We start from the raw sequence: 72,089 nt of genomic DNA on the forward strand, positions 1-72,089 counted from the left end.
TGGTGTATGTGTAGAAAGAAAATTAAAAGTTCATAATAGTTTGAATTCCACAAAAATAGAAATTAGAAAATTGTTTTAATATTTTTATTTTTGTTTGATTTGCTTTCTTCTTTCTTTTTGTGATTTGTTGCTTATGATTCTAATGTGTAAAATTTGTTATGGCTAGAACAACAACAATGAAGAGGAGATGACTGGAGACGAAGAACAAAAATGAACACGAAAAATAAAGATGAACATTTGGGGGTTAGGATTTTAAAAGTGAAAATTGGATCAATTTGGACATTTTAATCAAATTTAAAACACCAATTTGAGTTAAATTCATTGTCTGTTCACATTAGCGTGCCTTGGCACTTAACTGTACATTTCAGCGCTGTTAAAACGTTTAGTAACTTTTGGACTAACGGAGATTTACGATTCTAAGAACGAGGGACTTATTTAGTTATTTTAAAAAGTGTGGAACTAATTTAAAGCGAGTTGAGAATTTCAGAGACAATTTTGGACATTACTTCATTAAAAATTAGTTTCTTATGCTTATTCCAACTATTATTAGTGTTCTATTGATATATAAGTCATGGACATGGTTGCATTTTTCATGCAATCTAATTTAGCCGGTGATAATATTATTGCAAGGGAGGCAGGGACCAGATAAGGTTTGCAAGATAGTGAGATACATGTACTTCTTTTTTTTTTGTCAAGTAAACTGGACAGTCTCCAACTTTAGGTATTACACTCATGTTTTACACACACATTACCATGGATATATGGGTATCATAGGTTCTTAAATCAACAATCAGCCACAGTTGGGATTAGAACCCAAATACAACGTTGTATGAAGTAAAAAGATAAATCATCTATACTGAACCTCTGCTGCAGATACATGTACTTGAATAGTGGATATGGATCTTAACTATATTGGACCTTCCATCTTTTTTTCTGAGTTGTAAGCTTCTGTTTTCCTCTTTTAGGGGCATTAGAGCAACTTCAACGGTTCGAAAATTTTAAACCTCATTTACTGTGTGTCAGTAAAAAGGGAGGATCTACTGTTGGAGCAAATAAATAATGAGTTCCTTCACAAACTTCGGAGCAAGAGAAGCCCTACTCAGAGAAATTCTGTCTCTCTAAAAAAAAAATATTTTATTAATAAAATTAATACTTTATATATATATATATATATATATATATATATATATATATATATATGTATGTATGTATTGAACCGTTACATATAGTATATTTCATATACATCATACATATTAACGTTATATGTATGATGTATATAATTTCAAATAAAATTATATATATATATATATATATATATATAGTATACTTTATATAATTAATTAATTATTATAATTATTAATAAATTAAATATGATTTAATTATTTAATATAATTATAATGAGAGCTTGTATTATATTGCATAATATGATTATTGACGATGAAAGAGACACTTATGCAGGAAATTTTGCTCAAGACTTAGAGTATAATGATATCGAAAATGGCTTATTACTACCTCAGCTAGGAGAAGAAGATTTCGCACCATACCATCAATTTCTCCAAAGAAATGCCCAACTTCGAAATAGGCAGCAGCATAGACAATTGAAAGAGGACTTGATTGAACACATATGGCAATTTCACAATACTTGTCGTCAACTATAAAGCTTAATTATGTTTTTTTTTGTATTAAGTAATTTTACAAATTAGTGTAACCCCGAATTATATATTGTGTATTATTATTATATATGAATTTATTTAATATTGATATCTTTTAATAGTGAATTATTTTTAAATTTAATAAATTTAAATTATATTATTGAAAAAATTAATTACATTAATTTCAATTATTTTAATTAATTAATTAATTAAGTGGGACCACCACAAGGACTAAAGTTAGTTCCTCCTAATGAAAAAGATAGAGATGTTTTGAGTTCTTATTTACTGTTTATGACGCAAATGCTGATGTGGAGTTACTTTTTATGACAAGTGGGCCATAAACAGGAACTGGGATGAATTTTCTGCTGAAGATGGTCTTACCCTCCTTTTTTTTACCCAAAAAAAAAGTAATTAACTTACTAATTTAAGTGTTGAAAATTTAAATTTTATTTTATGTATATAATAATTCATTAATCAATAATAAATTTTTAAATATAACTTTGATCTACTATAGATTAATTATTGACCTATCACTTTTTGTAGCCTGTGAGATACTACGGCCAACCAGAAAAAATTGATGTGATCCAATAAATAAGGGATTTGGAATTCAAATTTCATTGGCAAATCATTACTTTTACTTCTTTAGCTAATTCTCTCTTTACATTTTTCTGGAATTTAAATTTTTTTTAATTAAGTTTTATACTTTTTTTAATTGGATTCTTACACCATATCAAATTTTGTAGTTAAGTCTTTATTATGACAAAAACGTTGAAATTAACGGATTATTCTGTTAAATTATATAGATTATTCAGTCAAATACTCAAATATTAGGTATATTTATTTTGTTTAGTAAACTATTCTGTTAATTCTAATATTTTTGTCATAACAAAAATTTAATTACAAATTTAATATGGTATAGAGACTCAATTGAAAAAAATATAAAAACCTAATTAAAAATTTAATAAAATTATAGAGATTAACAGAATAATTAAATCTTTCTCTAATTTGTCAGAAACAATGAATCTCGACAACTCTCTCAAATTTACAATAAGATTTAATTTTATATGAACCTTTTAAAAAAAATGTATTCTAAATCAATGCTTCTGAGTTCAAAATGAATCTAGAGTTCAAAATGAATCTAGATATAGACACATACATATATATAGTATTGATTAATAACTAACAAATAATTTACTTTCTAGAGTTTTATTGATTAGTATATTGATTATGAACTAATATAATTTTTCTATATCCTTTTTTCTCTGACTATATATATATATATATATATATATATATATATATATATATATATATATATCTTCGATTCTGGTTTGATGAAAACAAATTTAGAGAGATTAAATTATTTTGTCCAAATTATGTATATGTGAGAAATGAAAGTTACATTTGATTTGTCAAAAAGGAGTTAAGCCCCACTTTGGTCCCTGAGATTGACGAGTTGCACTGATTTAGTCCTCGAGATCCCAATTGCACTAAATTAGTCCCCCAGATTCGAAAAAGTGCACCACGTTAGTCCTTCTCCCAATTTCCGTCACCGGAGCACTAACGGCGTCAGTGACGTGGCCATTTCTTGCCACGCTGGACCTAATGAAACGACGTCGTTTCTAATTTGGCGCTAATCATCCATTTGAACGATGTCGTTTATATGTAAAGGGAAATAAAACGTTAGGCACTCCTTTTTGTTTCTACTCTTCGTCTTCTGCTTCTCCATGAGTGACGCAGAGAAAAAAAAAAGCTTCTCTTCCATGAGTGACCCAAAATAGCAACTGATGGCTGCAAAAGGATTTGTCGAGAACATTGGAACACGGCGTTCGCTGTGCAACTATCGGAAGAGTTCGTTTGCCACTACAGAGTTCTTCTGTGTCGTCACTGAGGTTAGTGAGGATAAGATTTTTTTTTTCAAATTTAATGGAATGCTGTGATGGTTGTTGATCATGATTAAGTGTTTTGTATATTGTCGGTTCACAAGTTTTAAAGCTAATTTTGTGTTAGGGTTTTGTTTTGATGTTTTGTGAAACTGTGTTTGGGGGTTTCTTTTTATGCTCTGTTTCAATGGTGGAAGCATCAGCACCTTCGCATGAGTGATCATGTTTTTTATGATATTTTCTATGGCTTTTATGACTGTTATTGATGAAAAGTGTCTAAAAGTTATCAGTGTGTGTTACTGTTGATTAAAATAAATTCTTTTGAACCATGCAGATGGATGATGTGTTAGATATTATGTTCCACCATGGGGGAAAGTTTCAAAAAGATGAGAATGGGATAACAATTTATTCCCGTGATAAGAAGGCTTGTGTTGGTGACATTGATCAAGATACTTTGGATGTATTCTGGGTGAGGAATTATTATAAAGGACTAGGATATGATAAGATAGAAGAATGTTGGTGGCATGTGCCTAAGAGGAGTCTAGACAGTGGTTTAAGAGCTCTGAATTCTGATGATGAATTAAGAGAGATGTGTTTCATGGCTCAAGAAAATGATGGACTGATTGATATTTACTTTGAGCATGCAGTGTCATCACCAGAATTAATAGAGGGGAAGGAGATTGTTCTGTATGTTGAAGATGAGCATGATGAACCCAAAAAAGATAGCCCTGCCAAGCCTAATGAGAAAGATGTAACAATGCCTGGCAATGAACCCCTAGCAAGCAAGATCCATGAAGAAGCTACTTGCCCTCTGTCTGACAACAATGAACCCAGAACCACATCCAATTCTAATCCCAACAAAGGCAATAAGCCAATTGCCTTGGCTGATAACACTTCACCACCCAACAACACAGAACCAACAACTCATGGTGCTAATAACCCAACATCCCACATCAAGGAATCCAGAACCAACAATAATGCTAACCAAACTGCTACTGCAAAGCCTAACATGAAGACTCCTCCAACTTGCCCAAAGACTAAGTCCAAGGAAAAGACAATCTCAAAGCCAAAATCCAGCAGTATATCTTCTTCGAAGCCTAAGTCCGGGTCCAAAAGTATGTCCAAGCCCAAGAGAAGCTCAAAGCCCAGTCACAAAACCAAAGCCTATTGCACAAGATCTGCTTCAGGGGTGAGGCAAGTCCATCAAGGTCCCAAGAAAAAACAAGTTGTAATGTTGTCTTCTTCTGAAGATGAACACACCACAGAGGATAGTCCATATGAACCTGGAGGAGATGATAGCTCAAGTGGTGATGACACAGATGGAAAAATTGACAAAGGCAAGGCAAGAAACTTTAAGTTGAGCCATGCACGTGCAGAGGATTTTGCAAAGTCTAAAAGGAAGTTAATTAATGATGAAGATGCATTGGTGGTGGATGATGAGGAGTGCGAGGTGGACCTAAATTTCTTACAAGTTCCTGTCACAAGAGATGAGGAGCTTGACAACGCTTTGGACCCAGGTGCAGAGTCTGATGGAGCCAACTCCTGGCACTCTGAGAAGCTGAAGACTCCTCCCCCTTCAGAGGAAGAATTATCAGAAGAAGAGGCTGATGATGTTTTTCCAGTATTTAGAGATGGTATTCGGTTTGGTGATTTGAAACTTGAAGTAGGAATGAAGTTTAATACAAAGTATGAATTCAGAGAGGCAGTGAGGGAGTTTACAATTCAAGAAGGCAGACGAATTCAGTTTATTAAGAATGATGCTATCAGATGTAGGGCTGTGTGCAAGGTTGAGGAATGCAAATGGGTAGTTTATGCCTCAAGGGACCATGAGGAAACATGCTGGCAGATTAAAACATTCAACGACGATCACACATGTCCTAGAGAAGCCACTAACAGAGCTGCAAATAGGAATTGGTTGAGTAACAAGTTGGTGAAAAAAGTTAGGAAGTATCCAAACTTTAGACAATGTGAGGCAGCTGTGTATTTCAAGTCTAAGTGTGACCTGGTGTTGAATAGAAATTCAATTTCTAGAGCATTGGCAGATGCTAGAGCTATTGTGTACGGAGATGAGAAGACCCAATATGCAATGGTGAGGGACTATGGTGAAACACTTCTAAAGTGTAATCCGGGATCAACAATAAGAATTGGCACCATTCCACAACCAGATGGTACAGTGGTATTTCAGAAGATGTATGTTTGTCTTAGTGGGTGCAAGAATGGATTTAAGGCGGGTTGTAGGCGACTGATTGGATTAGACGGGGCATTTCTCAAAACACAGATTGGTGGACAAATTTTATCCGCAGTGGGTCAGGACGCAAATCATCACATATATGTTATAGCCTGGGCAATTGTAGATGTCGAGAATACGGAGAATTGGAAATGGTTTCTGGAGCAACTCCACGAGGACCTCGGAGACTATAAAGAAAACAAATGGTGCTTTATGAGTGACATGCAAAAGGTAATAATCTTTATTTCCTTCCATGTTAAGTAGTGTACATGAACTTGTCATTTTCTCTTGTATGATTTTCTATTGGTAATAATCTGAATGGATTTTGGATTATAAATAGTGTACATGAACTTGTCATTTTCTTGTATGATTACTTGTTGGTAATAATCTGAATGGATTATGGATGATGCAATAGTGTCTATGAACTTGTTGATTTCTTATATGATTACTTGTTGGTAATAATCTGAATGGATTTTGGATTATAAATAGTGTTCATGAACTTGTTGAATTCTGGATTATAAATAGTATACATGAACTTGTCTGAGAAGGTGTTAGTAATAATCTCAATAGATTCTGGATTGAGAATACTGTAAATTGATTTGTTGATTTTTTGTTGATTTGTTGTTTGCAAATAATCTAAATGGATTCTGAATGGTAACAAGTTAATGAAATTGTTGATCGGTGTGAATAGGAATTGCCTTCTGCTAAGAAATTCTGGTATGGGATTGTCAGTATTAGGTGTGAGTAGTGTAATATAGGGACCAAAACAGGGCACGACGCAAATGTGGGGGACTATTATGTATTCATTAAAGAATTCTTAGGGACTATTATGGGTTCATTAAATGAATTTGAGGGACTATTATGTATCACGATAAAAGTGAAATAAGGTGTTGTCTTTGCATGCAGGGCCTTATCAATGCTGTCCAAGAGGTCATGCCACATGTCCATCATAGATTCTGCGTGTGGCACCTATGGAGAAACTTTAACAAGCAGTGGAAAGATCTAGAGTTAAGAGGCTTACTCTGGGAATGCGCAAAATCAACCACATATCAAGACTTCTCAGATAACATGAAGAAGATTAAGAAAATTAATGAAGATGCATGGAATTACCTGAACAAGTGGCCTAGGGAGTCATGGACGAAGTCAGCATTCAGTCATAGCCCAAAGCTTGATAACATATGCAATAATGCATGCGAGGTCTTCAATGCAAGAATTAAAGAAGCAAGGGCCAAGCCAATAATCACTCTACTTGAGGAGGTCAGGATGTTCGTGATGAGAACGATAGCTAAAAACAAGGTTAAACTGGCCAATCATGTAGGGAAACTTCCACCAGTGGTTCAAAGTAGACTGGACAAGATTAGAAAAGAATCTAAAAATTGGTTGCCAATCTGGACTGGAGATGATGAGTACGAGAAGTTTGAAGTGCATGGGTATCCAACAAACATGGTGGTGGACTTGGGCAAGCGGCTATGCACATGTCAGTTCTGGATGTTAACAGGTAATTAGCTTTGGATTCACATCTGTTTTCTTCAAAATATTTGAATACTATAATGATATCTTTGTTTGTTGTTTTCCTCAGGAATGCCTTGTGTGCATGCTTGTGCGGCTCTTGCAAGGGTGAATAGGAAACCTGAAGATTTCTGTCATAAATGGCTCACCATGGACGCCTACAGAGACACGTATGCCCATTACATAAATCCCTTACCTGGACAACATCTTTGGGAGAAATCTGAGTCCAACAGACCACAAGCACCAAAGGCCAAGAAAAAGACTGGACCACTCACAAAGAAGAGAAGAAAGGATGCAGACGAGGGCAGTGGTGGAAGCAAAAAAACGAAGTCTACTGGAGTCTTAAAGAGACAACTGAAGCCCTTTACTTGTAGATATTGCCTACAGAAGGGGCACACAAAAAGGGGTTGCCCAAAGAAGAGAGCAGCTGATGTTGCTGCTGCAGCTGCAGCTGCTGCTGCTGTTGCTAAGGCTAAATCCAATCCCCAAGAAAATGCAGCATCAGGATCAACTGTTGATCTAAATACTGTCACACTGCCAAGTCAACCTCCTCCAGATTCTGCACCCCAGTCCGTTGATGTGCAAGAAGTTGAGATCGACATTTCTCAACCCAACTTCTCAGATGCACAAGAGTCTCAAGAGGTAAATCATTTACTCTATCAGACTACATTTCAAATTATTGTGTACAATCAGCCTCATGTTGGATGTTATTCTATTGGAATAGGCACCACCTCAAAGGCCATCCAAGTTGCAGACCAGGAGGAAGTCCTCACCACCATCAGGACTGGTCACCATGGATCTGCAAGGAACAAGCTCAGCCACATCTTCCAGACTGGCCAACTTCTTGAAGTTTGTCCCAACACCCAGCTTCAAGCCCCCAAGAAAGATGAAATGAAGATGTAGTTGAATTAGGAAACTTTTTGTGAATCATACTCTTGTTTTTTGACTTCAGTATATGACAGTAGACCAATTGTTATATTTGAAAACATTGTAAGGTTGATGATACTATTTGTCTTTGTTATTGGTGTATTTTGGATCAAGAACTAGCTTTTAATTAGGTTGGGGATGTGTCACTGATATGGCAGCTATTTTGCTTGTTAATACTCATGTTGGAAACTCATTGTTATGTTAGCATCTTATTATTATAATGACAAATTGTTCTACCTTTAATTATGCTACTAACAGGTTCTTCTTTACAATATTTTTTCCATCATTTTGTTGGATGACAAAAACAGAGTTCTTGGTTTATATTTATAGCAAGACTACCAACTTCAAACAATTCACAGTGACAATTTTTCTTTTGTCTACTTTATAATAACCCTAATCACATTAAAACATAATCATCCTCAAACCTTAAATACCAACATGAAAACAACAACAAACATTGTAAACAGAGCCAACAATAACATGTACAACTTATGGGTCCTAACTTCAGCTTCTAACTTTCCAATTCTCCAAGCCAAATTCACCCTCAGTTCATCAACATTCTTGGTAGCAGTCACCCTTCCACCGATGTCTTCTTCTCCAATGTCAGCCCAGACAAACAAACCACACCACATTTTTCCACTGACATTATAATTAGGACACCCAAAGAATGGCTTGTTAGGGTTAGCCTCTGTTGTGGACCACCGGAGAACAGGACGGCATCCACACCCACACCACTCTGGAACACTCGATGCTCTATTGATTCCTCTGGAGATCCTTCTGTTTGACCGTATGGAAGTGTGGCTCCCACTTGCACTCATGATCTTAAACCCAGAAAGCTGCACAGCGAGGAAGAAGACGAAGAACTAGGAAAAGTGGGTAGAAGAAGAAGAGGAAGAAGTTAGGGCAGAAACTTGGTTATAAAAGGGGACAAGGACTACATTAGAGCTAATCAAATTTGAGTGCCATGTCATCTAACCGTTGCTGAGTCCAGCGTGGCAAGAAATGGCCACGTTACTGACGCCGTTAGTGCTCCGGTGACGGAAATTGGGAGAAGGACTAACGTGGTGTACTTTTTCGAATCTGGGGGATTAATTTAGTGCAATTGGGACCTCGAAGACTAAATCAGTGCAACTCATCAATCTCAGGGACCAAAGTGGGGCTTAACTCGTCAAAAAGTGTGATTTTATATGATTACAAAAAGTATAAATCAAACTTTCCGATATATTAAATGCTACTGATAGTAATAGCCGCTTGAAATTAAATTAAAAGACAAAAAAAAAAGGTCCTATTACTAGTTTGCATGCTAAATACGACATTATCATTTTCCTTAATTATGATGTCAATTCCAATTTCCTGTGAATGGAGAAATGAAGACAGCTGTTCATAACGTCACTTAGCTTGATTGAATTTTCTTTAATTTATATGATTTAATTAAAAATCAAGAGCACTTTAATTATGAAATTTTTATATGACTTCATCCTTGATTAATTAGTTCGCCGTCACTTTTCTTTTATATATGATTCCCTTTTCTCGTTGAGAGTTCCACGCATCTCCAAACAAATTTAAGGAAAAGATGAAGAACGCTTGCACACTATTTTCGTATAGAAGAAATATAGGTAGACAATGATTTTTGTGACGAATGTAAATAATTGATTTAATAAAATAAAAATATATTATACTTTTAAATTATTCACTTAAATCTTAATATTAGGATAATTATTTGTACACCTAATAAATTAAATATTTATTATTTATATTATTTAAAAAAATTATTGATTATCTAACATTCTCTTTTTGTATATTGTTGTTATGTATGTAGGTGACTTCTGTGGTGGCTATGTTTTGTGGTGGCTAAGTGTGACTATAGCTGACTGACTAATAAAATTAGGACACATATAAAAAACAATAACTAATGTATCACTTCAAAGTAAACACAGTAATCCAAGAAACATCACTACAATGGTAGAATAGTAATTACAAATTACAGGTCTTAGAATTATTTTTTTAATGGATTGGGCCTTGAGTGAAATGAACAATAAAAAGAAATGGAACTAGAGTGAAATATTCTAAAAATGTGGTCAAAATAAAAGAAAAAAGTAATTGGACATTCAGTAAATTAAATGGTTAGAATGTGGTTTAAAAAAAAAAAGAGTTGATACAAAATAAAGTAATAAGCATTGTATCATATTATACAGCCCAAAAATAACAGTAAACATTGTAATACCTAATGCTCAAAGGTTCCATTGTAAATAACAATAAAGTAGTAAAAATTATTAATTAAAATAAAAAAAACCGCTACTAGTAATATTATACTTATACAATTGCGAATCTTTAACATTTTTTTAATAAAGTAAAATGCATAAATAACATTAGCATGTTAAATTTGGAATTATTTAAGTTAAGAAGCTATGTATTTACGATTAATGGTATCAGAAGTAATATTCATGGTGTAGCCAAAATAATTTAGATCAAAAGGTTTGAGTATTCAGAGATTAGGAATTATAATAAATTAAATTTAAAAGTTGTTAAGTTGAGAATTTAAGATTTAAGATTTAAAAAGTATATATATGATTCACGTTTTCATATCTAAATTATTTAATTTATTAGTAATAAAATTAATGTACATTTTTTATTGTTATCAATAACAATCTTTTTTCTATTTTTAATTGTTCTCATAGCATATTTAAAATATAAGTAATATATTGTAGATAAAAAAAAGGAATCATCTATGTGGTTAGCGTTTACGATAATTAGCATAATTATACAAATTTTAGGGTTTATATTTAATTATAAAGATTAAAATTTATTTTGGACAAACAAGAAAAATAGTTGCAAATATAGAGGATATGTAGTTCTTCTATTTATTAATTAAGTAATTTATAATTAATTAAGTATCATTTGTAATAATATTAGTTTATGGTTTTCAATTTCTCTCACATAAAATTTAATTTCGTTACTTTTTTAGTGTTTAGTATAAAATTCTTTGCGTACAAGTTACAATAATAATTTTCTTACGCTTTTCATGGTTTTTAAAATATCTATAAAATATAAATAATAATGTATCATAGATTGAAAAATAACGGGATCATTTTATAGTTAGTGTTTATGATAATTAACTTAATCATTAGATTTTAAAATTTACCAACTGAGAGAGAATTTACTTTTTTTTTAAATGTTAAAAACTTACAATTATATAAACATAGTATAGATTTTCACACTTCACTATTTAAGATTTTGTTTTACAAATGTTAACAATGGTAGCGACTTTCTTCATTTTAATTAATATTTTTACTTTAATATTATTACAAATAATAACAATTATTTATAATAGATTCTTGAGCATTAGACATTACAATGTTTATTATTTTTATTTTCGTACTGGATACAATATTTACTACTTTATTTTGCATCATCTCTTTTTTTTTAACCAGTTCTAGGTATTCAATTACTATATATTTCGTCTTACTTTGACACACATTTTTTGAAATATACTATTATAATTTTATTTTTTTTGTTTGTTGTCCATTTCACTCAAAGCCCAATTCATAAAAAAATGGTTTTAGGACATGTGATTACCACTCTGTCATTGTGATCATATTTGGATTCTTGAAATTAGTTATATCCTAACTAACTTTTTTATATATATGTCTTAATCTTATTGGCTAATCAACTATAGGTAACCTTAGCCACCACAAAACATAGTCACCAGAGAACTCACCATGTATATATATCTGGGAAATAACAATTCAATATACGTGACAAAATTATACTGACAATAATGTTATCGGTTTTGTCACTTTTTTTTAATAAATAAAAAATGTATATTTATCATTTACACTAAAATACAAATATTTACTATTTTACATAATATTTTTTAATTTTATAAGCATTCAATTTCGAAGTGAATGTTGTAAAATAGAGAACTTAAATTTTTTTTCTTATTTTGCAGATATTAATTGCAAAATTGTTTGTCTGTAAAATTGTAAAATACTACACAAAATGATAAATATTTGTATTTTAATATAAAATGATAAATATATTTTTTTTAATTTATTAAAAAGAAGCCCGTTTTACTAAAACATTAAAGATCAGAGATGAACTTAAAAATAAAAAGCATATAACCTTTAAACATTGAGAATAAACATTTAATCAATTATTAAAAAAATATTGGAAACAAAGGAATCACTACAACAAAATACTGATTCTTAATATTTTTGTGAATTCAAATTGTCTCCATTCTTTTTTTATTGTAAAAAATATCCAAAATGTTATAATTTTGATGATAAGAACAGTACTTATTATCCATTTATAAAAAGGGGCATCCAGTGTACATATGCACTTGTAAAGACTTTTGTCTTTTATGGTTTTGAAAGCGTGTCACTAAAAGTGTTACTTAAAGAGAAAGTGTTACCCTTAATCGTTAACTTGGCTCTGATACCAATTTTTTAATATCTTTTTCAGAATTTCCATTAACTTTTCATATGAGTTTATAATTTGTATAGATTTGGTTGGTGATACTTTATAGTTTATAATTTTATAATCAAAAGTATTAACCATTTTTACTACTTCTGATTTCATTTTTATAGTTTTTCAATCTTGTTTTAGTTTATAATATTCTTTTTTGCATGGATCATTGTAAATAAAATCTTTTATCTGTTTGTCTTTTTCTTTAATATAATTTTTTAAATCCTCAAAAACTTCTTTTATTTCTACATTTTCTGTTGTTTCTAAATATCTTTTTAATTTTTTAACTTCATTCTCCATTTTTTCTTTTAACAACTTTAATTCTTTTAAGTCATAATATGGTTTTTCAGGCATTTATAAATTTTTTAAGTTTAGCTCCAACTTGTTTATATTTGTTCTTATTTCTATCCTTTTTATTATAAGGTCATTAATTTCGAACTGAAGATTATTTAATTCCCTCTTATACTCCTTTATTTTACTTTTTAATTTTTTCGCCCTTTTTCTTTTTATTTTGTTTTCTGGTCTTTCAATCTTTGTATACTTCATTATTTATCTTAGTATTTCTGCAAATTCTATCATCGATTCATCACTATTTTCTAGAGATTCTATTAATTTTTCTAACTCTTCAACTTCTCTTTTCAATTTGTCATAGATTATTTTTAGAGCTTTAAATGCTCCTTGATTTATTTCAGAAAACTGTAAATAATTCAACCGATTTTCTCTTTCGAAGAGCTCTTGTTTCTTGTCTTGATAGGTTACATATATTTTTTCTTTATTTATTGTCATAACTTAGTGTTTAGGGTTTCATTTAATTTTTCGACCTTTTTTGTTAATTCTTTTATTTCAGAATTTTCTTCTTTAGACTTTAACTTAGATAAACTTAAAGGGCTATTAATTTTGGATTCTCTTATTTGAAAATTCGATGAAACTAATTTTCCTGATGGTTCTTTTAGTAAAAGAATTGGGTTTTCAATAGCTTTATATTTTGGTATTTCTGTCTTTACAATTTTCTGAAATAATTCATCAACATAAATTCTTTCTCTGTTTTTAAATATTATACTATGATGTCTATTTGTTAAAGCATAATTTATTGCATATGTAATTGAAAATGGTTCATCATCTTGTTCCATTAGGTTCTTTCTGTGAAATTTATAAGCCAAACTTATAGATCTTCCAAGATTTTCAGTTGACAAAGGTATAGCATATCCAAGATGGGCATTGAATTTAACATTTACGTTTGCCAAGTTTCCATGAACAATTCCAATTATTTGATCTATTGGGTCATCAGTAATTCTTTTGTCACAGATTGCTAAGCTTATTGGTGAATTAATTCCTTTCATATATGTAGATTTGATTAAGACTTGTATAGTACTAATATGAATCCATCCAATTTTAGATTTTTTTTGCTGATCCTTAATTTTCTCAATCTGTTTACTCAATTCTTCATCATTTATCAAGGCTATTTCAAGTTCTCCATTGGCAGATTTTATCTTTATAGGGGCTTCAAGTTGAATTTTTCCATAGTATATTATATTTTTCTATTAAAAACTTCTTTTAAAAGATTTTGTTTATTAAAATTTTCATTTGATTTGAGATTTAATTCTGTTTTTAGAACAGCCTGTTTTTCATTATCTAATAATGCAGATAATCTATAATAGTCAGATTCTTCCGTTAATTCTAAATTTTCTAAATAATTCATAACTAAGAGATTAGGATGAAGGCGTACCTTTCTGGAGAAAAACTTCTTTTATTTAGAATATTTTACATAAGATGTTTTTTATCTCCAGAGGGGAGATTGTAGATACTAACTCCAGAAGGGAGTTTAGAATTGGTTTTTCCTAAGGGAATTCTTCTTCAAACTATAGAATCGCCTCGGCAGCTTCCTCCTTGCTCTCCTAGCATATGAGTACTCTTAGCCTCCTGCTTTCTATGGTTTGATGCCTTTTACAATTGCCTAAGCAACCTATTTATAATGGTTGGGTCTGATGGACAATTCCCATCCTTACCCTTCTTATGACGTCATTGCTTACGTCATTGTTTATTATCTTGCACCAGCTACATTGTTGGTGCTCTATGACCTAAGCGCTTACGTCACTATGCAATAATGTTGAGAGATGCTTCAGATGTGCTGTCCTCCTCTTTCATCATGTGACCTTCAGATGTATTGTCTTCTTCCTTTATCATGTGGGTTGATTCCGTTTTATTATTGCTTTCTTCAGATAACTCTGAAACACATAGCTGCCACTTGTGGTCTTCTCTGTCTTTTATCAGATAGCAGAGATTTCTCTTTATCCCTTCGGGGAGCTTTTCTAAGAGTCCAGATAAGTTGTAGAATGCTGATTTAAATTCCACTAAGAGTCTCATCTCTCTTTCTTCAATTTCATTCCTTTTACTGGACACAAGCAAAGTATTTCTGCTTTTATAATTGATTCTTGTGTGAGATTCCCTTGTTATCTTTTGAGTTCTTTCGAAGACCCTTGCTAGTGTGCTGGCTAGTCTTCCTTCATGACTGTAGATTGTTAAATCTTGAACTTGATCAATTGGTTGAAAATTTCCTAGGAAGACGGACATGAAGATTACTTGATGTGCTGGAACCAAGCATTCTTCTTCTTCATTAAAAATAGGTTGACTATTCGTAAATTTTAGGGATATATCCCTTGGATTTACATTGTCAATCATATTTTTAAATCTCTTTACTGCATCAATGAATCCTGCAGGAAACTCACTAATAATTTTCAGATCATTAAAAATTAAAATTGTATCAATTAATCCATACTGAAAAAACTGATAGGTGTCAGATGGGGAAGCATCTGGAAATATAACCAGCTTTGTTAGCTGTTCTTTGGCAATAGGATAATATCCCAAGATTGCCCTTTTTTCTTCAGTCCAATTTAGGACTATGTTAAGGGTTTCTCTGAGATTTGATCTACAGACCCTTTTCTTTTCCTTGATTTCAGCCCTTGTAGGAATGTTTCTTATTATTCCTGTTCTCTGGGTTTGAATTGGAGTTTTATCTGCTCTTTTTAGGGTTTGCTCTGGATGAAGAGCTTCATATTCCCTGAAAGATTCCTTTGCTTCTTCCAGTGTTAAAAACCCTCCTTTATGAATTATCCTTGATTGATGTGTAAATGGTGCTGCTTTTTCCCAGGCATCATATACTCCTTTCATGGGGCCATTATAAATTACATAATATTTTTATCTTGGGTGAATTTTTTGATAATTTCAGCAATTGTTTTGTTTTCTGGAATTTTTTCTTCACCTGATTTGTCCACCACGCTTAGCTGGCTGAATTCTGATGGTTTTGGTTGTTGTGTTGATTTCATTGCTTCGATGGCCTTCTTGAGGGATTGGATCTGTATCCTTATTTGCTGACAATGCTTGCATTTTTCGAGTTCTTGTTCGTATTTTTGAATTTCTTGATCTAATGCGTTGTAGACGAACTCCATTCTCTTGTTAATGTATCTGCAATAACATTTTTGTCACCCTTAATATATTCAATTTTTATTGGATATTGTAACAAAAATAATTGCCATCTTACCAATCATCCATGATTATAATCAACTTTTAAATTATATCGTATAAAACCTGTTAGGTAACTTGAATCTGTCCTTAATGTAAATTCTTTGGGTAGTAAATCGATTTTCCATTTCTTAAGAGATTTAATTGCTGCCAGAGTTTCCTTTTCATGAGTGGTATATCTCTGTTCTGTTGGAGTAAAAGTTCCTGAAATATACCTGCAAAGTAATTCCTTTGGGGGATATTTAGAATCTAGTGATTCTTTTTCTTGTTCTAAGCTTTTTATAGCTTTCTTAGCTTTTAGACATCCTGACCAGGTTATGTCTGAGGCATCTGTTTCTACTATTAAGTAGTCATTTTCTTCTGGAATATAAAGTTCTGAAAGTTTTTCACATAATTCTTTAATTCTTTGAATTTGCATACTATCTTTTTCATCCCATTTCCATTCTTTTTTAGTACTTATTTTTGGAAATAAGCTTTTAGTGTATTCTGTTATATTCTTTAAAAATCCTTGATCAGAAATATAATTTATACACCCTAAAAATCTTTGTAATTATTTTCTATCTTCTATTTTATTAGGAAATAAATTTACTTTTTCTAGAACATTTGGTTGTAGTTTTAGCTTTCCTTCAGTGGATAGAATTAATCCAAGAAACTCTATTTCTTGTTTTGCTATTCTTGCTTTCTTTTTGCTAAGAACTAATCATTTTTCTTTACATCTTTCTAAAACTATTAATAATTTTTGAAGATGATCTTCTTTATCCTGTTTTGTAAAAATTAGTATATCATCAATGTATACTAAAACAAATTCATTTAACTCCTTTAGATTTTCTTCCATAAATCTTTGATAAATACCTGGGGCTTGTTTTAATCCGAATGGTAATACATTCCATTCATAGAGCAACACACTTGTTGATTCTTTTGTTGGGCAAGTAAAAGCAGTTAATTTCTTTGCTTCTTCATCTAAACGAAGTTGCCAATATCCTGATTTTGCATCAAGAGATGAAAACCAAGTTGCTCCTTTGATTTTTTCTAAAATAGAATCTTTTCTTGGAAGTTTATGAGCATCACCAATAGTTGCTTCATTCATTTTCTTATAGTTTATTACCATTCTTCGTTTTTCCCTTTTAATTTCATTATTGTTTTCAACGTAAAAAGCTGGAGCCGCATGAGGACTTTTACTTAATCTTATAATTCCTTTTTCCAAAAGATCTTTACATTCTAGTGAGAACTCTTCTCTATCTCTTGCGGAATAAGGAATTTTATTTGGAACATTTATCTCTTTTGTGGGATCTTTTAATTTAATGCTTACTAATTCGTTATTTGTATTTTTAATATCTAAAGGATTTTCAGCACAAATTTCATTCAAAAGTTCTTCTATCTTTATTTCAAGATTATTTTTTGGAATATTTATCTGAAAGTATAGATTTAAATAACATGTTTCTAATATAGAAAATATTTTAAATTTTAAGATCTTATCTATAGTAGTAGTTGGTATTTTTATACGTTTTGATTTTTGATTTATTGAAGAATCGTGTGGAGCTTTTAAAACTATATATGTTAATTCTTGAATGAATGGATGATATAGCTTTAAAAAGTTATTTTCTATGATAAAATCCATTCCAGAATCTAACATATATATAGATGGAACAATGAATCTATAATTTTGAATAAAAATTTCAACCATCTCTGCTTTTTAGTCAATTTTATGTATTGATTTGTCAGCTATTCTAACTCTTAATGGTTTCTTTAATTTTTTCCAATCAAGTTTTATATTTGAACTAGCAAAGCATTGTGTTGCTCCAGAGTCTATGAAAGCATTTATAAATTTTTCTGTTATTTTTATAGTAATAAATGTAGCATTATTACTCAGTCTCTGAGTCTGTTTCTGAGACATATTCAAAAATATAGTCTAAGTTATCATCAGATTCTTCTAGTGGTTCCATGAGACAAGATTTAGCAATTTCTATTTGTTTAGTAAGATCCTTTTTATCCTTCTTTTTTGGGCATTCATTTGCGTAGTGTCCTTCTTCTTGGTAATACCAACATTTACAATTTTCTTTTTTATTCGGACAATAGTTATTTCTTTGTCTTTTATTTTTATTGTTATTTTCTTTCCTAAAATATCTCTTTTTTCTCCAGTTTGGATAGTATTTTCTTCTTTTAAATTGATATTTTCTTTTTCTTTGAAAATTTTTATTAAGACCATATTTTTGAGGTATCTCTTCATTATCCTGACAGCAAATTCTAATTATATTTGCAAATCTTTTTTGAGTTGCTTCTTGCATACAACGTTCTTTTATTTCCTCTCTTATTGCAGAGGTTGCTCCACCAAAATTATTTTTAATTGTTCCTCTATTTATTTCTCTTATAAATCTTCCCATTATAAATTCATTAGCAGGATATGGAAGTTTTGTTATATACATACTGAGATAATGATTTTTATCTTCTTCTTTTAATCTGTAATAATGTATTCTATATTCATATATATAAGACTCCACATTACATAAATCATATATCTGAATATTAGCTAAATGGTTTTTTGCTTCTTGATATTCTTTATTATAGACTTCTTGTCTATGATCTATAATATTTTTTCCAAAAAATTCTTTATATAGAATCATCATTATATATAATATCTTATCATAAGCTGTTGTTTTTGTTTCTAATTCTTCTATTATTTGGTTTTCTATTGATGTCATATAATCTCTTATAGTTCCTTTAGTATGAAATCCTATGTAATTCCAAATGTCTCTTCCAGACAATTCACTAAGTTTTGGATTAGTAAAGGCTTCTAATAAGAAGGAATTCAACCAATTTTCGAAAATTTCTTTTTCGTTCTTTTTGCAGTCTAAATCGAGCATTCTTTCTCCTTCCATTTCCTGGATTTTAGGAACGTATTTTGATGGTATTTTTGTATATTTTGAATCTTTATTTATAAATCCTTTTTTAAAAGCATAATTATCAAAACCTGTTTCCCATTTAAATTGAGATTGATTATCCTTAGATGTTCCAGCTTCATTTTTTACTTGTATTGGAATTGCTGGTTCTTCGTCACTTGAATAGTCTAGAATGTGTTCTTCATTTTCTATATTTTCATCATTTACTAATTCTTCTTCTATTTGAAAACCATGTTCCATAATATTATTTTCTTGAGCCATTTTTAATTGTTTAAAAAGCATTGTAACTTCTTCTAATTTTTCTTCAATATTCATAATTTCAATGGTGGTTTTACTTTTAACTCTGTTATGTTGATTATATTTTGAAAATTTTCTTCTTTGGGATTCTCTTTTTCCTTATTTCTTTGAAATTTTATAGATACTAATATTTCTTCAAGCATATCTACTATAGAATTTAATTATGGGTTAAAAGTATGATGAAGATGTGGGGAATCATTTCCATGGTAGCATTTTTTAGAAATTCCATGTGAAAAATAAGTTTTTTCAGGTTTTTGAAGTCCCTCAATAAAACTTATAGTAAAATAAAGATTTTGAGAAAAATCATTTTGTATTGATTTTAGGAATTCAGTGTCATTACAATTAACATTGGTTAAAATCATTAATTTTTGATCTATTAGTTTTGATAATTTAATTATTTCTTCTCTTAAATCTTCTAATTTATTTTTTTCCATTAGGTGACGCTTTTCTTTGTGAAGGGTTACGGTTTTAAGTTAAAAGTGTGGTTTTAGAATATGTGGTTTAGATTTTGCCACATAAGCACATCTTTACCATATATTTCACCTTATAAAAATGATAACTGTACTGATTAATCTTTTACAATTGCAAAAATGGACATATTAATTTTCTTATTATATATGACGTCAGAAATTACTACTTTTGTCATTGATGTATTAAAACTTGTCTGTGTTCATAGCATGAATCTCCGTCGCTACCCAAATACATGGGTACGTTTTTCCATTTAAAACAGGGAGAGTGACACTTGCCCAATAGAACTTTATTTGGTAGAACATGTCACAAATATCTATTTAGTTTAGTTTCTAACTTTCTAATATTCTTAACTCTATATATCAACAATTCAACATGCACACTCTTATTCAATAGCATGAACTTACATCCTTAACTGCCCAAACCCAATATTGTGTAGATAGCTACTTAAATGTGTTAATTAAGAACCTATGAATTTGTCATAATTCAAATGCCACTGTTAATTAAAAACCTATTACTTTTACGATGTTTATTTATAATTTATTTATTATTTTATTTTAAAATAATTTTTTTGATTAAATTATTGGTTGAACCAATAAACTAATACATCAGTAATTAAAAGTTAAAACAGTTTAATGATTAGTTCGGTTTTTCGAATCTTGATATCATGAGTATTGAATAAAACTTTTTTTTTAATATAATAATAAATTTAATACGTTCATTATTTTTGTTGTATGATTAATTATAAAATCTTCTGCACAATCCTAAACTTGAGGATGCAAGTTCTTAGACATTGGCGATAATAATTTGGTGCTTTGCATTGGCTATGCGTATCTTGAAGGGATGCTACTTTCAACTTGATCTGTTCACATTGACACATCTCAATCTGATAAAAAAATTGGTACACATTTTTTTCCAACACGTATTTGTTACTTCACCACTAATTACAAACTCATAGAGACTTGCTCAAAGACTTGGAGAGTGGGACCATGCCACACATGCAAGACTTGACTCTTGTTCTTGGAACGTAAAGGTTGGGTTCATTTAATTTTTCCATCATGCTTTTTTCAAGAAAGTAATCAAATTTAGAGAAAAGAACAAATAGGTTCTGATTTTTTGCTCCGTGGATATTTTTGTCTTTAACCATTAAAAAATATTTTTAAGTTTCTGACATTCACAAAATTTGGACAGATCAGTTCCTGACGGAGGTATTTGGACAGGATCAGTCCTTGACGGAGGTATTTAGATGGAGGGATTGATCTGTCCAAATTTTGTGAAGGTCAATGATTTAAAAGTATTTTTCAATGGTAAAGAACAAAAATGTCCATAAAAAAAAGTCAGAAACCTATTTATCCTTTTCTCTTATTATTTATTCACTTGTGAAAGCATGAAAAATGTGAAAGGACGAATTCTAGAGGAAGTATTTTATAAGAAATACAAAGAGATTCATAAAAGAACTATGTCAAAATGAAATTTAATTTACTCTATTTTCTATTAATATTTAAAATTCCTACTAAAATAGCTTTTTAGTTTTTACAAAATATAACATACATAATTTTGATTACAAACAAAACTATATAAGAGCTTACCATCATTTTCTATCAATTTCTTAAATAAATTTTTAAACTCATTACAAACATATTTGTAAGTTAAAATATATTATGTGCATACAAAAAATTAAATATTAAGATAATTATTATGTATTAAGGTAATACATAGGAGTGGAGTTATATTATATTTTGAAAAAAGACTAAAAATTAATTTTATGAAAAAAGAGTTAAATAAAAATTTATACATAATTTGTTAAAAAAATTAAGAGGGGACATTGCCCCACTTTTCTTACACAAGATTTTGTCTTTGTTTACACATGTTAATTTATATATTTTTAATTAAATAATAATTAATTATTAAAATAATTAAACTTGACATAATAGAATAATCAAATATGTAATAAACAAATAATTTAATTATTTTATAGTACTATAATGAAAAATTTTATGAAAACTAAATGATATTTTTATATGCAATAACTAAATTTTTTTATATACAACATTGCATGATTATTGTTGTGACTTGTGACACTCGTTCAAAAAAAATTAACACCATTTGCACATTGTTTAGATCAAAGAAATTTAAAGGGAAAAAAATGTAGAGAAAAAAAATGGATGAAAAGATAAATTTTTTTGTTTGGATGAGAAAAGAAATTGAGTGAAAAAGAAAAAAATGATGTGAGACCCACATAAAATCTTTCTCTTTAAAGATGAAAAAAAAATGGATGAAAAATATATAAATAAAGATAAAATTATAAATTTATCATTTAAAATTACATTAATCAATTGTTAAATCAATTATAATTTATATATAATGTAGATAAGGATATTAATGTAATTTTATTCTGTTATAATTTTTTTTTGTTTAATTACTTTATTGGCCTCTATAATTTTGCGAAATTTTCAATTAGATCCTCAATTTTTTTTATTAGGTCCTTCTTGATAGTAATTGATTTAATTGTATAGGAATCTAAGGGCAGGGACCAATTAAAAGAAAAAAAATATGGAAATCTAATTGAAAATTTTACAAAATTATAGAAACCAATAGAGTAATTAAACATTTTTTTTCTAGTCACCAAAAAAACATTTTTTTTCTACTTTTTCTTTTATCTAAACAAAAGAAACTTTTTTATTTATTTTTTTTCTTCATTCAAATAACATAAAAAAATTATTTTTTTTCATTTTTTTTAAATTTTTTTCATCATTTTTCATTTTATATCCAAAAAATTGCTTTAGTGTAGCTCAGCCAAGACATATCAGATATAGAAAAGTATAGGGTATCAACATATTATCTGTCAATTTATTGTTAACAATGATTAATTATTATATTTTAAATACATATATAAAGAAATGCATCTAAAAAATATATCTATATAGACACTTCTATTAAACACAGCTGTAAAAAAGACATTTTTATTAGACACATCTACAAAGGCACTTCCATTAAACACACTTATAAATAAGAGTTGGCAGATATTGACAAAAATGTTGTTGATAACATAGCAGGATTGATCAAATATATAGCAATTGGAAAAAATGGCTTTTAAAATTTGTCTACGATGACAAGTTGACAACTTCAATCATACAAAATTTGTTAAAAAAAAAAAATAAAGATGAAAACTCATGTATAATCGACTTCACGTGAAGTTGATATTTGATAGATGATTTGATTAATTTGACTAAATTTTAATCTAATACTCTTACCTATCAACTTCACATAAAATCAACTGCAATAAAAAAACAAATCCAAATACACACATACCTACATGTACCGTCCAGCCTTCATATTCATGTGTGATTCGCCAATTCTGGACCTTGTATTTTTTTTAATTATTATATTTAAATGGTTAAAGTTATTGAAATATCATATTTCAAGAAGTACATCCACATACATGAACATCTTCCTATAATAATATACATAATCAAAAAAAAGTTTTATCTAAATTAAGTAGAGTAAATAACTAGTATATGTAGCTAGTTCTTAATTATGGAGTGAGATAGAAGAATGTTTCCGTTTAATGATGAGAAATAAAAAGTAAGTGAAAGGAAAGAAACAACGTTACTTTGGTCAGCTGGTGGAGGGACCCACAAAGGGAAAGGGTAAAAATAAGGAATGTTTGGATCTCATACCATTCTTCTCTCATCTCTTCCCTCCTTTATTTTGTCTCATCAACTTGAAGAAGCAACAACAACTTGCTTCATCACCTCCTCCTCTTCTTCTTCTCCCCAAACCCACCCACCTGACCGTACCCTAGCTACCTTGTATTATGGATCATCGTCAAGTCTCGGTATTCATTTCCTTGTTATTAACACTTCATCTCTCATTATTAGGTAATTAAATCACACCAACCATGGACATCTTTGTTCTTCATCCTTTGATATATTTATTTTACGACTTATATTATTTCTAACAATAATAATATACTCCTATATCATTTAATTATATAAAACTCCTACTAATTATTAATTAATGAAATAAAAAGTTACTTTATGCACTTAGTGCAACCTAGATTTATACAATCCACCAAATAATAAGACTAACATGTTAACATGAATGACCATTGAATCCGTAAAATAATTTGACATTACAACTAAAGTTGGTAGGCAATTTGATTAGGATGAAATAATCAGTTTTGAATGATTGAATATTGATTATGCAGGAGTAATTGCAACCAAATTCACATTGGTTAACAAATGTGACTACACAGTGTGGCCGGGAATTCTATCTAACGCCGGCTCCCCTCTCTCCACCACCGGCTTCGTCCTCCAACCCGGCCAGTCCACTCCAGTCACCGCCGCAGCTGGCTGGAGCGGCTGCTTCTGGGGCCGAACCCTCTGCTCCCGAAACTCCACAGGAAAATTCTCCTGCGTCACTGGCGACTGCGGCTCAGGAAAGCTTGAGTGCTCCGGCAACGGCCCCACGGGTGCCACGCTGGCCGAGTTCACACTTGGCAGCTTTGGCGGCCTCGATTTTTTCGACGTCAGCCTCGTCGACGGCTACAACGTCCCTATGCTGGTGGCACCCATCGGCGGATCCTCCGCCGTAAACTGCACCGCCACGGGATGCGTTGGAGATTTGAACGGCGCGTGTCCTTCGGAGCTGAGGGTTATGAGTGAGGATGGAAAACAAGTAGTCGCGTGTAAAAGCGCGTGTGAAGCGTTCCGTTTGCCTCAATATTGCTGCAGCGGCGCGTATGAGACGTCGGATACTTGCAAGCCATCGAGTTACTCGCGAATATTCAAAAGCGTTTGTCCACGCGCCTATAGCTACGTGTTCGACGACGAGACCAGCACGTTTACTTGCGCGAATGCCGATTACACAATTACCTTTTGCCCTGCCCCTAGTACAAGGTTAGTAATCCGCAACACTCCTTAAAGCTTAATGGTTTTAAAGGGTAGTTTAGTCCTTTTAATTAGGTGCACTATTTGTTACATACTATATACATGCAATTATGGAATTGTCTATGGTGTGAAAGTTGGACCTTTAAGGTCTAAAGTAAAAGATACTATATAAGTGGATGAGAAGTACGCCTTTAGATTTTTTAAATTTTAAATTTTATTTTAAAAGATAAAATATAATTTTTTATTATTTATTTAATAGGTGGGATAAAAAGAAAAATATGAGAGAAAAAGTATTTAAAAATGAGAGATCATATTTTATCTTTTAAAATAAAAATTTTGAAAAATTCAAATTTATATAAAATTATTTTAAAATTCTTTTCAGCCATTGTTAAAAATGTCCAGTTGGGCATTTTTTTTTTTGTCATGATTTATGGTTAATACTACTTGGATTAAAGGAATTTTTTTTTTTGTTTTGGATTGGAGTGCACCACACCAACTAAACCCAGAACACCATACTCTCAAAAAACACAAAAAAAGAACACCACGCCCAAAGTAATTATCTCAACATAATACTTTAATTCTCTCACCTAAACTCTAACTACTAACTGAAGGGGAATAAATTCAAATGCATCTTCCTTCCATCCTCTCCCGTTGATGACCTCGGAAGGAGGTGACTTTGAGTTTTGGTTGAGGAAAACTTCCTCTGCTGATATGATGATGACTTCCTCTAGACCGTTCTTCAATTTATGACTCCATTAAGTTGATCGATTTCGCTTTCTTTTTCAACTATATTTCCGTCTTTTTGCTTGCTGCCTCAAACTTCTGATCCCAATATTCTATAGAAATTAACGAAGAATACTTTCACCAATCTCATCATTTGTTGCTGGTAAGAAAATGAGAGCGTTAGTGTGTCGTTGAACACTGCTATTAATTGGGTTGTTTTCCGTTTAAAGAGGAGATCCTTTGTCGTTTTTTACTGTTGATCGGGAGTAGGTAAAGTTGATTTACTGCTCTGGGTCCTTAGTTCTGCGGTGGCTGAACGGCGAGCATTGCAATTGAAACCAAGAAACGAAATAATGCCGTTTATTACTTTCATTGATTTTAATATTTCTGATCACATCAACATTAATTGCAGTTAAGGCTATAATTTTCAGTCCACATCAACAATAATGGAGGCTAATGCTAAATTGTCATATTTATGAATCGACCCCTAAATTTTTTTAAATTCCTTAACATATCCTCGTCCTTATAAGGTAGTGTTTGGTGGAGAGATAGACACGGAAAGACTGAGACTGAAAGATAGAGACTAAGAGACAGAGATTAAAATAAATCTCAGTATTCTGTTTAGTGCAAAGTGGGAAATAGAAATTGAAACAAGAATAAAACTCTAATTTAATATACACAAAGGATAAAATTAGAATTAATTAATTAAAATGAGGATATTTTAAGTATAAAATGTTATTAAAGTTTCAGTCTCTACCTCTAAAAGTTTTAGTTTTCTGTGTTCCTATTTTTTGAAAGTACTGAAATACTGAAATTTTGGAGATAGAGACAGAAATTTTAGTACCAGTCTCTGAACCAACAAATATAATATTGAGTCTCCGTCTCTCAATCTCTATCTCAATATCTCAAAACAAACACTACCTTAATGACCTTAAAATACTTTCACCACCCTAAAGGCTTCCTGCAATTATATACTGACTAGCTTTGAGATTTGTGAAGATGAACGTTGGGTTGGACACTTGCATTTGTAAGTACAGTTACCGTTCTGTTGCTTTTTAAGGTTGTGTTTGTTTGATGGGGATACTAATACATAGATACGGTGATACATGTCTATTATTTGTTTACTGAGATACGGAATTTTGAAGAATTTTTGAAGAACACGGTGACATACAAACATACATAAAATATATATATTTGGTGTCCTTAAAAAATGATGAGATACTGAGACACATTGAATAAGACACAAATCTTTACTCTTTTATTCTTAGTAATTTTTTAAAATGCCACTCTTATTCCTAACTTTAATCCATCTTTCTTCTTCTCCTTTTTCATTTTCTGTTCAGATTCTATCCTCCTCCTTTTCTCTCCTCCTTTTCCCGCCACACTCTCCTCTCTTCGTCTTCCTCTTCTCACTCTTCTCTCTGCGTCTACTCTACCTTCTTCCTCCTCTCCTCCCTCGTTTCTCCGCCTCTGCACCTTTGTTCTCCCCTTCTCATTCGTTTTTTCGCCTCTATTCCATCGTCGTCCTCTCTTTCTCATTTCTCTCTTCGTCTTCTACTTCACCTTCGTTCTCTCCTTTTCACTCATCTCTCTACGTGATTCAAAATTTTTCATATTTATTTTTTTAGATCTGTTTTTCAGATTTAAAGAATAAGAGGAGATTGTTACAATGTGAAAAAAGAGATTTTTTCCTATAATAATTTTTTTTTCAAATTTAAATTTTTTTTTCTAAAAAAATGGTTGAATTGATTATTGAAAGGGTTCTTGTTGAAAATAATTTAGATTGATGTTAAATGGTGGTGATGGTAAAAACTGAAAAGCAATAGTAATTGTAGTGGTAGTGATAAAGTATTGGTGGTAATGTAGGGATAAAATTGATATTTAATTTATATTGGTGTGTTTTGTCTAATATCACTAAACACAATAAAAAAATTTGTATATTTTTATATATATGTCTCTTTGTGTATTTGTGTCTGTGTCCATATATATATATATTTGAAAAACAATAAAAAAACGCTGCCTAAGGTCTTCGTTTTCACTTAGTTGGTCGAGTGGGGCTTTTTTGTAAAATCATGCAACTTCATATAAATGAGTTGTATCTGCTGACAGTATATTTTTCAAGTGCACACTTAGCTGTGTATAAATATTATTTGAAAAAGTATAGGTAGACAATGAAAATACTAAACAATGTGAAAAATAGATATATTGGATGTTCATTTTACTAGATGTGCGAATAATTATTCTAATATTAAGATTTAGATAGGTAATTTAAAAATATAGTGTGTTTTAATTTGATTGGTAATTATTCATATTGTTCAAAAAATTTATTGATTACCTACCATAATCCATATTATTTTAGTGTGTTATGATCACATAATAAGGCACATATGAATATGATTATCGTACCCATTACTGGTGTATAAAAATGTTAAACCCAACATTGGTCGATGATTTTTCGAATTCAAATAAGACCTTAATTTTCTAGTTGAACCAAATTGGGTTAGTCTACTGATGAGTTTACTAATTCGTTTAAATAAATGTTGGAGGTATGAATTCCGTCTTGTGTATGTAGTAATTTATTGATCAGCAATAAATTTTTAAATGAAGTTCAGTATCGCGACGAATTAGATTTTAATCTGTCAAAAAAAAGATACCGTAAAAAATAAAAAATAACTTTCTAGTTGAATTAAGTGCATATTAATCTATTGATTTGATGAGTACATATGATGCATGATTTTTTTTTTCACTATTCAACTTTAGATTTTGTGCTAATGCTAGAAAAGTTCATTTATTTTTATTTATGAGGTGAAAGGAGAAATGAATCAATATAAGGACCATTTGATAAGATATTTTTTTATCTTGTTTAAGTATTATTTGAAAAAAAAATCATATTCTAATCTTGATATGATAATTGATATAGAAAAGATTCAATGAACAATAATAATAATAATAATAAAAATAACACACAAAGACCAACCCAAATAAAAAGACATTATAATATGATAATACTAAACTTAAGTTTAAGAAACTGATCAATGATAACTATATAGTTTTAGAAGCCTTAGAGATACATTTACGTTATATTACATGACACAGAGGTGATATACATTATAAACCATCATGTTAGATCTTAGATCAATTCAAAACATTATAAACCATCATACTTGACCATAGTGGAATTCAAAATGACTTTCAATTACATCTCCTTCATTTCTGCTTCAGTTTTTAAGATAATCATATTTATCTTAAACCATCATATGAAATTTAATTTAATAATACTCAGTTACTAATTTTTCTCATGCTTTCGTCTTGACTTGACATATGCCAAATTAAAAAAAATAAAACAGTAATACAAATTAAAGAATATAATCTGACACATTGTAATTCTTACACGCAATATCTGAATTTTAAATTTAATTTAAAGATTCAAAAAAACTAAAAATTACAATTTACTTTACAACCTAAAAATTTGCTATCTTAATCTCAGCAATCATAATATATTTGCCTAACGACATTGTAAATGAAAAGTATCAAAATTCTGCTAAATCCTATCCACCGTAGCTCATAGCCATATGTGGAATGCAAGAATAATCATAGTTTACATATATAAAACAATATGATAAATTAAGAGTACGGAGAAGGGTCGTACTCAAAAAATATTTGTACTTAAAATTCAAAAGCTTATATCAGTGTCGTTAAATTATTTGTCTTAAAAATTTAAGCTGATAGAAGAGATAATATGAATAATCATTAAAGATCGAATACTCTTGAGGTTTGATACTATATCATAAAACCATTCATCCTAAAAATTTAAGTATAGAAAAAGGCAACATAGCTATATCTATAACAACAAAATATCAGCCATAAAAATCCGTCTTTGCCTCTTTTAAGATTATCAAACTCGCAAGTTTAAGTAAACTCGTGGAACTGACCTAGACTTGACCCGCGAATTAACTCGTAGACTCGTACGAGTTCACCTGTTATATATATATATATATAATGTATATTTACTCAATTCTAACCCTTCAAAATTAATAATATCAATCTTAAAACACATAATAAATTAAAATAACAGCACACATTATAACAAATATTTTAAAATACACATTCAAATCCTCTATAATTATTCTTATACAAATACAACATAGAACACATAAAATTAAAAATTCTAAATCTGTAATACTAAATCTTTAATTCAATATCGAACAATATCAAATAATCAAATTAACTCTAATCAAAATAATTAACCATCTGGCCATCTAACATAAACAGTAAATAGAGGATACAGAAGAAAAGAAGGGGCAAAGTCCCAACAACAGCTGATCGAAGACAAGGGTGCAGCAGCAGCACGAAACGACGGCGACAAAGAGTCATGGATTTCATGACGATGCAAACCAAAGCAGAGACAGCTCGACAGGGAACAGTAACTGCGGCAGAACATGGAAAAAGTGAGACTTGAGAGAAACAACGCAGATGAGTGAGTTGTGAATGAGTTTTCTTTCATTCTTTGGGAGTGTTATCAAAACCTTAATAAAAGAAAAGTTTTTTTTTGGTTTCAAAATGAGGCTTTTTTGAAAAAAAAAAAGAAAAACACAAACTCGCTAATTCGGTCCTAAACTCACGAGTTTGTCCGAGTTTGACCGAGTCTAGCCGAGTCTAGCCAAATTTACTTAGGATAAAGTCTATGTCCGAGTCAACTCGATTCTATATTTAAACTCGTAAACTCCAGAGTTTGAATACCTCTTTTGTTATCACTTATCAGTGCAGAAGCACTCTTCTTTCAAGAAATAAATGCGTATCATTTTGAAAAACACACAACAACCCATTATGTTTTGCTTTGACTTTGAGCATAAGACCTCTAATAGTTAATTTCTTTTTTTAAATTCATGATTTGGTACTAATCTGCATCCTGAAGCAACTTAAAAAACACAGAAGAACCTAGTATCTATGATTATGATTATTAGTTGTTAGACTACACAGATTACGAATTGAATAGAATAGTAACTAAACTTCAAAAACCAGCTTAAAAGGCAAAAGTTTTCTCAAATTTGGTGATTTACGTGTTGAATTTTTTTCTCTAAATTAATGGCACAGTGACATTGAGATTCCAATCCCAATTTGACCTAAAACAGTCAAAGAACGGGTCCAAGTATGAACATGATTTTCCAAATCATAGAAGTGAAATGCGCGTAAAGTCAAAGTGCGGTGTGTTGAGACTTACTTTGTGGTTTCTGGTATTAGCGATTCAGATCCTTCTTAGTTTTGACGCTGAAGCTTCAACTATTGTGAACCAAGTAAAGGTACCGTGATGCTTCAATCCCTAATTTTCACAGATTCACTTCAATAATTCTCCAGCATAAACTCAAAGTTCTTTCTTTTGCATTTCTCTTATTACCTATTGAGGATGTTGACTATGCTTGCATCTCATCATGAATTAAAAAAGAAAGAGCTTTGCTGTTTTTCTTGCTTATAGCTCAATTAATTAATATAAAAAGTGTTTCAGTCTTTTTCAGTTTTTGTGTTTCAGAAGTTGCTTATTTAGAAATAGTTATACGATTGTTTACTAAGTCAGTGATAAATTGATTAACTTTGATTAGAATTATCAAAGGTTTGATCACTTTACAATATAGAAATATCCCTGGTGAATATGTTATATAACCATTCACCCCAGTGCATTGAAGACTCTGAAGATATTGCAGTAAAACTCTATTAGAATTATCTGCTAAAAAAAAGATATGGACCTTTGGCAAATTGCAATGAGTTCTTTTTGCCTAATGTTTTGTTATATATTGACAGAACAGGTTCTGTGGATCTTTGATTTTAGCAACCACAATTTTCAAGACATACCAAGTTGAAATCTAATTCATCTCCTGCAATTTAATGACATCTCATCCTTAATTTTATTTGTCTGACTTTGATGACTAAATAGAGACCATACATGGTCAGAGTTAATCTTCATCTTTCCTATGTACTATTGCTCATTTACTTCCTTTTTTGGGTCTTGATTAGCACTACAAAAGCTGATGACATTGGTGTATACTGGGGCCAAAATAGTAATGAGGGAACTCTTGCTAATACATGTGAATCAAGACTGTACTCCTATGTAAACATAGCATTCCTTACCACATTTGGAAATGGTGAAACCCCGGTACTAAACCTGTCAGGTCATTGTAATCCTTCTTCAAAAGGGTGCACTGGTCTTAGCTTAGATATCAGAAGTTGCCAGAAGCAAGGGATCAAGGTCATGCTCTCGATCGGAGGAGGATCCAGTACATCCCAATTGACTTCTTCTAAAGATGCTAAAAATGTTTCTGATTATCTCTGGAACAATTTCTTGGGTGGTAACTCATCTTCGCGCCCTCTTGGGGACGCAGTTTTAGATGGGATAGAATTCAACCCAGGTGATAATGGATACTCAATATACTGGATGGACCTTGCGCGTTACCTCAAGTCCAACTCAACACAAAATGTTTCTATAGGTGCAGCTCCTCAATGCCCCCTTGTTAGTGCTGAGAACTCTACCTTTAGTAGTGGATATTTCGATTATCTTTCGGTACAATTCTACAACAATCCTTCATGCAATTTTGTGAGTAGCAGTACTAGTGGCTTCATAAATGCATGGCACCAATGGAGCAATTTGAAAGTGAAGAAAATATTTCTGGGGTTGCCAGCATCTTCTGATGAAGCTGCATCTGGCTATATTCCTGCAAATTTGTTAAATTCTCAGGTCCTTCCTATCATAAGGAACTCATCTAATTATGGAGGCATAATGTTGTGGGACAGATACAGCGATGTTAAGAGCAGATATAGTGATTCCATCGAATTCGATACAGGTCAGCAAATAACACTTGCTCTTTGACACAACCACCACCACAATTTGTATGCATTATTGAAGAAGAAAAGTTGTTGTTTAGTTCTAAGAAGTTCACTTTTTTTCTCTATTTGTTGGTGGCATGCAGGAGCGCAAGCATCCACGCCTGCCAAAAGGAACAAAACCCACACAGGTTAGTATATAGCACTTAACGGTTTAATAGAAAGATCACAATAGTTTATAGTGTTGTATACTTTGTGTCTAGAAGAAAACTAAGTTGTTATTCAATTCTGCTTAATTCACTATTTCTTTGTTTGTTGGTTGTACAAATTAAAAAAGGGAAAGCACCCATTCCTGTGGAAAGCATCAAACCTCATGCAGGTTAACAACACTTTGTGTTTTACAGTTTATACTTTATAGTCTTTTACACTTCTAGAAGAACTTTGGTGCTTTATTTATCTGCTAAATTCACCATCTCATGTTTTCTGTTTTTGTGGTTGGTATGCAGGAAATGGAAAACGCCATCTAGGTGAGCAAACAACAATTAGTGGTTAATTAAACAACCATAACTATTCATAGAAATGTACACTTTTAGAACAAAATTCGTTATTTAATTTACTGTTTAGTCACCAGTAAATCAATAGTTGCTAACTGCAGAAATCATATAAGCTAAAACAACTATGATAATAAAAAAACAAAAGCAATGATGAAGAGGATTAGAGGAGTATCCACAGTTGTCTCTTTGCAATAGTTTTCTGATCTTCGAAAGTAAATTCAAATTGTTGCCATAACTACTTTCACAACCTGCATATTGTCCTCTGACGAGTTGCAGTTATAAGGATAGTTATTGGCGTGGGAGCTGCCATTACAATATGTTTAATTTGCTACTTGAGCTGTGTATGTTGGAGGAAGTACAAAGCAGAAGGTAGTCACCACTTTATACCTTCTAATTTTAATCCTTAAGTAACTTATGATGAGTTGTAGAGTAAGAATACTATGTAACTCCATTTTCATTTCACTAGTGGATACAAGAAACAGGCAAAGGAAGCTAATACATGACATTGGAGGTGCTGCAATGCTTTCCAGGATGAATTACATAGCAAAAAAGTTTAAAAGAGAGGCTAATGCAGGCGATGAGATTGAAATATTCAGTTTTGAAAGCATGGTCGCTGCTACAAACAATTTCTCAAGCTCAAATAAGCTTGGTGAAGGAGGATTTGGACCTGTTTATATGGTATTGCCTAGATGCATTAAGTTTAGAAACCATCTACATAAGAAAGTAAGTAATGTCATGACACTTTCAGGGTAGATTGACAAACCAACAAGAAATTGCGATAAAGCGACTCTCTAAGAGTTCGGGGCAAGGGTTAACAGAGTTTAAGAATGAAGCTAAACTCATTGCAAAACTGCAGCACACTAATCTTGTGAAGCTTATTGGGCTCTGCATCCAAAGAGAAGAGAGAATGTTGGTCTATGAGTACATGTCCAACGGAAGCTTAGACCTGCACTTATTTGGTAGCCTTTCTTCTTTATCTTAACTTTTGAATGATCCTAACAAGTTTTATTGCTTATTAGTATGCATTATGTTCTTAAATAGATGCAGAAAGAAGGAACATTTTGGATTGGGAAAAGCGGCTTAACATTATAGAAGGCATTGCTCAAGGACTATTATATCTTCACAAGTATTCAAGGCTAAAAGTGATTCATCGTGATTTGAAAGCCGGCAACATATTACTTGACGATGAGATGAAACCTAAGATATCGGATTTTGGCATGGCTAGAATACTAGGACTAACAGGTTCTGAAGAAAAAACAAACCGAATTGTTGGAACACAGTAAGTATGCAAAATCATTGATAACCTCTTTTTTAGTCTCAAATGCTATGACATATTTATACTTACGTGTGTTATCACTTTCAGTGGTTACATGTCTCCAGAGTATATGTTAAATGGTGTCGTGTCCCCAAAAGTAGACGTTTTCAGCTTTGGTGTATTGCTACTAGAGATTCTCAGTGCAAAAAAGAATAACTCCTCTCACAACCCTGATTTTCCACTACTCAATCTCATTGGACATGTAAGTCTTCAAAGCTTCTGGTGTATCAAATTCAAGTTCCAACTTCCAACTATCTCAATTTTATAAATTATAAACAATGTTGAGTTTCTTATAGGCATGGAAGTTATGGAATGAAGGTAAAGCTTTAGAGCTAATGGACCATGGATTAAATGAAACATGCAACACTAAAGAAGTATTGAGATGTATCCACATTGGCCTATTGTGTGTGCAAAACGTTCCAACAGATAGACCCACCATGGTTGATGTTGTCTCTTTTTTGTCAAATGATGCTATTCAACTTGCTCAGCCAAAGCAGCCAGCATTCTTCATCAATGTTGATACAAACCAACAACAATTGCATACTAACACAAAAGGAATTTTCTCCAAAAATAGTTTAACATTATCTGATGTGGATGGCAGATGAAAAATGGCCATTTGAGGAACATTTAGATAATTAATTAGTGCAGTGGCAAAGTTACTCTTCATTCATAACTGTTTCATGCTTTTTGCTGAGGAAAAAAAATGGGTTAATTATTGTGTACAAAGCCGATCAACATATAGACCTACTATGATAGATGTTGTCATTAATCTTTCAAATGGTAACATAGATGTTGTCACCTATCTTTTGAATGATATTGCTGAAATACTAACATTGTGTATACATGTGCGATTTAATTTATTTTAAACGTGTATTTATATTTCAGTATGTATTTTATACTAGTGGTTGCTAGCATAGTCCTTGTGGATAATAAAAAATGATGTTACTCCATAAAAATGTAACACTTTCTACTTTAGACAGCCTAACCTTTGAATTTCCTTAACTTTTAGCCAATATTGGCTAATTTTTTAAAAATGATTTTATTTATCTTAAATTTTAAATGCTAAATTATAATTCCTTAATTTTAGACATTAAATTATAAATTTTGAAACAAAATTAGTTAATGTTAAGTAACTGAAAGTTAATTTCCCATACTTTGTTATCAAGTGTACACTTTTTATTATGAATATTATTTTAAAATTCTAATATCTGTAATTTCTTTACAATTAATATTTTTTTATTTTTCAATAAAAAATCTAAATATACAATTAATTAAAAAAGAGTATAAAAAATGAACTTTTAGTTAGTTAACATTAGTCAATTTTTCTTTTTTAATTTCTGAGAATTCTCTTCTTTTTCTTAATTTAGAATTTATAAAAAATATTTGGTTTCTGAATAAATTATATTAATACTTAAAAAGATAAAAATTAAAATTCCATAGGAAAAATTATAAAATGATGGTTAAGAATTAATTAATTTAGATAGATAGAAATAGAATTATGGAAAGAGGATCTAGTGGTTGTGTTATGTGACTCCTATAAATAGCAAAATAGAAGCGTAAATAAAAAGCGTGAAGCGCTGAGGGTATAACCTTGTCTCGTGTCGTGCGCCATCAACGTTCTTTGGTTTTGCGATTCGGACCCAACCCTAATCCCCCTTTTGCATCTCAACCATGTCGACCAAGCAAGGTATCAATCAATCATTCTTCTTCCTTCCTTCTTGATTTCTTTCTTTCCTCTTTAGATCTGTTAATTAACCATTATTCATGTTGATTTCACAATTCATCTGATTAATTCATTGGCTAATTTATTGATTGATTCTTAATTTCTCTCTCTTATGTTTTGGTGTGGATTTAGGTGGAAAGGCTAAGCCTTTGAAGAAACCTAAGTCTGACAAGAAAGACTACGATGAGGTATTTCTATAATTACCCCTTTTCTTTGGGAATAATCTTTTTATTTATCATATTTTGATTGTTGTTGTTTTTAAACAAAATTTCCAAGGTTGATGCGCTTTTGGTTCTTATAGTTAGTAATTAGTCTAAGGTCAAAGGGCCTTTAGGGTTTGTACTTTTGGATTATTGATTGTTTCTAATATGTAACCTTGGATAGGTTATTCATATTTACATTATTGTGGATTTTAGCTATTTGATGATGAACTAAGTTGAAAATCAAGAACTAGATAGGAATGTGTTCGTTTAGAACTAATATAATAAGATTGGAACTTTGGGTGCCTCCTATAAATCACCTTATTTGTGTGGTGTAAGAAGATTTCTGTCTCTGGTTGGCTTCACAAATATTACATTCTATATCTCCTGGCCTAGACATAGTAGAGGGAAAATGGAGTTCATGATTTCTTGATGTTGGTTGGACTCGAGCATGCTCAATCTTTGGGGTTTTTTTTAGCTAAGGCAATGTTTTATGTTAAAAGATGCTCTTTCTTATGTTATATCTTATATGAATATCCAAGAGTGTGTCATTGGGAACCCTACGTGATCCAAGGTGAAAAACTAGGGTTGAATGTTGAAGTAGTGCTCAGACCATAGTTAAGGCAATAACATAGGTGTTGGCACAGCGGTGTGATGATATAGATGTTCAAGAAACATTTTCCTCTCTTGTTATGCAAGTGTCCTTGATCTGTCTGCCCATGATGATTACGATTATGATGACCATGTTAGCTTCTTTTTTCTTTAACCAGTCTTCTGTCCGGTCAGTTGCTCGTATATGAATATGGCACTGTCTACAAATGGAAGTGGGTTTTACTTGTTGGGTGGTTCTAAATTTAGTTATGCATAGGACTTCGCTGTTGAAACCTTGCTCCTTGGTTTCATTCACAATGAATTATTTATCTTTGGCTTGATAGTTTATGATGCTTGAAGTATGATAGGCAATCAAGGCCTTGCACAAATTAATGCAAATGTTATTTATCTTTTTTAAACTTCTCAATCTGCTTGTGATCTTACACAATTGATTTCTGTTATTTTGTAGGTTGACATGGCCAACATCCAAAAGAAAAAAGAAGAGGAGAAGGTTCGATATTTTACTTTAATTTAATATCATGCTTCATTCAGTTGTTCTGTTAGGACGGTAATCCTGTTTATGCTTAACCCTGTTCCATCCCTTAAACAGGCGCTAAAGGAATTGAAAGCCAAGGCGCAACAGAAAGGTTCATTTGGAGGTTCTGGGCTCAAGAAGAGTGGAAAGAAATGAGGGCTCTCAGCCATGAAACTTAAATTAGTATACTTCCATCATTAAGCTCTGTAATTACAATTATCATGAGCACATCTCTTATTGTGACCTACTTTTGTTGTTAGTGTTGGTAATGAACCTAGGCATGTCATGATGTACTCCCAATAAGTTACTGATTTGTATTTCTACTGTGTGCCCTTCTTGGGTCCTGACTGCTGATAATTCCATCTTTTTCTTTTCTTGGATTTCATACACACAAACTTAGTACTGTAGTTAGATATTGTGCTGCCCAAGTTAATGGTTTAACTGTGCCTCAACTGAAAAATAATATTGTTTTACTTTTTGTCTGACTGTTAATTGGTTAATAATATGAATTAAAAACTAAAATAAGATTGTTAATAAGATTCATGTTGAGCACGAAAATGTGTTTGTTTGTCTGTTACACCAACTCCAAATAAAGATGCAAAGACTGTTATGTTTCTATCTGTTTCTGTATTATCATCTTTGAATCTTGAGTGCTATGTTAATTGCAGTCTATCTGCATGATCACATCTGTTAAGTTTTATCCAGTGCTGTAAACAACCAAATCATGTCATGATTCCAAGGTTATTGGCTCGTTGCTAGACCAAATTAGTCTTCATCCTAAAAGTCTACTCAGTATAGAGATCTGAAATAACAAGGCATAAACAATTAATTTGAGCCATGATATAGACGCGAGCAATATTGGAGGTGGACACTTTCTGAAAGCGGGGCAAATAGTTTCAGAGTTTTACAAGTTTTCTTCACATTTGGCTTTTCTAATATAAGGTTTTAATATTTGGTTAGGTTAAGGTACACTATTAATATTAGTAAATATAAGGGGCATATTTTTAAGAACTATTCAATCGCTTAAACCAATCCGTTTTTTATAATAAACATAATGCTAGTCCTATATCTTAGATAAATGATCAAATTCGTCCTCCAAATTAGTCTCTACAAAATTTTTTTTAATTAAATTCCTCCTTCAAAAATTTTAAATTAATTGCGTTAGTCCTTCTGTCATTTTCTTTGTTGACGGTGTCAAAATTTGTTAACGTCTCACGTTAAGTGATACTAAAACACACACATAAGAGTCTTAATTGACTATTAGCATGATAAATTTATGAAATTAGATTAAATCAAAACCTAATTGAGAGAAGAACTTGAGGCATTGAAAATTTTTAATTTGGGGTTGATTTGATCTAATTTCATAATTGTATTATGTTAGCTGCTAATTAGGACTACTAGCTGTGTGTTGTGGTGTCCCTTAATATGTCATATCAACAAATTTTGATGTCATTAGCAATGGAAGCAACAGAATGACTAAAATGACTAACTTAAAATCTTTAAGACTATGTTTGGATGTTGTACCTAAGACAAAAATATAGAGACGATAAGGATATGAAGACAGAGAAATAGAGACAGTCTCTAATATTTTTATATTTCTGTATTATGTTTAGAAGCAGTGAACAAAAACTTGTCAGATGTCTTTGTTTTTTGTATTTGGAAAGATAGATATAATTTACTAAATACATAACAAAAAACATTATATACTCTTTTAATTTTTTTTAAAACTAAAATATTTAGTTAGAAGTTTCACCTTAGAAAGGATTAAAAAAAAGAAATAAAAAGGGTTAGAAATGAAACAAAGAAGAAGAAAAAGAAGAGAAAGATGAATAAGAAGAAATGGCACTAGTCACCAGATTAGACGAGCTTTTCTTTTTCTTTGCTGGTTGCACAGCTGCAGAATGAAGAAGAAGATAAAGTTAGGATTTTGATAAAGGAAGAACAAGCTCTGTTATTTGTAAAATATATTAGGAGTAAAGAAGGAAAAAATCACTAAAATAGTCTTCATATGTCCTAAGTGGAGACTGTTATAGAAATTTTACTAAGGTAGCGTTTGGTGGAGAGATAGAGACTAAAAGACTGAGAGTGAGAGACAGAGACAAATAAATCTCAGTATTCTGTTTGGTGCAAAGTGGGAGATATAAATTAAAACAAGAATGAAACTCTAATTTAATTTGTACAAAAGGTAAAATTGGAATTAATTAATTGAAATAAATGTATTTTAGATAAAAATGTTATTAAAGTTTCAATTTTCGTCTCTAAAAATTTTAGTCCCCTGTGTCCTCATTTTTTGGAGATACTGAAATACTGAAATTTTAAGGATAAAGACAGAAATTTTAGTATCAGTCTCTGAACCAACAAACATGATACTGAGTCTCAGTCTCTCAATCTCTGTCTCAATACCTTAAAATAAACACTACCTAAAAGACATATACAAAAATGTGTATTTTGCTATTGTTTCTTAAACCAAACATATTACAAAATATAGTATTGTCCTTTGTCTTTATCTCTATAGTACATTTAAATACTATTTAAAAAATAAATTTAATTAAAAAAAAATTTAGAGACTAATTTAAAAAATGAATCATCTTTCAAAAACTAAAGTTCTTAGAAGACACACCACATTTGTGGCATATTAGTCGGGTTGGATAGGATTAGTAAAGTTTCTTATGACAAAATTCAAATGCTAGTAACTCGATTAGAATTAAAATATATAAATGTTTACATAAATATAATAAAAAAATTGTATCTTAAGTTCTTAAGAATTAAGTCAACATTCACGTCTAAAAAATAAAGTAATAAACCATTCATTGTAGAAAGAGCAAAATGTTCTTTTCATAAACACCAAGCGATTACCTTAAATACCTATATGAAAATACAAAATTTTATCAGTTCAATTGTTATAACTATGTTAAACTTAATAATCCACCTTCATATAATATAATAATAAAGATAAAGTGAGGAAGTCTTTAACCTTTAGACCTCACATGCATGAAGATTGAAGAATATACAAGACTTTTTTTTTTTTTTTAAGTTGCGTGTAACCTTGATTGAGTTGAGTGCATATATTTATTTAAATTATGCAACTTTACGCGTAAAAAGATTATCCTTTTTATTATTCAATTTAATTTTTTTCCTAGGACGTAATGAAATTAATTTCCATCTATATATACACCCTCTATCTCCAGAGTTGAATTCAGAAAATATATATATATTGGTATAACTAAAAGTTAATTGTCATCGTGTTCAATAGATGGCTAAGTCCATGGCAAACTTGTTTTCATGTGTTCTTCTGGTTTCAGGTTTATATATCATTTCTTCATTCTTTTCTATTTTCATTTATTAATATTGCTTTCATATTTTAATTTTAACTCCTTATTTATGAAAATTGTTAGACAAGTTATTAATTACATCAGTCAATAATGGACCCTAAGGAGCTCCACTAACAAATGCGTCTCGTTATAGACTTATAGTGATTATACATCTTTGACCATACTTAAAATTATGAAAACTCAAGTGCAGTCAATTTTATGTAAAATTGATAGTTGAGAACGATTAAATAATCAATTCCGTTAGGTAATCAATAAGGATTCTACCAACTTCTGCCAACTCTTATTACTGTGTTTAATGAAAATATTTTTATGGATGTTCTAATGAAAATATCTTTTTTATGGCTGTGTCTAATGGAACTATCTTTATGGATATGTTTCTTGAATATATTTTTTTATATATGTGTCTTTTAGTGGAGGTGTTTTAATATTAATTATTGTTAGCAATAAGTTGGCAGGTAGTATATTGATACCCTATACTTTTTCTTAAATAATTTAACTGATTTGACTAAATTTTCATGTAACTAACGACTCTGAATTATTAATTTTACCTGAAATTGACTGCATCTGAATTTCCACTACTTAAAATATGTTATCAAAATTAAACTAATATTTTTTATTATTTTAAAATGTTTTTAAATTTAAAAAAATAGCGAATAACGTTGTCAAATAGATTGTGACATTAATTTAGCCATACGTAAAAAGTGTTACTAAAATTGAATAATTACTATCTCTTTAGAATAATTGAATGATTTACGTACATGAATGAAAGTGTGTTGTTTTTGTTTACAGTTTTTGTGTTTGCGGTGACAATTGAAGTGGGTGAAGGTCGACAATGTCACGAGACTTTGTCTAATTATTTGTGTGAGAGAGTTGACTTGTGTCAATCGATATGTGAACATCGTCACGGAGGGATTGAAACAGTTGGGTATTGCGCTTATCCCCATTGTTATTGCTCCTACAATTGTTGATTAGGGTTTGCTTAAAGCACCTATTAATTATATATGAATAATAATAGGCATTTAAGTCATTTTCATTTTTCGTATGCATTTGTACTCAAATTTTATCCAAATAAAACAATTAATGAATATTGTTATATACTTAATTGTCATCTATATTTAGAGATTAGATATTATTATTCTGATTTGAGCAAATTTATTTATTGACTGATTGAATCCAATAGGAGAACAAAAATCAAGTAGCTAGTTGAATTGGATAAATAGGTTTGATTAGTCCGTTTTATAATTGGTTCGGCTATGGAATTTGAACAAATTAATTACTAGACCAATTTAAATTAGTAAATTAATTACTAGATCAAATTAATAAATTAATAAATTAGTAATGCGCTAATATTTATTTAAATAAATTAATAAATTAATTATTAGACCGACCTAAATTAATTAGATAGCAGCATCCCACTCTAAGAATGCACTATCTACAAGAATTAGAGTTATGATAATTTAGTGGCTATCTATAAAGAAGTAGAGGGTTTTGGATATGATAATTTAGTGTCAATACTTAAAACATCTTTATTGGTCTTAGCGGACCGCTTTTCAATAATATTTTATATTGGACCAAAAGTGTCTTGGACCTATATTTTGGATACAAATATTTTAATAAAAAAAACATAATTGTCCTTTTTAAATAATTGACTTTTTTTTTACTATTAACAAGTTCAAATATATATTAATGTCTTTCTTTTTATATGATAAGTTGTGTTTATTTACAGACACAAAACATTAAGATAGAAATATAAAAATATAAAATTATATTTGATAAATAAAATATAAACAAAAATAATATATTTAAAAATATTAAATTAATATATTTTGTATTATTTTTAATAAAAAAATATATAAATATTAATAAAAAATAATTTATTTATTATTTTTTTTTTATCAAATTTTTATAATTTTATTTTTTATTTTTTAATTTTAGTATAAAAAATAAGAATAAATTAAATTTTTATAATTTATTTTAATTTATTATTAAATAAAATATAAAAATATTAAATTTTATATTTATATTTTTTTATATCTTATTTTAAGTATCATGTCTTGTATTATTTTTAAAGTGAAACACAACCTGTACTAATAAATTTTTCAATCATTCATCTAGGCTTGGCAGCATGGATCTTATTTGCGGGTACCAAACCCGACCCAACTCGGTCGGGTAGGGTTGCCAACCCGATCCGCTGTGGGTAAGGTTGGGCACGGAGCAGGTTGGCCTGCGGAGCGAGTAAGGTACGGATTGAGCCTCAACTCTACCTGCCCTATCCCATAATATGTGTTATATATGTTTAAAAATGTTACATATGAGAGTTGAACCAAAGACCTTAAACATGTGCAAAAGGTTTGTAGCCACTGAACCAAAGATACTTGTATTATTTATGAGATATTTGTGTCATTATAATAATTTTTTTTGTCAACCCGCAGGTAGGATCGGATACCCGTGGGTTGAGCGCGAATAGAGTTAGAGTTGGATATTTCTCAACTCGCGAGTAAGATAGGATTGAGTGTTAGCTAAAAACTCAACCCGCAGGTAGAATTAGGGTTAGATTCAAACCCTACACTACCCTACCAATTATCACCCCTACATTCATCTCTATTTAATTGCGGAATATGATCGAATTTTTATGAAATTCAGAGCAAAAGGTTCTTACCTTTTATCTAATAGAAAGGAGGTGGGTTGTAAATTTGTAATTCATTGACCAAAAATTTATCCTAAATATCAACTACGAAAATAAAAATTACTTCCTAAACTTTGGCTCATATGTAATTTACTTTTAAAATTTTTAAATAATGGTTCGGAAAAGCAAACTAATTTTTCTTCCTAGATTACCCTCATCATATGCCATGTGTTTTATTGTGGACACATACAATAACATTAACAGAAGAATAATTAATAGAAGAATAATTTTGGAAGAAACATTTATAGAATGCTTTTTTTTACAATCTTATGCATTTAATAACTATAAAGAATATATTAAACTTTCATGAACTGTTCATAAATATTAAGTGATATATATGTACGGTGAATTTTAGTATACAGAGCAAAATTGGTACAGATTTAAAGATTTGTTTACACCACACTTTCTAAAGCCACACTTTACACCGTAATTCTTCACAAAGAAAAACATCACCTAATAGAAAAAAGTAAATTAGAAGATTTAAGAGAAGAAATAATCAAGTTATCAAAATTAATAGATCAAAAATTAATGATTTTAACTAATGTTAACTGTAATGACACCGAATTCTTAAAATCAATACAAAATGATTTTTCTCAAAATCTTTATTTTACTATAAGTTTTATTGAAGGACTTCAAAAACCTGAAAAAACTTATTTTTCACACGGAATTTCTAAGAAATGTTACCATGGAAATGATTCCCCACATCTTTATCATACTTTTAACCCACAATTAAATTCTATAGTAGATATGCTTGAAGAAATATTAGTATCCATAAAATTTCAAAGAAATAAAGAAAAAGAGAATCCCAAAGAAAAAAATTTTCAAAATATAATCAACATAACAGATCTAAAAGTAAAACCACCACTAAAATTATGAATATTGAAGAAAAATTAGAAGAAGTTACAATGCTTTTTAAACAATTAAAAATGGCTCAAGAAAATAATATTATGGAACAAGGATTTCAAATAGAAGAAGAATTAGTAAATTCTGAAAATATAGAAAATGAAGAACACATCCTAGATTATTCAAGTGACGAAGAACCAGCAATTCCAATACAAGTAAAAAATGAAGCTGGAACATCTAAAGATAACCAATCTCAATATAAATGGAAAACAGGTTTTGATAATTATGCTTTTAAAAAAGGGTTTATAAATAAAGATTCAAAATATACAAAAATACCATCAAAATACGTTCCTAAAATCCAGGAAATGGAAGGAGAAAAAATGCTTGATTTAGACTGTAAAAAGAATAAAAAAGAAATTTTCGAAAATTGGTTGAATTCCTTTTTATTAGAAGCTTTTACTAATCCAAAGCTTAGTGAATTGTCTGGAAGAGATATTTGGAATTACATAGGATTTCATACTAAAGGAACTATAAGAGATTATATGACATCAATAGAAAACCAAATAATAGAAGATTTAGCAACAAAAACAACAGCTTATGATAAGATATTATATATAATGATGATTCTATATAAAGAATTTTTTAAAAAAAATATTATAGATCATAGACAAGAAGTCTATGATAAGGAATATCAAGAAGCAAAAAACCATTTAATTAATATCCAGATATATGATCTATGTAATGTGGAATCTTATATATGTGAATATAGAATACATTATTACAAATTAAAAGAAGAAGATAAAAATCATTATCTTAGTATGTATATAACAAAACTTCCATATCCTGTTAATGAATTTATAATGGGAAGATTTATAAGAGAAATAAATAGAGGGACAATTGAAAATAATTTTGGTGGAGCAACCGCTGCAATAAGAGAGGAAATAAAAGAACGTTGTATGCAAGAAGCCACTCAAAAAAGATTTGCAAATATAATTAGAATTTGCTGTCAGGATAATGAAGAGATACCCCAAAAATATGGGCATAATAAAAATTTTCAGAGAACAAGAAAATATCAATTTAGAAAAAGAAAATACTATCCAAACTGGAGAAAAAAGAGGTATTTTAGAACAAGAAATAACAATAAAAACAAAAGGCAAAAAAGTGACTATTGCCCAAATAAAAAAGAAAACTGTAAGTGTTGGTATTGCCAAGAAGAAGGACACTATGCAAATGAATGTCCGAAAAAGAAGGATAAAAAAGATCTTACTAAACAAATAGAAATTGCTAAGTCTTGTTTTATGGAACCTTTAGAGGAATCTGATGATAACCTAGACTATATTTTTGAATATGTCTCAGAAACAGACTCAGAGACTGAGTAATAATGCCACATTTATTACTATAAAAATAACAGAAAAATTTATAAATGCTTTTATAGATTCTGGAGCAATACAATGCTTTACTAGTTCAAATATAAAACTTGATTGGAAAAAATTAAAGAAACCATTAAGAGTTAGAATAGCTGACAAATCAATACATAAAATTGACAAAAAAACAGAGATGATTGAAATTTTTATTCAAAATTATAGGTTCATTGTTCCATCTATATATATGTTAGATTCTGGAATGGATTTTATCATAGGAAATAACTTTTTAAAACTATATCATCCATTCATTCAAGAATTAACATATATAGTTTTAAAAGCTCCACACGATTCTTCAATAAATCAAAAATCAAAACGTATAAAAATACAACTACTACTATAGATAAGATCTTAAAATTTAAAATATTTTCTATATTAGAAACATGTTATTTAAATTTATACTTTCAGATAAACATTCCAAAAAATAATCTTGAAATAAAGATAGAGGAACTTTTGGATGAAATTTGTGCTGAAAATCCTTTAGATATTAAAAATACAAATAACGAATTAGTAAGCATTAAATTAAAAGATCCTACAAAAGAGATAAATGTTCCAAATAAAATTCCTTATTCCGCAAGAGATAGAGAAGAGTTCTCTTTAGAATGTAGAGATCTTTTGGAAAAAGGAATTATAAGATTAAGTAAAAGTCCTCATGCGGCTCCAGCCTTTTATGTCGAAAACAATAATGAAATTAAAAGGGGAAAACGAAGAATGGTTATTAACTATAAGAAGATGAATGAAGCAACTATTGGTGATGCTCATAAACTTCCAAGAAAAGATTCTATTTTAGAAAAGATAAAAGGAGCAACTTGGTTTTCATCTCTTGATGCAAAATCAGGATATTGGCAACTTCGTTTAGACGAAGAAACAAAGAAATTAACTGTTTTTACTTGCCCAACAAAAGAATCAACAAGTGTGTTACTCTATGAATGAAATGTATTACCATTCGGATTAAAACAAGCTCCAGGTATTTATCAAAGATTTATGGAAGAAAATCTAAAAGAGTTAAATGAATTTGTTTTAGTGTACATTGATGATATACTAATTTTTACAAAACAGGATAAAGAAGATCATCTTCAAAAATTATTAATAGTTTTAGAAAGATGTAAAGAAAAAGGACTAGTTCTTAGCAAAAAGAAAGCAAGAATAGCAAAACAAGAAATAGAGTTTCTTAGATTAATTATATCCACTCAAGGAAAGCTAAAACTTCAGCCAAATGTCCTAGAAAAGGTAAATTTATTTCCTAATAAAATAGAAGATAGAAAATAATTACAAAGATTTTTAGGATGTATAAATTATATTTCTGATCAAGGATTTTTAAAGAATATAACAGAATACACTAAAAACTTATTTCCAAAAATAAGTACTAAAAAAGAATGAAAATGGGATGAAAAAGACAGTATGCAAATTCAAAGGATTAAAGAATTATGTGAAAAACTTCCAGAACTTTATATTTCAGAAGAAAATGACTACTTAATAGTAGAAACAGATGCTTCAGACATAACCTGGTCAGGATGTCTAAAAGCTAAGAAAGCTATAAAAAGTTTGGAACAGGAAAAAGAATCACTAGATTCTAAATATTCCCCAAAGGAATTACTTTGCAAGTATATTTCAGGGACTTTTACTCCAACAGAACGGAGATATACCACTCATAAAAAGGAAACTCTAGCAGCAATTAAATCTCTTAAGAAATGGAAAATTGATTTACTACCCAGAGAATTTACATTAAGAACAGATTCAAGTTATCTAACAGGTTTCATACGATATAATTTAAAAGTTGATTATAATCATGGACGATTGGTAAGATGGCAATTATTTTTGTTACAATATCCAATAAAAATTGAATATATTAAGGGTGACAAAAATGTTATTGCAGATACATTAACAAGAGAATGGAGTTCGTCTACAACGCATTAGATCAAGAAATTCAGAAATACGAACAGGAACTTGAAAAATGCAAGCATTGTCAGCAAATAAAGACACAGATTCAATCCCTAAAGAAGGCCATCGAAGCAATGAAATCAACACAACAACCAAAACCATCAGAGTTCAGCCAGCTAAGCGTGGTGGACAAATCAGGTGAAGAAAAAATTCCAGAAAATAAAACAATTGCTGAAATTATCAAAAAATATACCCAAGATGAAAAATATTATGTAATTTATAATGGCCCCATGAAAGGAGTATATGATGCCTGGGAAAAAGCAGCACCATTTACACATCAATCAAGGATAATTCATAAAGGAGGGTTTTTAACACTGGAAGAAGCAAAGGAATCTTTCAGGGAATATGAAGCTCTTCATCCAGAGCAAACCCTAAAAAGAGCAAATAAAGCTCCAATTCAAACCCAGAGAACAGGAATAATAAGAAACATTCCTACAAGGGCTGAAATCAAGGAAAAAAAAAGGGTCTGTAGATCAAATCTCAGAGAAACCCTTAACATAGTCCTAAATTGGACTGAAGAAAAAAGGGCAATCTTGGGATATTATCCTATTACCAAAGAACAGCTAACAAAGCTAGTTATATTTCCAGATGCTTCCCCATCTGACACCTATCAGTTTTTTCAGTATGGATTAATTGATACAATTTTAATTTTTAATGACTTGAAAATTATTAGTGAGTTTCCTGTAGGATTCATTGATGCAGTAAAGAGATTTAAAAATATGATTGACAACGTAAATCCAAGGGATATTTCCCTAAAATTTACGAATAGTCAACCTATTTTTAATGAAGAAGAAGAATGCTTGGTTCCAGCACATCAAGTAATCTTCATGTCCGTCTTCCCAGAAAATTTTCAACCAATTGATCAAGTTCAAGATTTAACAATCTACAGTCATGAAGGAAGACTAGCCAGCACACTAGCAAGGGTCTTCGAAAGAACTCAAAAGATAACAAGGGAATCTCACACAAGAATCAATTATAAAAGCAGAAATACTTTGCTTGTGTCCAGTAAAAGGAATGAAATTGAAGAAAGAGAGATGAGACTCTTAGTGGAATTTGAATCAGCATTCTACAACTTATCTGGACTCTTAGAAAAGCTCCCCGAAGGGATAAAGAGGAATCTCTGCTATTTGATAAAAGACAGAGAAGATCACAAGTGCCAGCTATGTGTCTCAGAGTTATCTGAAGAAAGCAATAATGAAACGGAATCAACTTACATGATAAAGGAAGGAGACAACGCATCTGAAGGCTACATAATGAAAGAGGAGGACAGCACATCTGAAGCATCTCTCAACATTATTGCATAATGACGTAAGCGCTTAGGTCATAGAGCACCAACAATGTAGCTGGTGCAAGATAATAAACAATGACGTAAGCAATGACGTCATAATAAGGGTAAGGATGGGAATTGTCCATCAGACCCAACCATTATAAATAGGTTGCTTAGGCAATTGTAGAAATCATCAAACCATAGAAAGCAGGAGGCTAAGAGTACTCATATGCTAGGAGAGCAAGGAGGAAGCTGCCGAGGCAATTCTATAGTTTGAAGAAGAATTCCCTTAGGAAAAACCAATTCTAAACTCCCCTCTGGAGTTAGTATCTACAATCTCCCCTCTGGAGATAAAAACATCTTATGTAAAATATACTAAATAAAGGAAGTTTTTCTCCAGAAAGATACGCCTTTATCCTAATTTCTTAGTTATGAATTATTTAGAAAGCTTAGAATTAACAGAAGAATCTGATTATTATAGATTAACTGCTTTATTAGATAATGAAAGACAGGCTGTTCTAAAAACAGAATTAAATCTCAAATCAAATGAAAATTTCAATAAACAAAATCTTTTAAAAGAAGTTTTTAATAGAAAAAATATAATATACTATGGAAAAATTCAACTTGAAGCCCCTATAAAGATAAAATCCGCCAATGGAGAACTTGAAATAGCTTTGATAAATGATGAAGAATTGAGTAAACAGATTGAGAAAATTAAGGATCAACAAAAAAGATCTAAAATTGGATGGATTCATATTAGTACTATACAAGTCTTAATCAAATCTACATATATGAAAGGAATTAATTCACCAATAAGCTTAGCAATCTGTGATAAAAGAATTACTGATGAACCAATAGATCAAATAATTGGAATTGTTCATGGAAACTTGGCAAACGTAAATGTTAAATTCAATGCCCATCTTGGATATGCTATACCTTTATCAACTGAAAACCTTGGAAGATCTATAAGTTTGGCTTATAAATTTCATAGAAAGAATCTAATGGAACAAGACGATGAACCTTTTTCAATTACATATGCAATAAATTATGCTTTAACAAATAGCCATCATAGTATAATATTTAAAAACAGAGAAAGAATTTATGTTGATGAATTATTTTAGAAAATTGTAAAAACAGAAATACCAAAATATAAAGCTATTGAAAACCCAGTTCTATTATTAAAAGAACCATCAGAAAAATTAGTTTCATCAAATTTTCAAATAAGAGAATCTAAAATTAATAGCCCTTTAAGTTTATCCAAGTTAAAGATTAAAGAAGAAAATTCTGAAATAAAAGAATTAACAAAAAAGGTCGAAAAATTAAATGAAACCCTAAACATTAAATTATGACAATAAATAAAGAAAAAATATATGTAACTTATCAAGACAAGAAACAAGAGCTCTTTGAAAGAGAAAATCGGTTGAATTATTTACAGTTTTCTGAAATAAATCAAAGAGCATTTGAAGCTCTAAAAATAATTTATGACAAGTTAAAAAGAGAAGTCGAAGAACTAGAAAAATTAATAGAATCTCTAGAAAATAGTGATGAATCAATGATAGAATTTGCAGAAATTCTAAGATAAATAATGAAGCATACAAAGATTGAAAGACCAGAAAATAAAATAAATAGAAAAAGGGCGAAAAAATTAAAAAGTAAAATAAAGGAGTATAAAAGGGAATTAAATAATCTTCAGTTCGAAATTAATGACCTTATAATAAAAAGGATATAAATAAGAATAAATATAAACAAGTTGGAGCTAAACTTAAAAAATTTTATAAATGCCTGAAAAATCATATTATGACTTAAAAGAATTAAAGCTGTTGAAAGAAAAAAATGGAGAATGAAGTTGAAAAATTAAAAAGATATTTAGAAACAACAGAAAGTGTAGAAATAAAAGAGGTTTTTGAAGATTTGAAAAATTATATTAAAGAAAAAGATAAACAGATAAAAAATTTTATATACAATAATCCATGCAAAAAAGAATATTATAAACTAAAACAAGATTGAAAAAACTATAAAAATGAAATCAGAATTAGTAATAATAGAAATTGTCAATACTTTTTATGAAATTGTAAACTATAAAGTACCACCAACCAAATCTATATAAATTATAAACTTATTCGAAGCAAAATATGAAGAGTTAATAGAAATTTTGAAAAAGAAATTACATCTAAAAATTGGTATCAGAGCCAAGTTAACGATTAAGGGTAACACTTTCTCTTTAAGCAACATTTTTAATGACACGCTTTTTCAACCACAAAAGGACAAAAATCTGTACAGACACATCTGTACACTAGATGGCCCCTATATGTATTATCATTTGACATTTCAAAAATATTATATATATAAACTTTCCTTGACTTTTCATTAGTGTTCAGTGATACATATTTACCTTTAATTTCATTAACCTTTCAACGATATTATGTGCTATATATATATATATTCCCGGATATTTTATTATATATGTTTATACTTTCCTTTTCTTCCTTAATTCATTTCTTTATTCCTCCTCCTTTTTTTAAAATTACTAATAATCTCTATCACTTGTATCTTGGATAAAATTTTATTTTTATACATATAATATCTTATTTCTAGTAGTAATATTATAAAAAGTAAATTCCAAAATATAATTTTTCTCTCTATTATGTGCTCCCCTTTTAAATAGTGTACGTGTTTTTAGGGGAAATTAAAATGAGTATGTTTTTTTTTTCATTCTAAAATTGAATTTCCACCTATTCCTTCATTCTCATCACCCACTATATTTTTTGTTACATAAAAATGAATTTCCACCTATATATACACATCCTCTTTCTCTTGAAGAAGTTGCACATATATAGAAATTAAAAGATATAGTTATATCAAGAGTTATTGTCATCGTGTTCAATAGATGCATGGCTAAGTTAATAACCATAGCAAACCTTTTTTCAATTATACTTCTTGCCTCAGGTTTATATATCACTATTTCTTTCGATCTCATATATATTTAATATCTTTCTTATTATTTTTAGGTTTAATTACTCTGTTAATCCCTATAGTTTCGCGAAATTTTCAATTAGGTCTTTATACTTTTTTTTTTCTTTTTAATTGAGTCATTGCACCAATTTTTTTTTTTAATTGGGTCCCTACACTTTTTTTTGTTTTATTTAGGTCTCTATACCAATTCTTTTTTTTAGTTGGATCCCTATAAAATGAAACCAATTACTACTAAGAAGGACTTAATTGAAGAAAAAAATTTAGTGTAGGGACTTATTAAAAAGAAAAAAACTATAGGGACCTAATTGAAAATTTTACGAAACTATAAGAACCAATAGAGTAATTAAACCTTATTTTTATTATTGTGTTATGAGTTTAATTTTGATGCACTGACAGTGTAAAATATTTTACACAACCGTGCAATCACATCCATCCTTTTAAATGACCATTCATGCAATCAATAAAAATAGTAGTTATTTTTTATGGTGTGACGTTACATAATTGAACGCACATATAAAATTACTTTACACTGACACTAATAGTACATCAAAATTAAATTCTTGTGTTGGAGAATATAAACAATAAAAAAGGTAGGTCCTTCATTAAATCCATTTTTCCATGTCCCTACCTAAATTATTTAGTGATGATGAGGTTTTAGGCAAATAAAAGAGTTTCTAAAATAATATACATTTACTTATTAACTTAAATTTTAAAATAAATAGTTTTATAATAATAAACACACAAGATACCACAAGACTATTTAACAAATGTGTCTGAAAATTTTTATCATGATTAAGAATCTCTATACTAATTATTTTTTAATATCCAGACTACTGACAAAAGAAAAATGAAAACCTATTTTGGGTTATTATTGTATATAAATTTTTGTTCTTATGATTTTGGGAAAACCTAATATTGTATTCTAAATGATGAAACTTTTTATTTATTTATGTACAGTTTTTTTATTGGTGACAATTCAAGTGGCTGAAGGTGAGAAATGTAAGCAACATTGGGCAAATTATTTTTGCGAGAACGCTGATATTGACTCTGATATTTGTAAAAATATATGTAAACAACTTCATCCAAGGCATGGAACATTTGGATATTGTGTACATCCCCATTGTGTTTGCATACACAAATGCTAATACTTGGGCCTGTAATTTAGGGTCACAAATATTTGGGTACGTGCTTTGAAGAATAAAAACCTAAAATGATCAATCAATAAAGTTTGTATTGCATTTTAATGGAAATATTTAGTAACAAAAAATTATTAATAAAAAACAGTCCTTATATTTTTAGTATTTATTAATTGTTATAATAATTAATAAATGTTAAATAAGATAAGTTATGACAATTTTTTTTGTCACTCTAATATTATCGTATTTTAAAATGACTCCCAAAATTTTAATTAATCTAATTCGAATTAAATTTTGATTTGTGACACAAATTAATTCTTGCATGTTACTGAGATTGTTGTCCTCCTCACAACTTCTCTATGTGACCAAAATCAAATGGAGCTCCTAGAAATCTGATTACAGCCACCTAACATGCTGACAAACACAATAACAAGTTGCAAATCGATTCTCAATAGAGAGACAAGTTTAGAATTCAGGATGTTTATTATAGTCAAATGAGATTAATTATTAAATTATTCAATATATGAATTTGGTCATGTTAGATGACCTTTAGAATCCAAATAAGACGAAAAAATGATAAATACTATTGTCATAAAACTATTCATTATAAAAATTTAAGTTTATAAAAAGAGGTAACATAAATAATTATATTTCTACATTTTTTCTCAAGTACGAACTTCTTTTTGAATTTGTTTGAATTTTATATAGATTTTTTTATTTATCTTATATATGCTTTTATTTTTTCTCAGTGTTAATTAATAAGAATTTAGCTAATACACTTTTTTAGAGTATATTAAAGTTATAAATTTAAAAAATTAGAAATTATATAAATAAAATTTAAGTTCTCAACATATTTATTATATATATAAAAAAAATTAAATTTTTATTTAATAATAATTTTAATATATATTTTAAAATTATATATTAACTAAATCCAATTAAAAGAAGCGCCTTTACAGTCTAAAAGAAAAAAATCGAAAAAATTGAAGATAGATATTTTATATTATTTTCAGGATGTGTTTGTAAAGAAAATATCTCTATCTATATATAGATGTGGGAACGCAATAAAATGAATTAGTCCAATATGTATATGTGTATATAGTCTTGTGTGATATCTACACAAATATTATATATCCATCCTAAATACTAAATTTAATTTTGCATAATAAAAATTTCATTCTAAACAAAAAGTAAGGTGAATTTAGCAAAACATTCTGCCATATATTAATTATTGAGAGAGAATTGTAATTTTAAATTCTTATTTATTTGGAATTGAAGTAATGGAAATTAAATAACATTTCGTACCACATAATAGAATGGCTTAAATTACTCCGTGACGAATTAAAAAAATTTAATAGAAGATGTAAAGTATATATATAACATTATAATAAAATAATTTTTATGATAATTTAATATAATGGAAAAAATTAATAACATAATAGAAGTAAATAAATATTATTATTATTAATAAAAAATTTCACATTTTAGTATAGGTCACTACAATAAAACAGTATTTTTGTGATTTTTTTTACTGTTTAGTGATAGATGTTAAAAATTTTTTTTAAGACAATTAAAAAAGTATCACCAATTTGAGTATCGTCAAGCGATATAGTGACAGTTTTAGATCACCGTTGATAAAGAGCGTCACTTTGTGAAAATTTTAAAAGTAAAAGCTGAAACTAATTTGTAACATTTGATATGAAACTGTCCCTAAATTATTAATTCTTTTGACAGTTTTTTTATATTTAATGATTGATTTAATCCATCACAATATATTTAACAACAATTTAAAATTATAACTAAATTTTTAATTGACGTTATATTTTTTTATATTTAATTATTATTTTAAACTGTCACAATATATTTAACGATTTTAAAATCCTTACCATTGTAGTGTTAGTGACCATATTGAGAAACCTGTTTTACAATAAAAATGGAATAATACTAATATAAGAGAGGCATAACTATATCTTTAACAAAAATAATATTAATATTTATTTCAAACGTTTAAAATAAAATAATACTTTATTCTTTTATGTCTAACCTGAAGTGACCATATAGTCCAATTATTCAAAATGAAGATATTAAGGAAAGAATAATAGTCATGTAATATTATTATCATAGCATGGATGATAAAGTGTATTGGCCAGCCAATGTCATTGATATTAAAATATTATAACGAGAGCAATACGTACCATCGTTAACTTTTCATGAATACCAACATTTATGAACCCGTTGGGAATACCAAGTTTTATTAGCTATATGCTATTACACTTAACTATTGACTTCTGAGAATATAATAATGACAAGTTAATAACATAGGATTATTAACTGAAAGAGGGGTTAGTTAATATGTATAATGAAATTAGTGTTTAACCACAGAACTCACATGGATGAAACCATTAAAACATAGAATGAAGTGACTCTTTGAATTTCTACCACTTATGTATAGTAGTTCTACAATAGAAATGTACTCTTACTATAAGTAACGGACCCAAAAAAATTTAAAAATAAAAGCAAAAATATATATCTTAAAATAAATTTTATTAAACATTATTAATTATAATAAAAATACAATAGAGATATAAAATTTAAAAAAAGTTAGTAAATATTTTTATTTTTAAAATATTATTTATTATATATAATTTATAAAAAATATATTTTTATTTCTGAAATTTAAACGTAAAATATTTTAATTAAATTATAAATAATTTGTCATCATAATTAATTTTATTTTTATGTATTTTTATATACATTTAATAATAAAAGACTGAATCAATTGACATGTTAGCACCTATTAATACACTAGTATTTATAATTTGAAATTATAATTGTATATAAATACTATAAAAAAAATAAACCTATATATAAAAAATATGTTTATATCAAATAATAAAAACTTAATTTACAATTATTTTTCTCTCTTTCTTTTTGAAATAATTAATTTTTATATATTTTTAATTTAATTTTGATATACTGTTAGATTAAAAAATTTATACATCTATTTAATTATGTATCGTAATTTAAAAATATCTTTTACATTCATCACGTAATATAAACAATTATCTAAAAGAATAAATATAATCAAATAAGTATGTAAAAAAATACATATTTTAATATATTAAAATTAACTTTCATGCTTTTAAACAATTGTTGTACCACTCATTATAATTTTCAAATATTAATTACCTCACATTGAATTAGGAAGTTTATTTTTTATAATATTTGTGACATAAGATACTTTTTAATCTAAAATAGTTATTATAAACAAGATTATTTAAAAGATAAAATTAAAAAATATTATATCATTTTAAAGTAAAGGATATTAATTAATAGATAAATACTATTTTTTTTATCTCAACTAATTTTTTAAAACAAAAAATACTGATGATTTACTTATATTTAAAAAACAGGGATTTAGTTTGGTAGTTAACGAGTTTATTGGATTTAAAAAATTATATTATTATTGTTTATTAATTTTTTTATTGAGTTAATTTATTTACTTATTTTTAATTTTGATATTTAATCAAATTTAACAAAATAAATATTATTATATGTTAAATTTAATAAAAAAATTATTTTTAACATGAATTTTAAAATAAAATTTTATAAATTTTTGTAGAAAAAAAATAAATTACATTGAAACAAATATATTAATTTATATAAAATTATTTTTATTTTTTTTGAACCTAGTGGGGGAAAGTGTCTCCCTCCTCCAATGCCTGGGTCCGTCCCTGCTTACCATAAGAAAAATATATAATAAATAACTAAAATTCAACTGTTAAATTGATAAAAATAACATTATATAAAATCAATTATATATGTGTATAAAAGAACAATCACCAAATCAACTATATCATTTTAAATAACATATATATTGGATACATGTCTAAGTTGACCATGATAACCCTTTTTTTACATGTTCTTCTATTTGAAGGTTTATACGCCATTCATTCAACTCCTTCAAATTTCATTTTCATAACTTCTTGTTATTATCTTGCTTTGCAGCTAGAAAATAAATTATCAGCTTTTCAAATTGTCTTTCTATGTTTTGCAATAACATATACACACACAAATGAAAAAAGTACTTGAAAGTTGAAAGCTTGGATTTCTATGTTGAAAATGAAAATTATAATGAGATAAACAGCATAAAAAATAAAATGAAATTATAAAAAAAAAAAAAAACGGAAAAGAGGTAGGGTGGTAGTTAACTTCAAATATATGTATACTTAAATATGAGGACTTAAAAACTAGTTTCAATACAATAGATCGGAACCTCAATTCTCTTTTATTTATTTATTATTATTATTATTTCGTTGTTTTGTTCTCTATATATTTTATTTAAAATTATTTTATTTGTGTGTAGGTGTGTTGGTGAGAATAAATGGAAAATTAAACAAAGTCATAACTAAAATAAACAAATTAAAATACTAAGATACACCTTAAATATGGATAAATGATGGTATTGATAGCTGCTTAATAGCAATCCGAGTGACTTGGATGGTATCATCGATTTTGTGCCATACGTGGCCACAAAAGATTTCAAATGCATTATCAGCAGAGCGTGCAGTAAAAGTAATGTAAAACTTAGAGCCAGCAACACACTGCCTCTCAACATTGAGAAGCTTAAGAAACTCGAACCTCTTCTCCTACATAGTAATAAAAACAATAAAAATAAGGATCCCGTTAGGAATACAATGGACTATTTATACAAGGAAAAGTCTAGGGAGCCAGCAGTTTTATTGAATGTTGGCCAGCATGTAACCAGTAAAGAAAGGTGAGCCATTTGATGAAATCTCACATCAATCTCACACCATCAAATCATCATTGATGGCTAGTTGATGGCTAACAATCACAAAAATTGCTGGCCCCCTAGCATTGCTCTTTATACAATGTGTACAATGGTCTATTAAGTTACAAAATGAATATCTTTCGTACTATTTAGAATAACCATCCGAGTACTAGGGATAATAAATATCTTCTCGATCTTTCGGATCTAGCGCTCTAATACTATGTCATGATACCACTCATCCCAAAAGTTTTGGTTAATAAAAAATGTAACATTAATGATTATATCTCTAATATTCCATAAACCTTCATTGTACACATTATATAAATATTCTATTGGCTCCTCATACTTTCATTAGTGAATGAGATTATAGACATAAATAAAATTCAATAAAACAAAAACCATCATAGACACAACATTTTGGTCATTGTAGACTTGCAAGCATCGCTTAGCCAAATCAGTCATACGTTGCTTATTACCCTCATCACATATCAGAAAGGGTGGAGATCCGCCAACTATTGGAAATGACTGTAAACAAAAAAAAAAAAAAAACTAAAGAGTTAAATTATGAGATTATATAAAAAAGCATAAAACAGAACACAGAGAAAAAAAAAAAAAATAAAGCGTGTGGTGAATTTAAAAGCACCTGGGGGCGTCGAAAACAATCACGAAGTTGTTCACGAGTAATCACTGGTATATTCGGTATACCATCCACACCATTCTTACTTTTTTTATCTCCGGTAGAATCCATATCTCTCTCTAACTATCAACCTGATTTCAGAATCAATCAATAAATAACAACGAAACAGGAGAGAAGCACACGAAATTTCAATTCGGTGATGCACAAAATCACACATGTGAATCGGAGAAGAGAAGGCAGAGGACTATTAGGAAAGAACTACTTTTCAGGTAGCCTTTCATCTGAATTAGGTATAACATTATTTTTAGGATCTTAGCTTCCATGAATGATGGTGACATCATTCATCAATTTTCAATTCCATAACTGATATAATTAATCTCCAAATTTTGTTAGTTGGTTGAAATATCAATTAGAGAAACTTTTTTGAGAATATCAATTTTTAATATTTTTTATTATTATTTGATCAATATAAATACTAAATTATTTTTAATAAATAAATTTTATTAATTTATATGCATAAATTCTAAAAAATATAGATACAAATTATATTAATTTATGTATATAAAATTTTAATAAATATAAATACAAATTATATATTTATTCTATACAAAATACTTATATATATTATTACTAATAATAAATGATAATATTTATTAATGATGTATTATAGCTCATATGAATTATTATACCCTGCCAAACCGATACAGCCTATTAAAAAATTTGCTTAAAGTGTGTAATTTAATTCTTAGATTGCATCAAAATTTGTTATTGAGGCTATCGCTAGCTAGTGATGAATATTGGAATTGGAATAATCACACAACATGACTAATCAAATCATAATATGGTCTACTCTCTATATAGGCAGATACGGTGTATATAACCAAGCAAACATAGAATGTGAGCATAAAAGTTAAACTACTCACTTATTGATATTAGCAAATATTAGTGTTAGTTTCTTATAAAAATGTGGTGGCAGATTAATCTCCTGTTGGACCAAGCAATGGCATACCATATATACCGATACCATCATATATATTTCTCAATTATTAATTAAGTACAATTCTGAAGTCATGATATTATTATTCATGTATAGTCCAATAATTTGAAGTAACTAATTAACAAAAATGCAGAAGTAGATGAGAGATTTTGTCGAATGTTTAGGCCACAAGTGGAACTTTATCCACATGCATGTGCTGGAAAAAGGAATCTCATGGGACTATTATAATGGGGTTTTGTTTCTTGCTTGGGCGGTTTATTCAACTAAAGTAGACTCTTCCAATACTCATTTAATTTGCTGTTATTATAAAATCCAATACTCATTCTTTTTCACAACATATCTTCTGAATTAATAAAGATTTACTTGCCACGCACACTTTGTCCTTTAAGATAGTGTCTATTTTCAGAGATAGGACATAGAGACATGGACAACGGATGGTTAAAACGTATTTAGAAACAGAGACATGGACACGAAACATATTGTCTCCAGAATACTATTTTATATTTTTGTGTCTATTCTCTTACGAAAGACAATAATAAACATAGAATAAGGTTGCATTTGTTTCTGAGAATAGGATATGATAAGACATTGAAAACAGGACAGGACAATATATTAATGGACAGAGACACAAAATTTTTTATTCTTGTATTCTATTTGATGATTAACTAGAACAAATCATAAAAATACGTCTCGATATAGTGATTATACAACTTTGATAATACTTAAAATATGTTATTAAAATTAAACTAACATTTTTTATTATTTGAAAATGTTTTTAAATTTAAAAAATTGTGACATTAATTTTAGCAGCACATAAAAAGTGTTACTAAAATTAAATAATTACTATAGGCACCCTAATGATAACTGCCATTCGATATATATATATATATATATATATATATATATATATATATATATATATATATAGAAAAATTGAATGATTTACGTACATGAATGAAAATGGATTGTTTTGTTTACAGTTTTTGTGTTTGCGGTGACAATTGAAGTGGGTGAAAGTCGACAATGTCACGAGACTTTGTCTAATTATTTGTGCGAGAGAGTTGACTTTTGTCAATAGATATGTGAACATCTTCACGGAGGGATTGAAACAGTTGGATATTGCGCTTATCCCCATTGTTATTGCTCCTACCAATGTTGATTAGGGTTTGCTTAAAGCACCTATTAATTATATATGAATAAAAGCCATTTAAGTCATTTTCATTTTTGGTATGCATTTGTATTCAAATTTTATCCAAATAAAGCAATGAATGAATATTGTTATACTTAATTGTCATCTATATTTAGAGATTAGATATTATTATTCTGAGTTGCTAATAACTGATTGAATCCAATATGAGCACAAAAATAAAGTAGCTAGTTGAATTGGATAAATAGGTTTGATTAGTCCGTTTTGTAATTGGTTCGCTATGGAATTTGAAAATAATAATTTGGACACAACTAGATGTATGTCAAAAATCCATATGTAACATTATTAGTAACACTCATCCACCACTCTTCACTCTCCCAATCCTTGAAAGCTAAGTTCGATTATTCCATTATTGTAAGTTCTAAACCCAAAATTAAATAGTCTCTATTGGAAGATAAAGCAAAGGGCATTGGAAATTCTAACACAAACCTTTATAATTATATTTTTTTAATTTTTTATAACTAAAAATAATAGTATAAGTAATTGAAATAGTTTATATACGAATTTTTTAAGTTATTATTATTATTATTATTATTATTATTATTATTATTATTATTATTATTGGATAATGAATAAGAATTAGAATTATATCAATATTTTTAAAATTAATATAATTTAAATAACTAAAAATATTTAAAATCAATGTGCGTTATTAATATCATAAGATTTGATCATTTTATGATTAGAATCAAATATTCTTGTCACGTTTATCACAATCGGTGCAATTATTATTATTATTATTATTATTATTATTATTATTATTATTATCATCATCATCATTACAAGATAGGCGCGTTTTAGCGGCGGTTTTTTCATGATTCGTGCGGTTTTAAACCGCCGCAAAATCAAAGGCTGGCGGTTTCTTGGACCGCCCTGGTTATGGACGCGGGCATTAGGTTTGGCGGCGGTTTCCAGCAACCGCTGGTATAACCGCCGCTAAATCAGTATTTTGCGGCAATCAATTAGAAAACCGCCGCAAAATTGGCTTCCAGCATGTTTACCGGCGGTTTCAAAACCGCGGCTATTTACTTTAATAGTCTCAAATTTGCGCCTATTTTGCGGCGGTTATAAAACCCTAATGCCAAATCAAATTGAAAAAAAATGGATTTTTCTTTTAAAAGATGCTATTTTTTGTTTAATTTTATAGAATCGGCCGCTATGTTCCGTGTCTGTTGTAGTATATTATTGTTATTAAAAATATTTTCAATTGATAATTGATAAATAGTTTAATAATGCATTAAATATTGATTTGATATAATTACAATGAAGATATGTTCCTAAATTAGTATAATTATGTATTATTTAATAAATATTTATTATAATATAATTATAATAAATATATTTTTTATAAAATAATTTAGAATAGAAAATAGTGTATTCATTTTGGAGGAAAAATGGAGTCACGAGAAATTGACACCTCATCTTTATTAGTTGGGAGAAAACCCAATTTTAGTATATTAAGTAGATGAGATTAATTAAACTATTCAATATATGAATTTGGCCATGTTAGATGACCTTTAGAATCCAAATAGACAATAAATAAATAAATAAATAAATAAATAAATAAATAAATATTATTGTCATGAAATTACTCATTCTAAAAATTTTATTAAATTGATAGGAGAAGATAATATAAATTATTATATTTCTAATGTTAGAGTATAATTAGGATCAATTAGATCAATTAACATTATTTAACATATCTTAATATTTATTATAGGATATTATGTTTTTATTATTTTGATTCTTTTAGCACCTATAAATCCCCTTTTATATTGTATTAATCTACACAACTTGAATACTCACAAACATATTTCTTATTGCTCCCTCTCCCCTTTCTAACATGGTATCAGAGCTATGGTATAAGGTCCCACATCGATTGGGGAGGGAAATGAAGCATGCCTTATAAGGGTGTGGATACCTCTCCCTAGCATGACGCGTTTTGATGAGTGAGTATGGAGGGCTTCGGCTAGCAACCCTATCATCAAAGGCAAAACTGTGAGGCCTTGTGTGTTAAAGCGGATAATATCGTGCTAGCGGGTGGTCTGGACTTTTACAGATGGTATCAGAGATGGAGTCCGAATCGATGTGCTAGCGAGGGCGCTAGGCTCCTTTAGGGGGGTGGATTATAAGGTCCCACATTGGTTGGGGAGGGGAATGAAGCATGCCTTATAGGGGTATGGATACCTCTCTCTAGCATGACGCGTTTTGACGAGTGAGTGTGGGGGGCTTTGACTATCATCCCTATCATCAAAGGCAAAACCGTGAGGCCTTGTGTGTCAAAGCGGATAATATCGTACTAGCGGGTGGTCTGGGCTGTTACATATGGTATCCTCCTTGAGATGGATAAGTTGATTTTCTTCTCGTGGAATCACCATACTTTTCATACTTTTCTTCCGTGTCATTTTTTTCTTCTCTTTTGTCAATGCTTTGATGTTTTCTGACTTCATCGATTAGCTCATCCACTACTTACTTATTCACATGGAGAAACCATATGTTTTTCGTCACCTTTTGATAGTTTGTCATCTCTTCGCACTTTATCACTTTTCAACAGTTTTTCGGCAATTCGCCATTTTTTCAGCAGTTTTTTTGCAGTTGGCCACTCTTGCGGCAGTTCTGTCTGCATTTTCTTCTGACAGTTTCGTATGCACTTCCTTCCGGCACAGTTCTGTCTGCATTTCCTTGTGGCAGTTCCGTCTGCACTTTCTTGTGGCAGTTTCGTCTGCACTTTCTTGTTAACTATAGAGAGAGAATTGTAATTTTGAATTGTTATTTATTTGGAATTGAAGTATGTAATGGAAATTAAATAACATTTCGTACCACATGTAGAATGGCTTACATTTACTCCGCGACGGATTTAAAAAATTTAATAGAAGTAAAGTATATATAACATTATAATAAAATAATTTTTATAATAATTTAATATAGTGGAAAAAATTAAATAAATATTATTATTATTATTAAAATTTTAAATTTTAGTATAGGTCACTATAATAAAACAGTATTTTTGCGATTTTTTATTGTTTTTGCAATGGTTAAAATTTTTTTCGAGACAATTAAAAAAGTATCACTAATTTGAGCATCATCAGATAATATAGTGACAATTTTAGACCATTGTTGATAAAGAGCGTCACTAAATTGTTTGTGAAAATTTTAAAAGTAAAAAATTGGAACTAATTTGTAACATTTGATAGGGTATTTTTTATGTTATTTTTTACTGCGATATGAAACTGTCATTGTGACATTTTTTTATATATATTTAGTGATTAATTTAATCTGTCATAACATATTTAGCAACGATTTAAAATTATCACTAAATTTCTAATTGCCATTATATTTTTTTATATTTAATGACTTTTTAAACCGTCACAATATATTTAGCGATAGTTTAAATCCTTACAATTTTAGTGTTAGTGACCAAATTGAGAAACATGTTCTACAATAAAAATGGAATAATACTAATAAAAGAGAGGCATAACTATATCTTTAACAAAAATAATATTGATATTTATTTCAAACGTTTAAAATAAAATAATACTTTATTCTTTTATGTTTAACCTGAAGTGACTACATAGTCCAATTATTCAAAATGAAGATATTAAGGAAAGAATAATATTCATGTAATATTATTATCATAGCATGAATGATAAAGTGTATTGGCCAGCCATTGTCATTGATATTAAAATATTATAACGAGAGCAATACGTACCATCGTTAACTTTTCATGAATACCAACATTTATGTACCCTTTGTAAATACCAAGTTTTATTAGCTATATGCTATTAAACTTAACTATATTGACTTCTGAGAATATAATAATTAATGAAAAGTTAATAACAGAGGCTTATTAACTGAAGAGGGGTTAGTTAATATGTATAATGAAATTAGTGTTTAACCATAGAACTCACATACATGAGACCATTAAAACATAGAGAATGAAGTGACTCTTTGAATTTCTACCACTTAGTTCTACAACAGAAATGTACTCTTACCATAAAAAAAATATAATAAATAATTAAAATTCAACTGTTAAATTGATAAAAAATAACATTATATAAAATCAATTATATATGTATAAAAAAAAATTACTAATTAATTATTTATATATATTGAATTACAAAATATACATTATAAATGAGTTAAATAACACATACATTTATATATAATATATGGTTCTAATTTAATGACTGATTTTTTTATATGTATATAATATTTTTTTATATAAAATATTATTTTATATAATTTTTTTTTACAAAAATAATCTCTCTCTTTCTCGCTCTATATGGAAATAGTGGCATAAATTTGGACCTATATATACAACTCTTCATTTCTTGGAGTTACACTTGCATATTAAATTAAAAAAAAAATAGAGACAGTTATAGAAATTGAGTATTGGGTAAATGGCTAAGTTAACCATGAGAAACCTTTTATCAGTTTTTCTTTTGATTCCAGGTTGATATATATATATAATTTCTTCATTATTATTATTATTATTATTATTATTATTATTATTGAACAAAAATAAATGTGTTGTATATATTTTGCAGCGGTTGTATCAATGATGAGCATGGAAGTGGCTAAAGGTGCGGTTTGTGAAGAACGATGGCAGAGTCCTTATTGCCACAAATTTGACAGTTGTCGTCCAGAGTGTTGGCAAAATCATCCTGGATCCATGTCATTTGGGCGTTGTGAAAATCATCACAATTGTGTTTGCACCTATAATTGTTGATCATAATATAATATAAAATATATTAGAATATAAATATAAATTAAAAATAAATTAAATTATACATATATTTATATATAAATATATTATATTTATGATTAATAATATTAGTAGTTGATTTTAATATACAAATAATATTTTTATAATATTATATATAAAAAAAGATATTTGAATAATAAAAATGTTATTTATATATTAAAAATAGTCACTAAAATCAGCCACTAATAATATATTTGTGTATAAATATATATGTCGTTTAATTTATTTTATTTTTAATATATATTTATATTTTAATATATATTTTATATTAATGATGAACTTTAATGACTACTTTTAATATACACATAACATAATCATTTGAATAATCATCACGGTAAAATTGATTAATTTTTAGCCGGGACCAATAACAAGCAAGTCTGGGCCAAGTCAAATGGCTCAATAGATGTTTTTTTTAATGTTTATTTTTTCTTTTTGACCCATAGTTTAGAGGTTTTTTTTTAAATAAAGTTCGAATTTTAGACATTTTAATCATAAAAATTTTAGTATTATATCATAAAATTATTTATTTTAAAATTTAAATTAATAAAAATAATACATAAATAATAATGATATTTTTAACATAATAGTTATATATTTATTACAATATAATAATTTATCTTTGCCCACAACCACTTATACTACTCTACTACTAATTAATGGAAGAACAATAGTCATTTAAATTTTGTAAGACTCAATTTTATATAGTTGTTATAAGACTAAATTTTGTTCCTCTAGTCACAATAAAAATTCGTGTGTACGATGGATTTGCAACTGTATAAAAAATGGATTTGCTAAAATTAGAAAATCAGGAATAGAGAATAATGAGTTCATCAAAGAGAGAGAATGATTTAAGAAGAAGAAGAAAAAATATCTTGACATTTTACATTCACATATCCACATTACAATTTCTAATACTCTTGTTTATATTTTTTTAATAATATTCGAGCTTATTTTTTATTAATGATGTCAAGTTCAATTATACTCATCATTATAGGATTCTTGCTAAATATACAACTAACATAATAGTATAAAAGAAATATGATCAATTGATGATTTAAAAATATTTTAGACACTATGAAATGGCATGGATTTTCAGCTATATATACTATCCCTCTATCGATCTCCAAAGAAAAAGTATAGGGTACCAACATATTATTTGTCAACTTATTACTAATAATGATTAATTATTATATTTTAAACACATATATAAAGAGATACATTTAAAAAATATATCTATAAAGATACTTCTATTAAACATAACTATAAAAAAGACATTTTTATTAGACACATTCACGAAGACACTTCCATTAAATACTCTTATAAATAAGAGTTGGCAGATGTTGATAAAAATGCTGTTGGTAACGTAGCGGGATTGATTTCCAAATGTTCCTTCCACAAAAGATATCAAAGAAAAATGGCCAAGTTAACTTTCACAAATATGTTCTTTCATGTTCTTTTGGTTTCAGGTTCACCGTTCCTGGCCTTCATATCTCATATACTCAGCATTTTTTTTATTATTTATATACATATCCTTACTTAATCTACTTAAAATACAAGCGTTACATAATTATAAATCAGTCTCATGTCCTGCTAAAACTGATATTATATTATAAAATTATTTATCTTAAAAGTTTTAATTGATAAAAAAAGATATATAAATAACTAACCATGTTTTAATCTACATATAAATGGATGTGAAGTACTTGATTAAATTAAGGACGTTAAATTAAAGAAAAAATTATTATCAAATCTGCGATGGATAATTTTTTATTTATTAGATTGAGAGATACTTCAAACAAAAAAAAAGTTATACATATAAGAAAAGACTCAAATAAGAGAAGTGTCTTATGTTTAATTTCTTCTTTAATTTTGGAGATAACAAGAATTAAATTTTAATTTTTTTTTATTTAGTTAATGTTAAAAATTTTGATTATGTAATGAAATTATTTATTTAAAAAATTTAAGCTATTAAATAGAGAATATAAATTACCAGATATTTAACAATAATGATTTAAAAAAATTGGGTTTGACCGATAAAGAATTTAAATCTTCTAAATTTTGAATTTTTATTTGAGAAGGTAAAGTGTGATCTCTCACTCTTGAATATTTTTTTTTCTCATATTTTTTCTTAATCCTACTTATAAAATTAAATAGTAAGAGATTATACTTTATCTCTAAAATAAAATCTAAAATTTAGAGAATCCAAATTTGTCAGTAAATGTCTAAGAAAGCAAAAAAATATTAAAGTTTTAACATTTCTAATAATATACTTTTAATATATTAAATGCACTAAAAATTTCAAAACTTAGTATTTGTATATCTACTTAACAAACAACATTAATCTTAACCATATATATATATATATATATATATATATATATAAACACACACGCAAACATACATTATATTATAATAGAACAAAAATGAAATTCAATTGAATTTAAAATTCATTTTAAAAGTAGAGAATAAATATCCACATGTGTATATATAACATTATTACAAGCCCCCTTCCATTGTATTGTATACACATGATATCAAATCATTAAGAGTTATTAACGCTTAGTATTGGATACATGTCTAAGTTGACCATGATAACCTTTTTTTTACTTGTTCTTCTATTTGAAGGTTTATACGCCATTCAATCAACTCCTTCAAATTTAATTTTCATAACTTATTGTTATTATCTTGCTTTGCATCTAGAAAATAAATTATCAGCTTTTCAAATTGTCTTTCTATGTTTTGCAATAACATATACACACACAAATGAAAAAGTACTTGAAAATTGAAAGCTTGGATTTCTATGTTGAAAATGAAAATTATAATGAGATAATCAAACAGCATAAAAAATAAAATAAAATTATAAAAAACAAAAAATAAAAAAGCGGAAAAGTGGTAGGGTAGTGGTAGCTAGTTAACTCCAAATATATATACCTAAATCATATGAGGACTTAAAAACTAATTTCAATACAATAGATCGGAACCTCAATTCTCTTTTATTTATTTATTATTATTATTTCATTGTTTTGTTCTCTATATATTTGATTTAAAATTATTTTATTTGTATGTAGGTGTGTTGGTGAGAATAAATGGAAAATATTGTGAAGAGCAATGGGCTGATGCAGGCATCGAAGGTGGAGTTTGTGTAGAGTTATGTGAGAGGCTTCATCCTCCGGCTTCTTCAACATTTGCATATTGCATTCCTCCCTATTGTCATTGCCATTATTATTGTCATCACTAATGTTAAAAAGACAAAAAAAATATCAAAATTTATTTTATTTAATATTTATTATAATTAATAAATATTAAAAAAAGTACGTTTTAATTATGTTTGACAAATTTTTTTTGTTATTAAATATTTTCGTATTGCCACCAATAATTTACTTTACTACCTCAATGGAAGAACAGTAATCACTCATTTAATCTTCTATATTTGTATTGAAAATAATTGTCCCATTATTATATAAACAGTTATCCAAAAACAAAAATTAAAAAGATTTGTCATGCTTTTAATACACTTATGAATTAAGGAAATAATTAGTTATATATATGGAAATGTGTAATTTCAATTTATTTTGTGGCTGGATTAAAAAAATTTTCCTTGTTCTTTAATTAGTTTTTATAGGGCGAGGTAGAAAAATAAATTAATGTCCAAATTCTAAACAACAAATTAGATGAGTTATTTGCAAAGGAAATTTTAATTTTTATAAAAAAAAAATCTTTGTTACCGAAGGCAGTATATTTATTATCAAGAGATCTTGTCTCCTTTATATAATTTTATAGAATTATTGTTATAGCTTATAGGACTAAATTATGGTCCTCTTAGTCATTATGTTTTCAAGTGAATTAAGAAGAGAGAGAATTGAATCAAAGAACTACTTTTATAGTTTTATAGCAAAATTCATAAATCAAGAGATTTTAAATTTTGTTTTCACTCAAATATGTAAAAAAATCTGAAATAAAAGTTGCAGAGAATAGGAAAAGAGAAGAGTAACTTCTTAACATATCCTGATTTAGTCACGAAGTATAATGTAACCTACATTCAGTTTTCATTATAAGAATGGTAGAATTTTTACTATAATTAAGATAGATTATAATCACCAATATAAGAGACTCAAACTCTTGTAACCTAAATGCTAATACAATCTAGTTAAGGAGAATTAAGTATATTCTAAATGCAACACACTTTTAAAATTAAATACTCAAATAAAAGATTAAATAATTTTTGTGTGATCAATTCTCTTTACCTTTTGTATATCTCAATATAGCCTTTATATAGAAATAAAAAAAAAGTAAAACCACACTCAAATAACAAGGAATAAGAATTTTTGTATATAATCAGATTATGCATGAATTACTTGCCTTCTTTTTTGAAGGAATTATTATATATAGAATTTGAAATCTCATCTTTAATGTAGGAAAATTTTCTCTTTTGATCAAACTAGTTGGTGCACCTTTATTGTTCTAGCCGTTGGTTGGAGAGAATATTTTCTTCTTTGTTCTTCAATTTCAAGTGCACCAACTGTCTAATTATATGTGATATGATTCTTGAAAAAAATTCCTCAATCAATTGTTATTTTGCATATAGTATGAAATATGGAGTAGTAATTAATTGTTTTCTTTTTCTTAAATTTATTCTTGAAGAATTGTAAACTATATATATATATATATATATACTGAAGGCCAATCTTCATTCATATATATATATATATATATATATATACTGAAGGCCAATCTTCATGAATGAACTTTTCTTTTTCAATATCAAATTTAATCATGTGAATCTTCTTTGTTTTTTGTTGTTTTTTGTTTTGATATTTGCTTTCTAAATATTAGAACCTATCAAATCTTTTCTGCAACATTTAGAATATATAATTAAGAGGAGTGCTGAGGTATCAATAACTTTTGTGATTTATAGCCATTATGTAGTTATTAATGATATTTTTAATGGCATAAGATTTCATTCAATATTGTAGGATTACTCATTTTTCTTTTGCTAATTACATGCTTGTTAAAATTTAATAAAGTTGCTGGCCCTTAAACTTTTTTTATAATTAATATATTTAATTAATTATATCTCAATTAAAGATTTGTCGTCATTAAAATTGTGAAATATTCTTTGAACTCAACCACTCACAATAAAAATGTATGTCCAACCGTGCATACGACGAGCCCTTGCTAAAAAATACAACATAATAATAATATCAAAGAAATAACAATCAATGATTTCAAAATTAATCTTTTAGACATTATGAAATGGCATGGTTTTTCACACACACATATATATATACCCTCAATTGCTCTACTTCCAAAGTTCCATGCATCCACAAAAGATATCAAGATTAAGATTATTAATTAGGAGTGTGCATGCAGATGCTGGTTGTAAGAAAAATGGCTAAGTTAATAACTTCCACAAATACTTTCTTACTTGTTCTTTTGGTTTCAGGTTCGCCATTCCTTCATATCTCAAATTTTTTTACTTATCTACTTCTGTCTTTTTTTTTTTTAGAAATAACAGAGATCAAATTCTAAATTAGTAATAGAAAGTCCATAAATAATTATATTTTTAATAATATTTTTTTTATATGTCCTTGATTAATCTATTGAAAATACAAGTATTTACTTTAATTTGTGAAAAATACATATTTTATTTTTATAAGTTTGTAAAAACTAAAAAATAAAAATTAACGTTTTTTATCTTTATTTTTTATTTCACTATTTATTAATAAAATTCTAAGCACATAAAACAATGAGGAAAAAAAAAACCAAAATCAAACCAAACAAGCCCCAATACTCTAAATCAATTTTTTTATATTATTATTATTATTATTATTATTATTGATTGTGTTCTAATATTTTGTAGTGGTGTTGATGAGAATTAAAGTGGCTAAAGGTGACGTGTGCCAAGTAATTTGGGATGATAGCTTTTGCGATGAAGAGAAATGTTGGGTTAAATGCAGTACCAAACATGGTTCCTCGGCCTATGGCTATTGCAAATATCCCAATTGTGTATGCAAATTCATTTGCTCTAAAAAACACTAATTACAATTTGCTTCATCTTTAATTATACCTAAAACTATGCATATACAATTACAAAAGGAAGAAGATTAGATATTTAGATAGGAGTCCTGCAAGGGAATCAATGGCTTATTTATACAATGTGTATAATGGGCTATATATGAGTTACAAAATGAATACCATCCATAATATTTAGAATAATCATCCGCGTACTAAGAATAATAAATATCTCATGTCATAAAATCACTCATCCAAAAAATTTAAGCTGATTTTGGAGTTTATTAAAAATCGAACTCTTGATCTTTCGGATCTAAAGCTCTAATACCATGTCATGATACCACTCATCCCAAAGACTTACGCTGACGGAAAAAAGTAACATTAATGGTTATATCTCTAATACTTTCTAAATCTCTATTGTACGAATTGGCTTCCTATACTTTCTCTTTAGATAATCCACGTTGAATGTATTTCTAGTGAAATTCAATTTTTTTTTAAATGATTGTTGTATGCATGAATGTGACTCCATGTTGTCGTTAATTCCAAGAATCTAAAGTTGACTGTTGATACAAAATTTAGTCGGTCTCAAAAAACCTAAGTTAGACACTTTATTTTTTCAAACAATTTAATTAATAAATCAGTTTCTAATTTTTATTTTATTATATAAATTAATCTAACATTACATTAACTAAAAAATTTAGACTAATTAGTCTCACGATGGTAGTTAATAAAGACATAAAAATATCTAATATTTAAAAAAAATAAAAAATTACTCTATGTATTCGAACAATTTAATATAGAGACTATAGTTCGCTATAAAATAAAAAAATTATAAGCTAATTTAATAGTTAAATTTGTTGAAAATTAAAGTATACGACAAATTTCTTTCTA

At 28.7% G+C, this 72,089-nt stretch overlaps 2 protein-coding genes and 1 long non-coding RNA gene across 9 annotated transcripts; all 3 read left to right on the forward strand.

Moving 5' to 3' along the window:
- The first annotated feature begins 23,485 nt into the window (after nucleotides 1–23,485).
- On the forward strand, nucleotides 23,486–35,019 carry LOC130947690 (uncharacterized). Of its 7 annotated transcripts, none has more exons than XM_057876390.1 (12): nucleotides 23,486–23,681; nucleotides 24,054–24,744; nucleotides 31,468–32,291; nucleotides 32,418–32,462; nucleotides 32,609–32,650; nucleotides 32,778–32,798; nucleotides 33,102–33,194; nucleotides 33,292–33,503; nucleotides 33,574–33,784; nucleotides 33,867–34,104; nucleotides 34,189–34,342; nucleotides 34,437–35,019. In XM_057876390.1, the coding sequence occupies exons 1-12, from the start codon at nucleotides 23,507–23,509 to the stop codon at nucleotides 34,743–34,745; spliced, it is 3,015 nt and encodes a 1,004-aa protein (XP_057732373.1). In that variant the 5' UTR covers nucleotides 23,486–23,506; the 3' UTR covers nucleotides 34,746–35,019. The 7 variants fall into 7 exon arrangements, 4 of the variants coding, with proteins under 4 accessions (XP_057732373.1, XP_057732374.1, XP_057732376.1 ...); XM_057876391.1 differs by having other exon boundaries at nucleotides 33,114–33,194; XM_057876392.1 differs by having other exon boundaries at nucleotides 23,522–23,724.
- A 616-nt stretch (nucleotides 35,020–35,635) lies between these two features.
- Nucleotides 35,636–37,574, forward strand: LOC130947483 (uncharacterized). Its single transcript, XR_009072690.1, has 4 exons — nucleotides 35,636–35,827; nucleotides 35,996–36,051; nucleotides 37,124–37,165; nucleotides 37,265–37,574. It is a non-coding gene; the product is annotated as an uncharacterized LOC130947483 (long non-coding RNA).
- A 2,833-nt stretch (nucleotides 37,575–40,407) lies between these two features.
- On the forward strand, nucleotides 40,408–43,040 carry LOC130947936 (uncharacterized). Its single transcript, XM_057876648.1, has 4 exons — nucleotides 40,408–40,491; nucleotides 41,311–41,441; nucleotides 42,637–42,761; nucleotides 42,954–43,040. Exons 1-4 carry the CDS (start codon nucleotides 40,443–40,445, stop codon nucleotides 42,955–42,957), a joined length of 309 nt encoding a protein of 102 aa, XP_057732631.1. The 5' UTR covers nucleotides 40,408–40,442; the 3' UTR covers nucleotides 42,958–43,040.
- Nucleotides 43,041–72,089: the final 29,049 nt, after the last annotated feature.

Source organism: Arachis stenosperma, chromosome 9, assembly GCF_014773155.1.
Source record: "Arachis stenosperma cultivar V10309 chromosome 9, arast.V10309.gnm1.PFL2, whole genome shotgun sequence".
Taxonomy (NCBI): domain Eukaryota; kingdom Viridiplantae; phylum Streptophyta; class Magnoliopsida; order Fabales; family Fabaceae; genus Arachis; species Arachis stenosperma.

What these genes read in the sequence shown, in the direction of transcription:
- LOC130947690 (XM_057876390.1), top strand. Translation starts at nt 23,507, where the DNA reads ATGTTTGGATCTCATACCATTCTTCTCTCATCTCTTCCCTCCTTTATT. An exon ending in AAGCATCAAACCTCATGCAG is followed by an intron (nt 32,651 to 32,777) that starts GTTAACAACACT and finishes GTTGGTATGCAG; the next exon opens with GAAATGGAAAACGCCATCTA. An exon ending in TACTCAATCTCATTGGACAT is followed by an intron (nt 34,343 to 34,436) that starts GTAAGTCTTCAA and finishes AGTTTCTTATAG; the next exon opens with GCATGGAAGTTATGGAATGA.
- LOC130947936 (XM_057876648.1), top strand. Translation starts at nt 40,443, where the DNA reads ATGGCTAAGTCCATGGCAAACTTGTTTTCATGTGTTCTTCTGGTTTCA. An exon ending in ATGTGTTCTTCTGGTTTCAG is followed by an intron (nt 40,492 to 41,310) that starts GTTTATATATCA and finishes TTTTGTTTACAG; the next exon opens with TTTTTGTGTTTGCGGTGACA. An exon ending in GTCACGGAGGGATTGAAACA is followed by an intron (nt 41,442 to 42,636) that starts GTTGGGTATTGC and finishes TCATTCATCTAG; the next exon opens with GCTTGGCAGCATGGATCTTA.